The 72,089-nt window shown below is 42.8% G+C and overlaps 3 protein-coding genes across 3 annotated transcripts; all 3 read right to left on the reverse strand.

The window, feature by feature from the left end:
• Positions 1-19,883: 19,883 nt before the first annotated feature.
• Positions 19,884-32,975, reverse strand: LOC131285665 (protein flightless-1-like). Its single transcript, XM_058314523.1, has 4 exons — positions 32,181-32,975; positions 24,163-24,323; positions 20,144-21,022; positions 19,884-20,070 (listed from the first exon to the last, which is right to left on the reverse strand). The coding sequence occupies exons 1-4, from the start codon at positions 32,973-32,975 to the stop codon at positions 19,884-19,886; spliced, it is 2,022 nt and encodes a 673-aa protein (XP_058170506.1).
• A 276-nt stretch (positions 32,976-33,251) lies between these two features.
• Positions 33,252-43,334, reverse strand: LOC131285666 (angiopoietin-1-like). The gene is made up of 2 exons (XM_058314524.1): positions 42,622-43,334; positions 33,252-33,315 (listed from the first exon to the last, which is right to left on the reverse strand). Exons 1-2 carry the CDS (start codon positions 43,332-43,334, stop codon positions 33,252-33,254), a joined length of 777 nt encoding a protein of 258 aa, XP_058170507.1.
• Positions 43,335-54,650: 11,316 nt separating this feature from the next.
• LOC131285667 (fibrinogen-like protein A) lies at positions 54,651-58,032 on the reverse strand. The gene is made up of 2 exons (XM_058314525.1): positions 57,178-58,032; positions 54,651-54,722 (listed from the first exon to the last, which is right to left on the reverse strand). The coding sequence occupies exons 1-2, from the start codon at positions 58,030-58,032 to the stop codon at positions 54,651-54,653; spliced, it is 927 nt and encodes a 308-aa protein (XP_058170508.1).
• Between the last annotated feature and the right edge of the window lie 14,057 nt (positions 58,033-72,089).

Here is a 72,089-nt window from a genome sequence, read left to right on the forward strand (position 1 = left end):
AAAACACACACAAGCACACACATGAATAAAACAATCCCCCTGCACGGATTATGTTATGTATGAATGTCGATTAAACCCTTCCGGTTCGAAGGAAGAGCATTTTAATTTTATGAACCAAAATGCGTAGTTTATGATACCGACCACCATCTAAAACGAGTTCTGCTTCGGTGAAGGAACCTTCTTTTCAGACACCAAGCGATATGCTATGGTGTAATTTATAATATTTTTTATGTGTATTTTAGCAACATGCGTTACCGTAATATCCCTTTTGAGTCTATAAAATAATGGAAATGGAAATTGTAGACAGAAAGAACATGTTTATGAGCATTATGCCGGGACACACGAGAGTATAATAGAGTGCAAGTGAAAGGTATTCTTTATTGCAAAGATTTTAATCGATATGGTAGTTAAATTAGCATGTTTTTTATTTGTAACAAACCGGTTGCAAGTTACATTTAAAATATTTTGACTCTTTAAATAATCGAAATATAGTAATGTGTTCTCCAGCCTATACTTTTGTGGTAATTTTGAAAATCAGCTTTAAAATGCAAAGTACATCAGTGAAGGTGTAAAACTAGCATACAATCCAGTTAGTTGAGAGGATGGAAAATAGAAATGTCATTACCATATTTCATTATGTATGATAATTTTTCTTCTCCCTACCGCTCACACATGAGACAAATAAATTGTAATTTAACGGGTGATGATAATCAACACATTCGTGGTTGGGCGGTTGTGGCCAGCAAGGGCTGGTCAGTTTCATCATCGAGTTTGGGGAAATTTTGCAGGGCCAAAAGGGAAAAGAAAAACCAAACCCGGTATCCAAAGACTCAATGAACGGTTATTATGATCCTTGCATCGAGGGAAGAGCATCCTACCGAACAATGAGACATCAACAACCCCTCAAAGGTCCTCGGTTTCGTTGCGAAGCAGCCCTTCAGTGGCAGTAGTTTACCCGGGAGGCGGTAGTTTGGTCCTGGCACGCCGGGAATGGAGCGAGTGAGTTCGTTAAAGGTTTCGGCGAAGCGTGTAAATTTCTGTACGCCCGGTTTTCCCTGCGGCGGCGGTTGCGTAAAGTGGACGGTTTTGCTTTGTGGTGTGGAAAGTATTCGATGGTTGGGGAGATTTTTCCAAGTGCCACTTGTAGTTTGCTGCCGTAGTGTAATGTGGTGTGTTGCATAATGTCGCTTTGCTTCGCCGTTTTGCTAACTCTCTCTCTTGCTCTCAATGTTTTCTGTTGGCATGTTTGCATGTTTTCCATGCCATCTCCCAAGCCGTCATGGGTTGCGAAAATATGCACATTAGGAAGTGAAAATTGACTTTTAAAGTAGGGTAATAACTGGAATGCAGAAGTACCGACAATTTCTCTCTAACCGTTTGTAGTTTGGAACGACAAAAGAAGTACTTATCGCACCAACCAGTAGTTACAGAATTGGATAACAAGGCTAAGGTTTGATTTCAAATATTATTATGAGATCTTGAGGCGAAAAAATAAATATAAAATCAAGATTGAGAAAAACTCTGTCTAAACAAGTTGATTCCAACGCAAAATTACCTGGTTTTGCATTTAACCTAAGTAACATTTTAAGTTTTATCATGGTTCTAACGATGTTGTTCATGCTCATCATTGAGTCTCATCTCAAGAGTAAAATATCTTAAAGGCTGTGATAAAACATTCATAAACCCGTTTTAAGTGTAAGAGGGCCCACTCTACAGAACGTTGTCAAAACCATCCCTTAAAACCTTTTCTAGACCTAAAATCACTGATTGGTTTTAAGAGAAGGTTTTAAGAAGGACTTAACAGCGTATTTACAGACTCTTCAAGTCTACTAATATTTTAGACTTAATAAGCGGTTTTATAGCTATCCTCAAAAGGTTTTAAGGATGTCAAAATTATTAAAACTATTTTGCCTGCTGAGAAACCTCTATAAAACCAATGGGACTTGGTACACCCATGTTAAAACATTGATAAAACTTGTTGAAGTCTAATAGGTCTTGGAAATGTTACTTGGGAAGCAACATATATTTTAAAAGCCTTAAGTAATAATAAGTCTAAATAGTAACAAAGTCTTATATTCCTATGAAATTAAAGATTTCGTAATTATTTCCAGCATCAATAAATACTTACAGTTCTGAGATTTATTGCGGAGACCTGCATCACCGTTGCCAAAACCCAATATGTTGTTTATGTTGTTAACCCAATATGTATTGCTGGTTTTTTATCAAATTAATTAGTGCAACTGAGCGCAAAGCTAGCATCTGCCGCAATTGGTTGTGGTAATCATTCACACATGATGCACTTGAAACAATTTCACCGACGAGCGCATGGAATGCTAATGATCTCGTCAGTCGGGTCAGTTGAATAGTGTGCATCCCTTTTTTATTCTGGATAAGTGTGTTTGGTAATTTACCACCAATATAGTGAATAGTGGAGAGTAATTTTACAGTTGGAGAGGTTTTTTTAGAGTCCAGCCGGTTTGTTGCCATTTTCCTGACCTTACTTAATAATTCGTTTCATTCGATCATGAAGATTGGTTTTAGATTCAAACCTGTGGCGTTGTTTGATGGATGGATTTCGAAAACGATTTGTAATTTGATTCATGCAACGATTAGCTTCCCACTTTTATTTCGTCAATATGTGCCTTCATTCTAAGCTACATGTACCTAGTAATTGACTTGAATTGCACGGAATGTCGTTACATTCCTCAATTGCAATTTCCAGGATCTGGGTGATCAATCGCATGGTTTTGATTTTTTTTTATTTTAATTCGCAGCTGTGAGGGGATAGAAATGGCAAACGCCTATGAACAAATTGGTTGCAGAATGGAAATCAAATAGTTGAGAAATATGTTCCCTGTCTTCTCGACCGAACCGGACACGTCAGCCGTGCTTTCTGGCTTGATTTACGGACCTGACCGTTTTTTTCACTCTACCAAAAGTGTTGACTAGTTGCCGTCCTCTTTATCCTTGCTCGTTTATTTGAAATTTTGCTACAAACTAAAGGTTCGTTAACCGCTTTCAAAGAATTGCATGGTTGAAGGTATAGGGACAAGTTCGGGGGCCGCAAAATGTTTGCAATATTTTTATAAGTTTTTTACTTTTTGCTTACTCTTCTGACATCCAAGGTATTTATTTTTGTTGCAGCAAATAGAAGTCTCAACAATAAAACGTTTTTTTTTTGATAAATTTAATATTTACACTGCTCATTTTTCGGCCGAATTCCGTTTTCAGAGTGAATTCCACTGTGAATAGTTTCGATAAAAAAAATTTCAACGCACACAAAAAACAGAAACGCAGTCGAAATACGTGAAAATTAGATGTCCGCCAAAGCGATATGGAATGAAATTGCATAACGGCAATTTTATGCACTTTCATCATTCACCGATTGACGCCAAACTCATTCTCGCTTCCCCGGACGGTGTCATACGCAACTGGCGGTAGAGAGGCCCATCCGGAAAAACCGATGGAGCCAGGGCTGTTTGTTCGTAATTAAAATACGTGTTTCAAATAACAATCAATACTGCGGATTGCAGCAGCTGCGCCGGCTGTGAAATGATGTCAAACCCGGCGGTCCCAGCGGCCGATTTGAGCGTGGCGTTGCAACTTTGGCGAACTGAATCGGAATCGGCAAGTGGTGCATGTAGTGCGAGATTTTGTCAAACGCACCGAATGGATAGACACCGATGTCCTAATAAAACACAAGGGCTTTGCAAAACGGGGTACATGTGGCTAAGCCATATTCTACATGGTAACAAAATCGAGGAGCCGAATTTTCCCTACTCCCGTTAGTTTGCCACTGGTTCGGGGGGAAAAAGCCCGCTTTCGGGGGGACAAAATAAATACACAACATTCGTTTGTATTGGGCGCGGTTCCACTGGGCGATAGGTTGGTTTAGGAAAGCAGTTTAAATCTTTACACCATTTTGGAAAATAGGAATTTATAGCATTTGCATGTTTAATTGAACCGTCTCTGTTGATGCTCTGATTGATTGTTGTGGGTTTAACTGGCATCCATCCGTTGCTGTTGTCACGTGTCTCCTTTTTGGGAATCTGCTGAGCATTGTGATGATGTTAGCAAAGACTATAAGTTATCTAATATTTTTATCAAATCTTAAGTTTATTTTTACTAGTTTCTTATAGTTGTTCTATAGTAATAATATATTCGTTTTATTTAAACAATTCTTTTGGAGGAGTTGAATAAAGTACCAAATCGAACTAAAACTGTATTTTGAATGAAACTATATGGACTTAAAATGCACTTTACAAATATGTTATGTAATCAGTTTAACTAAAGCAGGAAAATTTATGTAATTACAATCGTGCAAGCCTGAATTTCATGATCTTGTTTTTACTATAGGATTTCAATTGAGTAAATTTATTGTAAATACAATATCAATATTTAAACAGGATCGTTTGATACCAAACAAACGACCATTCGAATGTCGACTTTTGCGAATACAACAATGTGTGAACCATTGTTTGGTAATCATTTGATTTTCATTTTCATGAATATTCAGCTGATAAATACGTCTGTAAATCAATTAAACATATGTGAACATCATGCCCGCGCTGTCGTCGCGTGGCTTCATTGTCCCATTTTCCTGCACACTCCTTACTTCTTGCGTAGCGTCTCTTCCTGATGGCAGATTTTCAACGATGGCTCTTGTCGTCACTTTAAGTTTCCCCTGCAGCTCTCTGTACCCCTCCCATTCACCCCTTCCCACCCCCCTTCTCTTCGGCACTCATTGGTGAAATCTCTTGCATCGGGCTTTGCTGGATCGATCGATGTCATAGCGAGTGTAATCTGGCTGTCAAAAGGATGAAACAATTTTGTTTGCGTGCTCGCAGCCGATAAAACCGTAGGTTTTTGTTTTGTTAGTGGTGCAACGATATATTTTTTTTTAAGTTGAGCGCAATTGAATCAGTGCGTTTGAATTAATTCGCGGTGTACTGAAAGTAGATGAACAATTCATTTCGCTTTGGACCATTAATTTTGCATCAATTATAAATATGCTTGAAGGTGTCAGACGTCCCTGTTCCAAATTTGAGAACATAAAAATTGTTTCATTGAAATGTATTAAAATGTCTATAGGTCAGGGTAAATGTTACCGCGACGTATTTAGATTTGCTTCAGAAACATGTAACGTGAACATATTAGAATTCTGTACGATCTTGGGGTTTTCCAAGCTTGCAAACCTCGCTTGCGATTTTTATTATTTTATTTTTCTTCTGCTTGTTAAAGAGCGCTGCTGCCAACACGTGCTTGAACTACAATGCTTCATTATTTATTTTTTCATTTCCATATTTTCCATCGCTTCTGCAGGCGCCAGCAAATCAACAAAACTGTAGCACGTGTTCTTGCTCGTGTTGATTCAAGCAAACAGTTTTAATTGTTGTGTGCCGTAAAAATTTAAAACGACCGCATTCAACGTTTTGCCAACGTGAAGGGGCTTTGTTTGCTTTTCCGCGCGTATGTGTCCAAATCATGGAGGGTAATATGAAATATAATAAAAAGGAAATACGGAAAAGGTAGAACCCCTTCTGGAAACAAATTGTAGCTTCCATCTTTTTTATCAATTTATTTCAAATATTAACAATTATAGTTAGAGAAGAGAAAAGGTGTGTCATACCACCTTTTACTAATTGCAGACAATTTCTGTCCAATCAAAATACAAATGTAAGGATGTTTCAAAACTTAATATTTCTGGTAAAGATGCTTCTGTTCGACATTGTGCAATGGGACGGAATCATTAAAAAAAGAAAACAAGCCAATAAAATAATTTCACAATGTTTGAGCTGTAGAGCACGACGTGAACAGCTTTTCCTGTGCGGTGTCTCAGGATCTTCCGGCATCTGCACCGAATATATCTGGCCCAATGTTGAACGCGAATGGTGGATTCGTTGCGGCGGTGTCGTAAAATAGAGTTGTGTACCGCGGAAATAGCTTGCAGCTGCAAAATTGCACAGCATTCCGATGCAACACACATACCAGGCGCGTCCAAATTCTTTAGGAAAATACAATAAAATTGAAAATTGCAATTGTTCGTTGCTTTTTTCCGCATGCAACTAATTGTCTTTCTTTGCTACTTCATCCATTTCGCTCTATCTGCCTCATTGTTTCTTTCCGTATAATTCCATTTTACTCGCTTTTCAATATTATTGCATTGTGAGACCGGGATGCACTTGGTGTGGGGTTTTTTCTTCAACCGAGGCTATTTTTCTATCCTCGTACTTCTGGTTTGCTGAACTGCCCGTGCCACCGGTTGGAATTTCTACAACGAAAAACTACTATTAGAAGCTATTTAATTAGTGTTTACTCTCGGACCGTGCTGCGGAAAATCCCCAATTTTCAAACACACACCCCGTCGGGGATTTCCTTATCCGTACGGCTAAATCTTCACGCTTTCCGATCGTTTTTTCTTTTGAGGTCGCATGACTGAAAAGAGAAGAACATGGGTCGAATGGGGAATGAAAAAGGGTAGAAACGAAAGGAAGTGAGACGAGAAATAAAATCCTTCCTCTGCACAACCCGGTGGCACCGGTGCAGCTATTTGCGCTTGGTAATAATTCTCGGCTGCTCCCGGAAACGCTTTTTACATCGCGAAAACGATGTCGAAAGTTTCGCTAGAAGGTGGAGGGAAAATTCCACGCAAAAATTGGACCTACCTGCGAGGAGCTTAAAAGGGGAAGGGTGGTGGGACGTGTTGGCTAATTAGACGATTGCAGCCCCAGATCCGGCAGGAGAGCCTGAGCACAATCAAACGCAGATGGATGCAGTTTTCGGCCAATGGGGGGAGGGCTGCATCGTGGAAAGGATTTAACTTTTCCCCTGCTTGCACAACGTGCTACTGGAGGATAGAGAAGGAGAGGGCAAAAACACGGACATGCACACACACACACTTCCACGAAATTGCAGCCCACAAGGCTCCTGGTCCGGCAACAGATGTCCCGCAAACGGTGGACAGGACAGTTTCGGTTTTAATTGATTCAACAAAGTAAAACGGATTTGGTACATTTTCAACGTTGCTTCCGCAGGCACGGTAGAAGTCAGCTTATGGAAGGATGATGGGAGAGCGGTACCACCGGGATAGTTGTACCGGGGAGTTGAGCATGAAATTGGTTCATTTCTACATCGACACACAGCGCTGATTGAGGTAGTTTGGCAAGTAATTCGGCTTGTTAAATTTAGCGGGATGCTGGTTCGTGGAACCGAAGTAAATTGGACGAGTTTTTGTTCCGTTCATCAGGGTCGGCGAAGGTTGGCTGGCAATGGGTGGCCAGAAAGGACAGTATAGTCAATAGTCTTAACAATTCAGAAGATCTATCTTTCGGAGAAGGCGCAACTTTTCTTGTCACAAAGAGGCCAAGGAGATAGCAAGGTCGGAATAAATGAATGAGAATGTCACGGAAAAGAAGACAAATCGAAAATTCACATTAAATATTCAGATGTACGCTGACCTAAACAATCATTTCGATGAAGTTTTAAATAAAAGCTACTGTCTGTTGAACAGTTTGCGAAGTGAATAAAAACCGAAACATTAGAATAATCAATAGAGAAGGCTTATGCCTACTCTGCTCTCTTTTTGTTTATGATATAGGCTTGGAATTCATTGAAAATTTTACTCATTTTTATAATTTAGTCAATCGTTTCAGTTTTGATTGCGAAAAATTATAAAAGAATAGAATGATAAATACATACAAACATAAGTACTTTGCAGAAACTCTGTGTGATTGATATGTCTGGTTGTATTACAATTTTTGTGTTGCAGATAAGTTAGCTTGAAGGTAACCCACGCAGTGGATAATGCTAGTGATTTTCATTGAAAACCTGATTTACGTGTAAATAATTTGCGCTACAATTAAATACTCAGTATAGAGACGGATCAAACTCCACAAGGTAAGAACATAAACCAGCACACATTTAACTACTTTCTAAAACTGAAGAAAACAGGTACTTTCAGCTACAACATCAAATCATTAAAGCGGGATATTTCAACAGTCGATAGTGCGGAATATGTCTGCTTTCTGTTCGCTTTTACTCTTATTTACTCATGCCATCTCCGAACCGTTCTATTTGGTTCAACTGCTGAAGAATTCTAGAGTTCACCCGGCCCAACAATTCCCCTCCCCTATCGATAAACCGTGGCACCTATACGACATTGCCGGTCGATCGCTAGATACGAAGGAAAATAATCCTATTATAAAATTTAATTATTCATGGATTAATTCACAAAACATGTCGCAGCTGTTATTACCACCACCATCGCTGGCCGTGTAGCGTAAGGAATTGCTCTAAACCATTTTCTTCGCCAGGGACGCACCCTGCCGGTGGATGAAATTGGGCGCGGAAAGCGAAGGACTCGAATGGTCGCTAGGGAGTGGGGAGGGGACGGTGAGATGCCGAACAATGTTCCGTGCGAGTGTTTCGGTTCGTGCGAATGGTTTTATGCTGCCCGGTGTGTACCTGCGCTGAGGTTGGGTGTGGAACGGGAAAACTAAACAGATACGGGTATTTTAACACCTTCATTCTTGGCACGGCAAGCTGGAACATCGTCGTTTGTGGAGGTAGTCGGAGGATTGGGCTAAAGTGGGTGGGAAGTGAAGCGGAGCGGTACGGTTCCTAGGCGAGGAAAATAATAAAACTGGCACCCGTAACACATTGGATGAATTTCGTTTCTCGATGTGGTGCGAAATCGGATGTATGCGCCAAAGGTGTGTTTTATAATCGGTGAAGTAATGCCTTTACTTTTCGCACGATGCCACTGCGGACCGTGCGTCTTGCGCTTCCGCCAGCCGGTCGGTGGTGGTGTCCGTCGTTTGGGCCCGTGGTTTGGCAGGATTTACGGGCACAATCACCGCAATATGGCAGAGAGTCGGGAGGGTTATTTGGGGGGCCTTCTTGTAGTTTCCACCTTTGGGTGACGACATTGCGCTGGCAAGTGGCACTCCGAAAGGCTTAACTACGTTCCGTTAGGTGTTTATCATTAATTACTTGCTTTCTTTGGAAGGAGAAAGCAGGCTGTAGGTGCGTAACGGGCATATTTTTCTCAATTAAGAAGTTCCACAGGAGAAAGTTTAACGCTCTGTGTGTTTGTGTGACAATGAGGACTTTGTCTTTTCTTTTTTTTACTAAGAAGTTTAAAAAACAAAAACTGTTTACCTTAGAAAAAGCATGTTGTTACGGCCACGAAGGACTTAGATTACTGATTTGCATAAATGTGACTTTCTGGCGGGTTTTACTGAAAAACAAAACGGTACGGGCGACATTTCTACGTTCTATTTGCTCTTCAATTTTGCCTCGTTCTAATCATTGCTATCTAGATGCTGGTTTTCTTCACACCATTCTCACAGATGATACGGAAGATACCAACCACGTTTAATGACTCCATGCGCAAGATGGTACTCTAGTCGTTTCATACAATGATTAGATTGCTGCAATAACTATTATCTGAATGGTTTTAGCTGCAAGTTAGTGCGACCATTGGATTTTTGTTTGTTGAGTGTTGGATTCTGTTCATGTTCTTTTATGGTTGGGCTAATGAAAACGTTATACAGTGAGACAAGGAAATTGATTTGATTTAGCATATTACGGAAAAATAGTAGTTAGAAAACATAAATTCAAAACAGTTTTAATAAATGCAAACAGAATAATACAAACATAGAATTCAATACAAATTAAAACGTGGACTGGATAACGTGGCACTCATTTCACGCTGACAGTACTAATCTTAAATTTTTACAAAAATGTATCCTTTGGGAATATTTTGGTGTGTCTTTGCTTGTTTTTTTTATTTAAATATTGATTAAATTTGTTGTATAAACTAACTTTTTCAGAATAAATTCACGCTTCACTGACAAAGTGTTGTATGTCTTGAATTACGTAGATATAAAAATTTGAACAAAAGTTATAATTATCCACTAAACAATCGATAAGTATAGGAAGCAAACGTTTCTCTAGGGGTTGCTGTATTATTGGTTTGATCTCTGATCGAAGCGGATAGAGCTTTGTTTGGTTTCGATCGCATGATGGACAAATAAACAATTCTTAAAGAATGGTTAAATGCCGTGATTGATAACCGAGCAGCGTGTGGGAACAGAAGGTTGCTTCAACAGCTGGTGAAAACATTTCCTGATGTCCAGGGGCAAGCGGGCTATTGAGTGATTAGCTTCCACTGGAGCGTTTGTCCAGCACCGACCGGTTCCCGTTATCTAGTCGGTAATGTTTCAATCTTTTATACTCGAGGAATCGTGCTGTCGAATGGATGAAAGAGGAGGCAGCTGCTTTGTTTCCCACCTGCTATCGATATCTTTGGCTTTGATGTATTTTGTAGAATTAATTTTCATAGAAAACCATTAATTCAGGTTAGTTTTGGTTCATTACGAAATGGATGCATACCTGTTTACTAGGTGAAAAATCAAGATGTAAACAGCTGCTCGAACGAAGTATAGCTAACATTCCTAAACGATTTAAAATAAACCCAGCCCAAAATTTCATCTTGATTTGCGACTTCTTTCGAATCTCATGCATTACACGCATTTGCACACATTTTCCAATAAATGGAGACGCCCAGTACTTCTCTGAAATCAAATGAACAATATTAACGAAATTAGTAATTTGCTGCATTCGTTGTTCTACATTCCAGAAATGAAGAAGTGCATTATTGGACTATTTTACTGCTCTTTTCAAATACGATACGATTATGTTCTTGAGTGTTTTTTAACGAGGTTTTGAGGAAAACTTCCTCAACGAATTTTCCTCCTCATCATTGTTTTTACCGTGCCAGGTAGCAACACCATCGTTACCATTAATTAACAGAATGTCCGTGGGTGTTTGTGTGTATGCGTAAGTATGGGCAATTGTTCATCCAGGATTAATGTGTCGGAAAATTGGACAGGCAATTAGTACGAACTTTAGGCTGTGTGAAAGTCAGTTCCGGTCGGGGAAATTAGACAATAAAATGAGGCAGGCAGTTTAGTGTTTTACCTGCCCTATACATGTTACGCCGGAATAGATCTTGGCCTCATTTTATTCGCCAACAAAAGTAGGCCATTGACATGTTAGATGTTTTAAATAGATCTAAAATGATCGAGAAATTGAATGAAAAACGATTTTTTCAATTATTTTCCCACGCTAAAGATTCTCGCTTTAATTTTCTTCAATTTTTAAAAATATAAATATTATACAAAAATATAAATATTATATTAAATACAAAAAATATTATCTCAACAAAAATATACATGCATCTTCAACAAATTATTTTGCTTCATTGACACTATTGCAATAAGAATGTGAATTGTTTATAAATTCTGAACAAAATTGCTATTTAAACTGCACGTAAAACTACGAAAATTAATCGAATTTCTAGTGTTGATCAAATAATGGAATTCTCACCAATTGAAAAACACGGATGAAGATAACAAATGGAGTATCCCTGCCCCTGCTGAAATGAGTAATCCAAGCCTATAGCATAAAAAAATGTCACACTGGAATCCCATTTGCGCTCCAATATTAATGATCGATGAATCACTCGCAAGGCTCACGATGCTTACTTGCAATCGGCTTTGTTCGTTTGCATTATTTCAATTCAATGAGCGGAGATTTTTTTTACGATTTCTCGTCCAATCGTTTTCTTTCACTGTCATTATTGTTTCACGTTTGCTCAAACGACTTACCATGTGGGGGGTATTACAACCATATTTGTGAGAGCTACTGAACAGTAAATATAAATTGTAATCAATTTCGAAATGAATGCATTCATCTGGCTGCAGCATGGGTACAAAGGAAAGCTTTCGATAGAAAAAAAGGAATAACATAAAATGAAATAAATGAAATCAACAATGCTGCCAACGATGGTACTAAAGTGTCCATCCTGGCGCACATGTGGGATGCACTTCCGTACGAAGGCCGAATGAACAACCATAATGCGATTAAGCGCCCCATTTTATGAGCTAATAAATCCTGGACCGGAGTATCGATGGTGATGATTTCGGAATTTGCATTCTCACCCCCTGATCATATGGCGCCGTCAGGAAAAGAAAATATATGCCATGCAGTAAAAGCAAAGAAAAACCATAAAACAATCGAAACAAAAATTCGTGATATCGGGTGATATTGTTCACATTGCTTGATTTTTGCACGTTGAAATGTTAATCCCAGCTCGATTGAAAAATCAACATGCACTTAATTTTCGGAAGTTTCTTCAGCTGCTGCCTTCAAACAACAACGTGTATCAATTTATTATTCGATACAATTCTGTTTATTTGCAACTTACTTTCGCTTTACAGATCTGGTGTTTTTACCATGGTTTGTTTGGTTTGGTTGTTGTTTTGTTTTCGTTCGAACCGCTTCAGTGGCAAGCCTCACGCACTCACCGGAAGGCTCCTTTTTAATTTTCTTATAATATATCAAAATATTAAATTAGCTAATCATTTTTGCGACGTTACAACGCGTGACCGCAACGCATTGTTAGCTATCTGGGGAAGGGGATCCGTGAGGATTGTTTTTACAAAAAAGTGACACAACAGAGAATCCAAATTAAGAGCAGGCCTCGAATGTTGTGCCTGTTTTTGGCACCAACCTGCCTTAAGCTGTTTTTTTTTCGTGCGATTCTTCCAACGATTTGCACATTTCACGATCATTGTTATGGTTCTGTGTGCCGATTTGGTTTGATTATATATATATTTTTATAAACATTTCTTCAGATTTGTTGCAGTTACTTTGTTTGCTGTGGTTTCCTTTTACGCGTGTATTATTTTCTTTTCCGTGTGTTGCTATGCTACATAATACATTTGTCGGTTTATATTTTTATTTTCGCATTTTCCACTCACCGTCACCGTTTCGAGATTCTCCTGTTTGCTTTGTATAACTTTTATTGCTTTTTGTCAATTCTCACGATACATATCAGCGCTTCATTCTAGAATTTTAAAGATTTCATTTGTTTTCTATATTTTAATCTTTTTTGGTTGTTGTTTTGTTCAGCTGCTCCATTATCGTTTTTTGTTTTGTAAGTTTTACGTAGCAAGGGTTTGGATTTTTTTAGCTTAGGGTGTGTTACTGTTAGAATACAAAATAAATAAGCTTCTCTGGGAAACAATTTACAATTTCATGCATTACCTTCATGCATAGCAATACATGATTTCGGCATATATGCTGTGGTACCGAAACAACCTTACCGTCCCTTCCTCCCTCAATAGGGTTACATCTAGCCGTAAGTATACAAATCACGTTGCTGCATGTGCTGATTGAAAAATGTGTAGATTTTATCTCGCCATCTGCAGGAACATGGGGAAAAGGTTTTACAGCTTAGGAAAACTTTCCATAATGACCTATCAAAATATTTACTGTACCTTCTCCAGCGCTTTCGGAGTGTTACGCTTTGAAATAATGTCACAAGAGATCCACTGTTTCGACTGTTTACTTTGCTGGGTTGTCATTAATGTAATGTTTTCTCGTTCTTTTCCCCTCTTCCCCCCTAACGAATGCCATTACTTTTCTCTTTTTCAGAACCTTGTGCCTGTTGATTTAATTTACACAATTTATGCATAACCTGACCATACGCTTGGCTGGTGTCTCTAGTAGCTGATCCATGTCTACAAAACCTTCCACATTTTTTTTCATCCCGTCATTCTTCTTCATAGCCCTATTTTTTACTCTCTCCTCTTTCCACGTCACCGGCCATCATCGTTTTCTGACGTCACCTGTCACCGCACTTCAATCTTCATTTGCGCTCCCGATCTTGGGCCCGGTGGTGCCGCGCACCTTGGGGGTCCTCTCACTTTACACCATGCCCTTACTGCTTGCTTCCGAAATTCAAGGATAATCCATTTCTCGTTCAGTTAGACTTTTTTGCCATACAATTTTTGCATTTTAAAACTACCCTCACTTTTCGCGTTTCGCTTTTGATGGACATTTGGAGTGTACGGTGCAAAAAGCTTAATCCTGTTGTACGTATATCTTTGGTTGGGACTTCTTTTGCATATTTTCACTCGCTCCGGTACCTTCATTTCTTCGCCTGAAGTCGGTGTTTACGAAGTCTGTTTTCATTTCCTTTTGCTTGCCGCTGAAAAGACTTACCATGTATCCGGTATTTATTTTTTCGTTTGTTTCATGCTGTAAAGCATCTGGCTAGAAAGAACTGCACGTTGTAGAACGAAGGGCGAACATCAATGGATCAGCACCAGATAAAGACATTAAAAAAGTGGAGAAAACATTTTCATTAAATACAGATTATTGCTAATATCACAGGTATATGGAATAAAAATATTGAATGTGTTTTCTTTTGCACGGATAGAACGGGCGATAAAGCGAATGTTGATGATGTTGATGAGCAAATACCTCTGAAAGGTAGAATATTGCAACTAGAGATTACACAGACTTTTTCAGCAATTGGCTGCCGTTCAAAGGAATTTGAATGCTATATTAAAGAAACAACAACTGATGGAAATTTAATGAATATTATAAGACAACCTTTGCCTCTCTCTTCATGCTTCAGCATGCACCGTGTTATCCTATCGGTTTCGTCGTCGTCTGTCAATCTTCTTTAACCGCTGGCAGAAAATGGTTTACCATCGGCAAAAATTAAAGTGATGCGTCCCGCAGTCTTTCCCTTTGGCGGGATCGTTTAGGTTCGTTTGTGAAACAATTTCCCAGCTACGATTATGTGAAGGATGCTGATGATGATGCTGAGCACAACGGACGCAAGGCGTGGAGCACGAAATGGGACCGGATCCAAACACTGCAGTAACAGCTGGTGTACACACATACACACACAGTGAGAGAAAGGGTGTGGAATCCTTCCGAGTCCTTGGCATCCGTTCGCTTCTTGTTCCGGGTTGTGTGTTTTTATTTTTCCACTGGACGTTCGCCGCGGGGGAAAATGTTAAATCGAAATTAAATTATCATTTTCTCTGTGCTGCTGTGTTTTCCGGGGGTTTCTTTTCTCTCTTTTGTCTCACTCCTTCCCTCGATCAGCATTCGCCGATGTCTTTTCAGTTCGCGTGCAGGTGCTGTTGATTTCCTGCAGACAGAAAGGCGGCGGGCTGCTTTTCAGCTGCTCCCGGTTTTCCTCACTGTTTTTTCCTCTACTTGGCCTTAACCGAATTGCCGGTGGTTGGAAAAGGCAAATCGTCTCTCGCCTTCCTTCTTTTCAGACCCATTTTCCTCAACTCACCGCGGGGGTTCTTCGTTATCAGCGTTTCGTAAAACGACGCTGGCAATGAATTTTGTACCAGAGCAACGTTTGCTTGCTTTGTACCGATCCGAAATGTCCCCGATTCTTTCGAACCGTTCATTTCGGCAAACAAGTTCGGGATACCAACCCTATCTCTGGTGAAACATGAAACCTAACGGTACCATTGAAAAAAGCGTTGCAAAATCGTTTGAAACAGCCGACCGGTTTAGCTCAAAGGCTCGAAGGAGGTTCGGTCAATATTGAAACATTTGCGGTGGGTTTTGTTTTTTGTCCGAGGTCTTCTAATTGGTTTGGTAAAAAAACATGTGTGTGTAAAAAAACATACGAATAGTAGAGTAAATAGATCTTTTATTTATAACTTTCTGCCGTTCAAGAGAACGTTTTACCGCTTGGCAGATTTTTTGGAAAGAGGCAATGTCTCATTAAAGTTGCATTAAATTGAAAAGTTTGTCGTGCTTAAGAAGGCAAGTTTCATGAGCTGATTGGTAGAAAACTACCATCATAGAAATGGCACTGTCAGTGATGAATTAAATTACTACTCGTTAAACTAGCCCTATTGCGGTAAGCGATTTGTTAAAAAATATTTTTATCTTTTGTGGATATGAATACCAAATTTACCATAAATCAAACATTTCCGTTTTGTGTAAGTTTCGTTCTAAAATAAACAGCCTCATTCAATTGTTCATGTAGCAATCCGTCATGTGCATCTGATATTTCAATATCCTTGGTTTTTCTTACGATGTCGCAACGCTTTTATCGGAAAGATAAATGAATGCGTACGACGCGCTGAACGCATAGAAAGAAAGAATCTCCATCCAGTCTGATTCCTCCACAGGACATCCCAAAATTTATGACCCACGGTGCGATCCGTATCATAAACCATTACTTAGCGCTAACGGATGCCCTTTCGCTGCCGGAAACAGCAGACGCACAAGCAATTCCCTTACTCAGCATCGCTCATTCTCTTTGACGGGTTGGTTCCGGAGGTTTTTTGTTTGTTTTCTTTTACGCCAGCTCGAGACGTTTCCAGCGGTTTGGTTACCGTTCCATTGACGATTGACAGGAAATGGGCATCGGGCATCGAAATGGCGCTTTGGTCATTTTCCTCGAAACGAACGAAAGGATGAGTTTTTGCCACATCTCATTCGTCGCAGCATCATCAATAGAGCAAGGACCTATGTGGGGTTTTTGGTTTTTCGCTCGCAAAGAAACGAGAAAGGTTTTCCGAAGGGAGGAAAAAAGGGAAAAGCGTATTGGAAAACAACAAAGTCGAGATCTGTAGGCTCATCAGCGGCAGAAGGCAAAAATCGAACGGCAGATGATAAATAATTCAGACGATGTCTTTTCCCCGGGACCAGGTTGAGTCCGGTTTCGGGCCCGTCCAAAATGGATCGCGGCTGTGCGGATGCCCCAGCGCCAGAACGAAGACAAACGATATAAAAATGGTCCGTCTCGTGGAATGGACGAATGTAACGGGCGATCGAGCCGGGAAAAAAAGGTGCGGTAAATTTAGGCTACGCGTTGAAACAAAGGCAAAACGAGACATTCGAATGCCAAATCGATTCACTAGGTTCACTTGGTCGGGCGAATTCGCACAAACCAGGGCCCCCTGGATGTGGGACACGTGGCCTATCGATTGGCTTCCGTTTCCACGGCGACACCATCATGTGTGTATGTGTGGGTGGGTGGATGGATTGAGGATCTGCGGAAGTGTACGATAAAACCGGATACAGCAGTTCCTGGAATGGTCGGTTGTTTTCCGTTTATCCCACTCTAATGAGCATTCGAATGCGATCACATTTGGCACAATTTGTGCCGCTTTGCTTTCGGCTTGAGAAGGAAAAAACTACACCCACGGAAAATTGGCAAACCGGAAGTGGCAAGAGAAAAAAAGACGGACGTGTGGTTGGATGTGAACGAAAGCATTTAGGTCGAGAGACTGCGAGGGGAATCGAAGATCGATTTGGTCGGCTGGCGATGATGTGTTATTGAATTAGAGCGATACTAATTTGAGCAACAATCCGACGATAGAGTATTTTACGTTACGTTGAGCAACTTCTGCGAAGAAATGTGCTGTCGGATATTCATTCGCCTCAATTGATGTGATTGCGATGATTTGCGTCGTTTCGTTAAGAAGATTTTTTTCCTACCCTGTTTTGTTTGGTTTGTAAATTACTGTTAGAAAGGAGTCTTCACTAATTTTGTCCTATAATTTTACATTCATCTTCTAAAAGTAACGAAAAATATAGTTATTCTCGTAATCCATTTCACAGTTCCCCAGTCATCCAAAAGGTTGATTTAAATTCCAAAAGAACTGTATTTTCCTAACCTACAACAAACTACCATCCTCAAAGCAAAAAACCGGAACTTTTTCATACCGACAGGAAACCAGGAGAAGAAACCAACATTTGCCCTTGGGTTAACATCTGTTGAAATTACTTTCCATTCAAATAAGCCCTCAGTCTCAGCCCTAGGATTCATCAAGCTTGTTCATTTTCCTGTATCCTTATATTTTTTCGGCAAAAAACTCGATTGTGGTTTAGTTTCTTCCGAGCACACCGAGTGCTGTATTTGACAGAGTTCGAAAATCAAAAGAAGAAAAAGAAACCCGACTTAAATCCTGCAAATCCGGAAGCAACACCAACAGTGTACGTTCTGCTCGCAAAAGGAAAGAAATGATTGTCAATTCACTAGTAAAAACCGGAAAAATCTTCCTAAGGCCTTTGTTAGTGATGGTTTTCCTTCATGCCGGGGCCGATGTAGAAGGTAAGACTACTCCCCGGTGGTTTTCTTTTTTGATAAAAAGTAAATGTGTATTCAATCTCTATCACGTCGCTGAAGGAAAAGGGATCAAGGCAAAGGGAGGTTGGGTTGCGTTGGAGGGGGAACAAATTTCCGTTTTCTTTCATTTCCTGCGCGCACGGTAGTTCATAATAAAGAACGCACCGACGCCGTATAATAATCCTCACCTTGGATCAGTCGGTTTCTATTTTTCTGATGCTGAAAGATTCGGTTTTTTGTTGTTGTGGGTTCCATACTCCCATACACTGTAGGTTCAGGTGTGGCCTACAGGTGGCCCGAGGTCGAGGGAAACGGTACCGGTGGCGGTGACAGTGAAATGAAAGCGAGCAAATAAAAGATACATTCTGAGTCGTTACATATTTATCAAGATGTGAGGGCACGTCCCAAACGCCGGAACGACCGCCACCTCGAGAGCCGTGATCTGAACCGTAATGGACATAGTCCTGACGGTAGGCATGAGCGTGGTCCGGAGCAACACCGTCCATTTGTGGAAAGATTTATCGCCAAACGCACCATCCCGGTAAGATGGCATTGTACCGCTACTTATTAAGTCGCCTAGGTGAAGGTGGGGACAGGGCCGGGGCGGAGAGAGGGGAAAAGCTCCTGGCTTTTGGTCGGTCCCAATAACTCAAAAAGGAGCGCAATATGTTTGGGACGAAGATTTTCCGTTAAGTGCAAATATGCTATTCATTCTCCGCGTCGGTCACTCGAAGGTCGGCGAGCTTTAAGAAGGTAAATAAGTATGTGACAATAGCGAATTCATTGTCACGATGGGAGAATAGGAACACTTGGTAAATAGATAATTTATTCGCCTGAAACATATGCGAGAAGATGTGGGGCAATGTGAAACGGAATTTAAGGCGATAGTAACAGATCAGTAACAGTGTAAACATTATACAGGGTAGAGCAGGCAGACTTGACAATTTTAAACAGTCTCCAATTTGCGAAACGTAGTCTATATGAGATGGTAATATACCTATTTGAAAGAATAGTTTCCAATATTTTTAGCTGTCAGACATGACACATGTCAGCAAGCGTTCGACATGAGGGGAGTGGACGTTCGCCGTAATGCCGGCTTTAAAGCCTTTTTTTACACGAGTGCTTATTTTCGTTGAAGGGTGATGTGCTCTGGAAAGCGTGTTTTTTCAATTAAGTTTCCTGTGACTTTTCAATGTGGGTTTCCCAAATCTATCCAAAAGACAAATTTCGTACCCTGAATGAGCTGGAAAGCAACACAAGCTACGCCATAAGCAAATCAACAAGGTGAATACAGTTTTTACGAAAACAAAAGACTTTATGTCGAAAAGAAGTACAAATGTCGATAACAATCCTTTGGATATGCTAGGAAGATTGCAGTAAAATTTTAAAAAAGGTCGAAGCATGTCTTATTTATGAAGGTCACTCAATGTCGATTTGAACATGGCATAAACAATAATTTTGTAGATTTCAATAGAAAAAAAATGAACTAACATGATATGATTGTACTTTTTCTCATAATGATTTTTCAAATCGTCAAATTTCCCTGCCCTACCCACTAAAGTCAATTTTTTAGAGAATTGCTCTAAAGAAATGGCGGTATTCTCTAAATAGCAGAAGAGAAAAATAATTCAGATAGCTTAAAATGAAGAAAATAAATTGGGAATCGTTTTATCATTTTTGGACAAAAATACCGTTCGTTACAATGCGCAAAAGATACAATATTTTTGAAAAACAATACTATGAAATTCATTTTGTAGTATTCGCTTTTGCTTTGCTCGATAAATCCTGTGCAAGGATACTTGTAATCCAAGGAGAAATACAAATTCAACTAATTGTAAACATCTGTTTCGCTTGCTTCAGTCCTCCCGATTTCCGGAAGCGTTTGTCATTACGCTTCCTGAGGTGTAGCTCATCAACCCATCAAAATGCCTATCGCACCATCGAAGCGTGGCATGCATTTGCTTTCGGCGAAGCTGCTATGGAATGTGGGGAACTTACCGGTTCGCAGGATATTAGACGGCGCTTTCGAATTCCAGCAGCGGCGTAACGCTACTAGTGCTCCGTCGGCCCGTGCAGTAACTGCGGTGACGTCGGCCGGTCTAGAGTCATACGAAAACGATGTGTGGACGGGAGAGTGTTCGCTTCTGCTGATGTTGCTGCTGCTGCTGTTGCTGTTGGTTTTGGTGTTGTTGCTGATAGAAGTCGAGCGTTTCGTAGTGGTCGGTGGGGGCAGGAGGAGGACCGGTGCCTGTCGCCAGCTCCCGGCCGGTCGCCGCGACACTGCCGTACTTGAGGTCCTCCTTGACCGGCAGCGGTAACTCCCAGGGCGCCCGCAACGCTCGGTACTCGTTGACGAGTGACTGCTGCTGGGCGAGATAACGTTCCAGCTCGAGCCGGTCCACCTTCTGCGGGTGCGGCACGATCAGCTCGGTGACGCCCGCCTTACGCCGCGGGTCATCGTCGTCGGCGAGCAGCTGTTTGCGGCGCCTCGAAGCCCGCAACACGTACAGCACGCTCGCGCCCGTCGCCAGGACGAGCAGGACGCTGAGGACGGCACTGATGACGGTGACCAGGTGCGTCGGGCAGTCGATGTCGCTCTCGGTCATGGCCCGCAGCAGGTGCCTCGTCCTCCGCCCGTCCTCGTACCGGTCGCACCCGATCTCGTCCCGATCGATCCGTAGGCCCCGGGGCGCCGCCGGGAGCGGCTCACTCTCCGGCTCGGGGGGCTGGGCCGAGGTGATGAGAGCCGCGGCAGCCGCCGCCGCTGGCACGATCAACCGGAAGTCGGAGGACTCGTGCAGCCCGTAGCCGGTCGTAAGCCGCCAGAGCCACAGCAGCGAGCAGTTGCAGACGAGCGGGTTGCCGGCCAGCTCCAGGCGGTGCAACCGGTCGAGCGGGAAGTGGATCGCGTCCAGGCGGATCAGCGCGTTGCGGCGCATCGAAATCTCGACCAGGTTCGGGTTGCTGTGGAACAGCCGCAGCGGTAAGCTCGTAAATGATGGATTATCGTCCAGGGTGAGAATCCGCAGGTTCGTATTGTCCGCGAACGCCCTAGGGAGGGAAGAATAGAAAGGGAGCGGCGTAAGCTGGAGGTCGGTGCGGAGACAGGTGATTTATGCTTTTCCCGGACATCGCCGGCAACTGGCATAGGACTGGTGTCCCGAAAATGGGGTCATCGTGTACACGACCCGACACAAATGAAGATGTATGACGGTTCTGGTTTGGCGTTTCTACGCGAAACGATGGGGAAATCCATTTCGCGATGGCTTTATCAACTAAAAGGAATGTAATATTTTATGCCCAACTGAGGAATAGCGTCCATGTTGTATTTGCACAACTTTCCTTTCATTTGAAGAGTTTGAAGAAACTTCTAAATGATTGAGGTTCGACAGATGGAATTTCCATCAGACCAACAAACGGACAGTTAACTGTATTTTCATGTTCCTATTAGTGGAAAACATAGTTAGGTATGGTTATATGTGAGTCTAGTTGATTAAATCGTACCCAATCGTACAAGAACTGGATCTTCTGAATCGAAGAAAATATCTATCGATCACTACTTCTAATAGCTACAAGGAGTTTTGAGAAAAATTGGACTTGGATTTTCGTAAATTGATTGATTAGAATTCAGTGTTTTTCGCACTGTTTAGAGGGTAGGTCTTAATTTCAGACATTTGAAACAGATGTATTACAGTTACGGAGTCTTATTTAGCTGCTGGCTATGTAAAAAGACTACTTGAAAAAGAGATAAATGATTACATGAAAAAACTGTATCTATTTTGAAAACCGTTGCTCGTCCCGGTGGGGGTTAAAATCATCCGATTGCCTTTCATTAGCTACTCGGACATGTTCATCCGTTGTCTAGCCATCGCTGCTGCTGGCCACAGCTGGTACGAATTTTCCGCCCGGACTATCCGTCTGATTTTATCCGAACGTGTCACCGTTAAGCCTGACTGCATGAATACCAAAGAGGCGGAGGGCGATGGATCTGGCGAGACATCCGAATCAGTCTGCCCCAACGGCACCAATGCAATGTAATGCAGCTGGGCTCGAACAATGTGGGCAATTTTAACGCCTGAGGGTGGTAACAGACAGCGTACATGGGCAGAAGGATTAACCAAATACGAATCCGTGTTTTGGGCAAAGGCTTACAGGGAAAAACGTATCCATGCTTTGGGGGTAAAGTAAAGAAGGATCTCTCAAGGAAGTATTGCTTTGATAAATATTGATGTGATTGGATCTGAAACTGGAATGTTTTAAGAATGGGTTTTAGGAACAAGCGTAACCGAAAATTGGTCCTCCCATGCTTGTTAACACTAAAATACAAATAGCGGTCATTTTGACCCCGAGTTTAATATCTCAAGAACGACTGAATATTTATACAAAAAATAAGGCTTTTAATAAAATTCAAAACTACATCTAAAACAAAAATTTCAGATTATTCTGTTTTATCAGTTCCGCGAACCAACTTAACTATCACTAGAATGCTTTCTAGGGGTCATTTTGACCCCTATTTTTAAAACACTACAACTTCACAATTTTTGCAGATTTTTCAAGTCCGTAAATCGTTACTTTTTAGTTTATTTGTTGACTATTTTTTGTCGTTTTTGGTTTTTCGATGCATTTTTTCATCATTCCGCTAGCTCAGTGTAAAGTACAAATGGACGAAATTTGTTTTTTTTTTTCAGTTTTTATTTATTCCAAATCGGTAATGTAAATGCAGAAAAAAGCGTGCGCAGGAAAAGTTAGTATGTTGATATACTAACATACATATTTCTGCACTTACAAATGATTCTCGCGTACGGAATAACTGAACAAAACACGGAACGGAAACAACTTATGAAAAATTTCAAAATTCACATCTTTAAGTTCAATTACTGGTGTCATTTGTAATATTAAAAATATAAAATTGTATTTTAAAGGTGGCTTAATACATAAGCATTACAGTGCATTTTTTCTGAATTTACATGATACGAATTTACAAAATAGAAAAATCTTCAAAAATAGTGAAGTTATAGCATTTTAAAAATAGGGGTCAAAATTACCCCTAAAAAGCTTTCGGGCAAGAATCAAAAGCAAATGGACTGGAGTACAGTGTTGGTGGAATAAAAACATACCAAACCAGTGGCGAAGCACGAACGGAAGTGTTGCCGTCGCACAGAAGCGTCGATAAGGCTAGCCTTCAAAACGCCTTCAGTCTTCGTACGCTGTGTCGCTTGCGTTCAAGTACTCATTCGCCCCACAACCGTGGTCACGTCGAGACGTTGTACCGTAGTTGTGTTATCGCCATAGTTCTCCTGACAGTGCGCAGATCCCGCCGTAATTCCCTATTCGTGTCCAATTCAGCTCGTGGTGTGCGTGTGTGAGAATGTGCGTTCTTTCGGGGATGCCCCATTTTGGGCAGGCACAAGTGGTCGTTCGCGAGCGATAGATACGCCCTAGCTACCGCGGGCTGCGAGGCAACATTCACTCATCAATGTCACCGGGTGACAGCGGCAGATTAAAATCTTCTCCGTCGGCGTGGTCATGCCGTGCCGAGAAGCCGAAAAAAGGAACAGAGCTAGCGTATGCGTATGTCATCGTCCCCGTCTCGTCCTTATGGAGGCGACGTCTTTGTTCTTTTATACGGCGTGAAACACGGGAAGCAAGCGAACGTCGTGCCCTAGGAGGATCTCTGGAGGGAGTTGTAATTTAATGAAAGTGACTTTGTGAGGCTGTTCGGCGAAGGTAATTGCGTTGGGGGTGTCTACCGGTGTCGCGCCGTCACGAAAAGAGAACCACCCGGGAACCGCAGGCGATGGACTGGCCTGTATCGGGGAGGGAGGTGTTGCCGACGGGGGCTACGAGCACCAGCCGGAGGCTTTGCGGGAAAAACCCGGCTGTTGCGGTCATGATAATGTGACCCTAAAGCTCCCCTCGGGCCACTCGTACAACAATCGGACTCTGGCGTGGATAGGACTACCCATTGCCAGCTTTAGGCACGTTGACAAAGATCCTCCACCGGCTCAGGATCCTCATCGTGTGTATTTGTGGCATGGGGAATGTAATTAAAATTCAACCAGAACAAACGTTACATCTTCATTCGCCGCAATCGTTTCGAGCGCCAGGCAATGCCGCGACGAGCCCCGACCGGGTTGGGACTGTATCGACTCCTGGCGCGTAGTTCGGTGGAGAAGTTGGAAGGCACTTACCTCGCATCGATCCATGCCAACTGATCCAACCGGTCCAGATGGAGCTGCTGCAGCTGGAACAGGTTCAGAAACGCCACCGCCGGCAGATCCTCGAAGTAGTTTCCACTCAGTGATAAATATGTTAAATTACACAATTTTGATAATTGCAGTGTTGGCACAACCTGTGAATGAAAACCGGAGGTCAGATATTGAGGTCTGAGGCGGAGGCTGTGTCTAGAGGTCGGAAGGTGGGTAAGCGGGCGAGCAGTGAAAGCCATCGGAATAATGTGTGCACGCGTGTGTACGGATGTTCCCGGAATGTCCCCGGACCGAGTCGTGCGAGTGAAATCACTCATTCTATAAATTATTAATTAATTAAACATTCAGCCAGCGGGGACTCGTGCCGGGCGCGCCAGACGACGTGTGCCCGACATGCAGCATACGCAGCAGGTGCTGGTGGGGCGGTGGCCGGCGGATGGATGGCACAACATAACCACCGTCGATGCGCCACGATATGACTTTGGCCCGGTCACCGGTTTTGTAGTATTGTTTCTGTTTCGCACGACGCTGTTCCGTGGCCCATACCCGGCGCGCTGCACGGGGGGCCAGCATGTTTGGCCGGCACGATCCACGGTGCCGGTGCTTTATGTTCCGGCCATTCAAATTTGCAGTGCACTCCCGGGCGCTTTTCGAGGGTTCGATTCGCTCGCTTGCAACATCATCATCATCATCATCATCATTTTCATCATCCTCCCCGTCGGCGTCGTCATCGTCGTTGACGATCGGGCCGCACTCCAGAGCATGTATCCGGGGCCTTCCGGCCATTGACCGGGCCCGGTGCGGAGTAATTATTCGAGAATGATTTATGTAAATTGTATGAGTTTGCATATTTTATGTGCGAGTGCGAATGCCACGGCCGGACGCTTTGTTTAACGCACTTGGTGGATGGGAGAGGACGAAGGATGGGCGGGCGGGCAGGCAGAGCGGCGGATTAGCGACCCGCCCCGAAACTCTGCGGTATTGGTCGTAGTTTCGGGGCCACCGGAACACCGGATGGAGCCGGTGCGGATGAACGCGCTGACTTGCTGGCGATTTTAGCCCGCGTAAAGTATTCAATAGCCAGCGATAATGTGGCACATTTGATAGTGCACGAAAGGGAAGCATTTCATACGTGGTACCGGCACGGATTTAGGATGTTCGCTGTGCTTAATGGCTGCTCGTTCGATACAATGAAAGCAATTGCACAAAGTAGTAGCGCTTCGGGGAGATTATGGGGAGCCTTAGGAAGGTGTTATTTATTTAGGCTGCCATCGGACACGATGGTTTTTGTCTGGGGATGCGAAGAGCTCTTCCCTCTCAAAGTGCAATCTTTATTTTCGGTGAAGTGAATACAATCATGTCCACTGGAAAATTAGTTTTGGACTTAATTTTACTTTTCACCATTGAGTTGTATGATCTGGTAAGATGTTATATAAATTTAATTCAAATCTGCAAAGAATAAATTATATATCTTTATTTTTCACTTCTACTTTATTTCAAAAAGGAACAAAAAATATATAAATGTTTGTCATAACGACAGAGGTAATTTCTATTAAAAAATGAGTTTCCAAAGCGGTGAACTATTAGTTTCCTAAGCGGTTAGATCATTTCAAATTGAGAATCATACTTAGCTTTGCATGATAAGTATTACCTTTAAAAAAACTTAAGTTACAAAATTGTAAGTGTATTGCTCAGAAGAACTCAATTTAAAGTTTACTCCTATTATTCTTATAAAAAATTAGTTAAATTGTAACTATTGTAATTATTGCTACAATATTGTGGATTGAGAATCATTTTCAGGCTTTACTTAATAGGTATAACCTTCATAAAACTAATGTTACAAAATTGTAAGTGTATTTTTCAGAAGAACTCTATTTTAGCTAAAGTATTTTTTAGCTAAAGTCTATTTTATTTAAAAAAAGAACAAATATTATTTGATTGGTCGTTGAAACGAACTGCAGATAGAGCATCTTCCTGTAAAAAATTTGTTTCGAAAGAGTTGAACTATTGATGTCCCGCTGCGAATTTGGAATCATAAAAAATAAAAATTACAAAATTGGAATCCAATGTTTCAGAGGAACTGATGTTTTGATAAAATACAATTATTTTTTATTTGTTATTTATTCATTTATTTATTTATTTATTTATTTCATTATTTATTTATTTATTTATTTATTTATTTATTTATTTATTTACTTATTTATTTATTTATTTATTTATTTATTTATTTATTTATTTAAAAAATACAATTATATAAGCATTACAAGAATATTAACCATGATGAGAAAACGATTGCATGATTTTAGTGGTTCTTGATGACGTTCGAAAATGAACCTCAATATGAGCATGCTTTTTTTTTTTGTAAAATATAAACTATTTATTTTATAAATAGATAAGGTGTACAAACAAAACTTTCTTATACTCTATAATCACAAATACAGTGCACACTTAAGGACATTTACATCGATCGCAGCATCATTGTTTCCAATGATGTGGATGATGTAGTTTGCAAACAAACGAAGGACAACCTTCCGCTGCGCAATGCTTATATTCCCAAGCACTGGGAATCGGAGACACTCGAAGGACGACTGACACCCTGGAGCTTCATTCCTGATGCACTGCTGCAGCAGGTCCCAGGCGGCAATAACGCGAGTGCAGGAGGTGAACATGTGTTCCAGGGTGTCACACTCAACACAGAACATGCAGGAAGCCGAAGGCGTGCGTCCCATACGCATAAGCAGCTCTCCGTGCGGGATCTTGCCATTCGCAAGCAAATATAAGGTGGATCTTTGCTCCGCTGTTAGTTTGCTTCGGTGGATGTTGTTCCACACCTTTTTCCAGGTTGCCTTCGGATGGGACTGAATCTTGGCTGGGGGTAGTCTGTTCACTTGCAACCTGCGGAGGGCCTTGGTGGATAGCTGTGTTTTTACCGTACATGGAGTGTACGCCAGTTGCTGGACAACACTGCGAAGGCACGGATACGTAGACGGTATCAATGTAATATCTGGGGGGTTTCCCGCACACAAGATGTGTTGGGCTCCAAATGAGAGGCTCTGATGTTCTGCAACATAGCGGTTTGTGAGTAGGGCTGCTGTCATCACGGCTGGGATGTGTAGGTTTAAGCCACCACGGTCTCGTGGCAGGGCCAGCTGCTGGAGCGAGACACGTATACCCCCAGATCCGTTCCAGAGGAGAGACCCGATCAAACTTGTCACCTTGGCTATGTCCATTGCGCGAGGGCCACAGACTGACGCAACAAACCATAGCTTAGGGAGCAAGAATGAGTTGAGCAGCGTTACCTTTTGCAGCAGGTTTAGATCTCTCACCCTGTGCAGCCATACCAACTGACGAAAGTGATTGATAACAGTATCCCAATTGTGGCCCGCTGTTTCCCGGATACTGTTAGAGAACAGAATTCCAAGTAAACGGAGCCGTTCTACGGTGTGCAGCCATGGCAGGTTGATTCTGTTCTCGGTTGTCACCATTCCGATGTCCAGAGCCGTGGTTTTAAGGACGTTTAACTTCGCTCCAGAAGTGACTCCAAAGGCCTCAATTGCTGCTCTCACCCGCTCGATTGTGGAAGGGGAAGTACTCACCACGGAGACGTCGTCAGCATACGCGTTGATCAGGTCGTCCTGATCGCAGCATATATCTTCGAGTCTATTGATGAGGGGGTGAAGGTAGAGGATGAACAGGTGCATTGACAAGGGATCTCCTTGTCGCACGGAACGTTGGATGGGAAAGGCAGGTGATAGGGATCCATTTACAATGACACGGGACGAAGATTGCTCACCAATTTTCCTCAAAAGCCGCACTAGTGCGGGATTAAACCCTAACGAATCCATCGTTCCAAACAGGAAGCCCCTGTCAACACGGTCAAACGCCTGCGAGAGATCGAAAGAGACGAGTTTTGCACACTTCTTCTTCCGTTTGAGTTCGAATATTCTCTCCTTAACAGAGAGCACAGCTTGGAAGATATTGCAGGGTTTATTGCTACACTTCTGCGACGGTGAAATGATTTGCCACCTAGCAATAATCTTCTCGAGCCGCTGCTTCAGAATTCTGGAAAGCAGCTTGTAGTCAGTGTTAAGCAGAGAGATCGGACGGTACGAAGATAGTGTGCACCCATCTCCCCTTTTCCTCGCAAGCACTATGACCCCATCGACAAAGGCCGCCGGGAAACGACCGTTGAGAGCATCGTTGAGAATCAATATGATTTCTCTCCAAATTATCCCAAACGTTCGCTGATAAAATTCAATCGGAATTCCATCCGGCCCAGGAGACTTTCGGGGTTTCGATTTTTCAATTGCATGAAGGACATCACCGTAGGTGATCTCATCCATGCAATCGTTGTTGATTTCGCAATCTTCGGGGATTACACGATGACAGGCAAAAGTATCGTCAACGTTTGTTGTCTCGTCGGTGTATAACTCCCTGTAGTACGTATGTATATAGTCTGCCAGTTGTTTTGGAGAGTCCAAAACAACGTTGTTGTCACACGTAAGTCTGGTGATCACGGTGCGCTCCCGCCTTCGTTTCTCAAGCTGAAAGGTGGAGAGGTTTTCCCCACACACCCTTGTTTCGTTAATCCTTGTAAAGTCCTCGGAGAAACGCCTCTGAAGGAGTAGCATTTCTCCTTTTATACGGTTGATATTGACCAACTCGATCGGATTGGAAAGATACCGACCGTATGAGGACTCTAACTTCGCATAGAGAATGTTATGCTGCAAGCGGAACATGGAGTATTTTTCATTCGTTTTCCATCGGAAGAACGATTTTATTTTTGGTTTGGCGAAATGAATCCACCATTCCATCCAGGAGCCAAAGCTCCTTCGCTGTTTTGTCCAATAGTTCCACTTACATCTAAACTCCTCCATGTTTTCGGCTGTCAAGATATGTGGCCGAAGTTGCCAGTATCCATTTTGCCGCATGCGAGGTATGTTTGGAAGGCAGATGCGCACCGTGAGCGCCTTATGGTCCGAGAAAGACAATACGTGCATGTCTGTTGCACGCAGTTGATCCTTCATGTCCTTAGAGACGTAGCAGCGATCGATGCGAGAGCCCGAACCACGTGTGATGTGAGAGAACTCTACAAAGTTTCCTTTGAGAGCCTCCCAGCTGTCACACAACTGCATACTGTCAACAAAGTTTTGCAAAGTGAGACTCGTATTCCCCATACCCGTGGCGTCCTTGGACTTCAGCACGCAGTTGAAATCCCCTGCAAGGATGACCGGTCCCGGTGCATTCCGCAGGTAGTACGCCAACGAGCGGTTGAAAAAGAGTTCCCGCTCAGCTCTGTTTTGACTTCCCGAAGGAGCGTAAATGTTGCATAGCGTGGAAGAATTCTCAAGCCGGACGCAGATTAGTCGTGAGTCCAAGCTACGCTCGACGTGAGAAAATTTTAGGTTCACCCGCAAGGCGATCGCTGTACCTCTCCTTGTGTGGTCAATGTTTGTTACAACATTGTACCCAGGGAGCACTAAGTCTTTGACAGAAACTTCTTGTAGGAAGATTATGTCTGTGTCAAGAGTGCGTATGAAAGTTCGTAGTGCATCTAGTTTGGTGGAATTGGATATCGCATTGATGTTTATCGATGCGATCGTCACTGATGTCATCAACTCATCCATTTCCACCAAACTACTGTGCGTCCACTTCCATTACCCCAGTCGGTTTCGCTGCCGTGGCATTGGTCTTTTTGGGAGGACGACCTGGCTTACGCTTGATCGGTTCCTCCCCAGACTTGCACGACACGTCGCTGTCCGTCTGTTCGTCCGTCTTTCTCTTACCTGCCACTGTTTGCCAGGAAAGGGATGAAGGTGTAGCGGAAGGTGAAGGGACACGAGGGGCTTTGAACGTCGATGAGGCATCGGCGTCCACCTGAAGTCCGGCGTTGTCCATCTTGGTGCTGGTCGTAGCTGCCGGTACGGTCAACGCACTTGCCCGGATGAATGATGCTACTGCCGGGACGGTCCGTGTACTAGCCGCAACACTAGTGGCCTGCATCGGGATGATCGTTGCTGGTGCGCCTATTGTCAGGCTCGAAGCACCGGCCGGTGCGCTCGCCGCGACGGTCGATGTGCTCGCCGCGACGGTCGATGTGCTCGTCGGGACTGTCGGTGCGCGGACGGCCGGTGCGCTCTCCGGGACGGTCGATGCGGGCGCCGGGATGATCGGTGTGCTCGATGGGATGAGCATTGTGCTTGCCGGAACGGTCGGTGTGCTCACCGGATCGGTCGGTGCACGGACGGTTTGTGTGCTCGCCAGGGGGACTGTTGCTGGAGCATGGTTTTCGGTGCCATTCTGCACCGCTGAGGCATACGACAGCCTCTCGTTGACGCTCGTCTTCTGAGCCACCAGTTTCCTGCCTTGGGTGCAGGTCATCCCATGGTGTGCAGCAAGACGGCATGTTCGACACGTTTGCTGCTGTCCCCGGTATGTTACCAGCGTCTCTTCCCCTCCAATCGAGACGTATGACGGCACCGGCTTAGACAAGACCGCTGTGACGTAGCGGTATCCGTCAGGGATTCCGGCACACGGGTATGGCTTCGCCCATACTCCGGCTCGGATTGACCGGACTTCTCCGTAGCGAGCAAAGAAATCCGTAATGCATCTGTCCGTGATGTCCTCGGACAGGTCGTGGATTTTGATGACCACGGAATTGTCGACCATTGCGATCGGAATCGGGAATTTCTTCCCGTCGCATTCGAGAGAATGCTTGCCGTCGTTCTCCTCGACGGTTCTTAGAGCAAGGCTCTGGTCCTTCACTCGGATGTGAAGGAAGTGGGATGCCGGCTTCGTCCGGATTGAAACGATTGAAGAGCTGCTTAGACCCAGCTTGGTCATGGCGAGGGTTGTGGCCTCCATCAAGGACGGCCTTTTGGGGAGCTTCGAGAAATCCACCCGCAGGGTGCTTCTCGAAGCAGCCATGATGTGGCTTGCTTTTGCACTTTTTTTTTAACACTCTGTTTTGGTAAAAGTGCGTCCGATCGCAACGAGTCTCGGAGAGGAACTGAACTATTGTAATTATTGCTACAATATTGTGGGGGTCCGCGACAGCCGAGCGGTAGCGCCGGTTAGAAAATCGGCCCATGAGCGTCGGGGCTCGCCACTTCGACGGCGTGGGTTCGAATCCCAACCGAGACCGGACCCTCCCCTGTACGAGAGGACTGACTATCCACGTACAACAGGGAAACAAGTCACGTAAGCCCTTAACGGGCAGGCATGACCAAGAGGTCGTTACGCCAAGAAGAAAATTGTGGATTGAGAATCATTTTCAGGCTTTACTTAATAGGTATAACCTTCATAAAACTAATGTTACAAAATTGTAAGTGTATTTTTCAGAAGAACTCTATTTTAGCTAAAGTATTTTTTAGCTAAAGTCTATTTTAGTTAAAAAAAGAACAAATATTATTTGATTGGTCGTTGAAACGAACTGCAGATAGAGCATCTTCCTGTAAAAAATTTGTTTCGAAAGAGTTGAACTATTGATGTCCCGCTGCGAATTTGGAATCATTTTCCCGCTCTATAATGATTTGAACAAAAAATAAAAATTACAAAATTGGAATCCAATGTTTCAGAGGAACTGATGTTTTGATAAAATACAATTATTTTTTATTTATTCATTTATTTATTTATTTATTTATTTATTTCATTATTTATTTATTTATTTATTTATTTTTTTATTTAGTTATTTATTTAAAAAATACAATTATATAAGCATTACAAGAATATTAACCATGATGAGAAAACGATTGCATGATTTTAGTGGTTCTTGATGACGTTCGAAAATGAACCTCAATATGAGCATGCTTAAATAGACTTAACCACTTTTTACGATCGAACATGATGATCATGATGTTTAAACTATAATAAAAGAGTATTTGTGTCACTTCCCATTAGCATTGATGAACATTACGAAGTTTACTTGTAGGTTATGGCTTTCTCTGCTACGCATTTTAAAGTTGGTATGGTTAATTGAAATTTGTCGAATTTATACTTACAGTTAGATTATTGTCTACGATATCGAGCGCCCGCAGTCCATTGAGACCGTGAAATGCGCCGAAATCCAGCTCGTTTAGCACGTTTCCACCGAGCTTGAGGGTGCGTAGTTCGCGCAACCCGACGAAGCTATCGTTCGCCACGTACTTGAGCAGATTGACCGAAAGGTCAAGCAACTGTAGCCGGCCGAGATGCTCCAGGTTACGCTCGTACGGAACCTCGAGCAGCTGGTTGTTCTGGAACGACAGCACCTCGAGCGAGTAGAGATGTCGAAGAGTGCCCGGCTCGAGGCTGGTCAGTGCATTTCCGGACAGGTCCAGCTCGATGAGATTACGTAGATCGTGGAAGGCGGCCGCATTGACCGTCTCGATACGATTACGGCAGAGCTTGAGCACTTGGAGCCGCTTCAGCCCCCGGAAGGCATCCTTCGGGATGGTAGCGATAGCGTTCTCGCTCAGGTTGAGCGTCCGAAGGTTCGCCTGCGTGTCGAAGTTCCGCGAACCGAGCGCCTCGATCCGGTTCATCGACAGATCGAGCACCTCGAGTTTGTAGTAGAAAGTGAGCGTAAAGTGCACGTGCGTGATCTGATTCGCGGTGAGGTTGATGAACCGCACGTCCGGGTTGAGCTGGATCGGCACGACGTCCAGCCCAACCCCTATGCACCAGGTGCGCACGTTCGGGTCGCCCTCGCAGGTACATATCGAGGGGCAGAAGGTGTAGACTTGCTGCAGGAACACCAGCAGCACCAGTGTCGACGAGTAGATGATGATCCGACAGTTTGCCTTCGTCTGTACCATTGCGCAACCGGGCGGGTTCTGTTCTGTTGCGGGTAAGGCGGATCTAAAACTAAGGAGGTTCACTCTTAAACTACACCTAGCTGCACCAACTATAGACGGTTCTACGTTCCGCACCACTGTTCTCTCCACGGGAGAGGATATTTACTCCGAGGGAGTGCTGAAGATACTAATTAAATCCACCGTATCACGGACTCCCGAGCCGCACGGTTATCGCACGGAGTACTCGCACTGCCACCCTGGCACTGACTGGCGAAACGATCAACGAGTGGACTGTAGCTACAAGCCGACCAGCTGACGGCTACACAGGATGTCATCGTCGGATTTTGACACGCCACGCAGTCTGCAAATCAGAAACGAAAAGAGAAGAAATGATTAGTCTCGTGAACTGCGAGCACTGTGTTGTGGAAGATTGATAAAGAAATGCGGTCCGAGAGAGAATTTAATTTTCATTCGTTCTTTCTCGGGTTGGTGTGACACGTCTTAAGCCTTGTCCATTCTTGGGTATATGTGGTAAAGACCAGCGTACTGCTTTGCCATCTTCTTTTCGCATAGAAAACCATCACCCAGCCATAGCTCTTCATTGTGTTATACATTCCGTTGATTAGATATTTAAATTTAACTAATTAATTTTATTGGTCCCCATCCTCCCAACGGGTATGGGGTGTAGGGCAACTGGGCAAAGTGTCATCCGACGTAACATGCTTCACTCTGGCCAACGCGACCCCGAACGCTGGTTCGTTTTCATCTGTGCCACTCCCAGACTCATATTGCAGGAAGCGGTACAACCATCACGAAACGTTGCCGGAACCAGTCCGTGACTGACAGCCCGATTTGACATCTGTGGGGGTAACTGTCACGTTCCGGGACGGGAATTTCTTCCGAGATTGTTTGTGTTATTGTTTTAGGCGAGGGATTTTCTCGCTTCGCTTCACGTAAGCCTCCGCCTTTGCTGTAGTTTTCCTCAGCAAAGACGCGCGTGATAGCTGTAGCGAGTAGTCGTAATCGGATTAAACCGTTCAGTGGCGGATGATTAAAACTGGAACAGTACCAGCAGCGTGTGCTGCAGCCGGGGCAAGGGTGGGGGTAGCGAGCGGTTTGAAAAACAATCTGTTAACTCTTACAAGAACAGCTGTTTCTGGTTCCTCTTTGCATAGTTGCAAGACGGTTGGTTTGGACCGCGGAGGTAGGGAAATTAAGCACTTTAGAACATCTCTTTAGCATTTTCTGCAGGCTTCATTTAAATCCTCTTCCAATTAAACCAAACTAAATGTTTGAATATAAATTTTATAATGTTGTCATCGAATAATATTTTCTGATTTATCTCATTTTTGAAATTAAAAGTGGTACAAATACTAAAAATTCTATATGAATATGAAAATACTATATTAAATCATATCGAATTAAATAGAAAAATGGATAGGTTCTTCAACAGCAAATAAAATCAAAATGGAGGCATCAAACGGATTTAAAACAAGTGTAGCTAAAACGATGTCACAAAATAAGCAAAAGAAACGGTTCCTCAACGTTAAAGCATACCGATATCCAAAGGAACTGCTTACTACCTTTAAACTAGTCTTTCCCGAATGTCCTGTACCACGTGCCGCCTTCCAAATGCGCACTGCCTTGCGGCATACCTGCACGTTTCCTCTACTCGGGTAGTGTTTTCTTGGCGGGGCCTGTTCTGAGCGCTTCCAGCAGCAGTTTGCCCCAGACGATGCAACCGCGTCACGTAAATAATGTTACGGTGAATTTTTAATAATTTTCCGTTGGCAACCGCCGTAAAGTAGCAGAAGTCGAAAGCGCTACTAACTGTCTCAAGAGCGCCGTACGTGATCCGGTGCAATATTTACGGTGTTTGTCCAGTTGAGGCGCTGGCGGGAGGGTTATTGGCGTGACGGTGGAGTGTAGAAAGGATCTTTCGGGAGTATCTTTCCGGGGGACGCCACTGTGGCACGTGAACGGTGCACAAACTCCGGCGAAGGAATGATCCAGGCTAACCGTGGGCAAAGTGACGAAAATACCCCCACAACCCGCTTTGGAAAGGGTTTCGAGGAGGGTGAAGGAACTCCGTCACGTTCGGGTACCGCTGCCATTCACCGCACTTTACTCACAACCAACCCACTCAACAATGTGTCCTTAGTGCATCCTTTGCTGCGCGCGGTGACAGCATCATGGCGGTCAGGACCAGGTAAACGACTGTGTAAGGATGTGGATGCTGCTCCTTCACCGAGTTCTTTTACTACAATTCAACCTCCTTGAATGTTTGCACTAACCGCAGCACGGTTTGAAAAACAGGTGAGCATGTCCTTCGTACCTTCTGGTGGAAAAATGCAGTGTGAAGAAAACAGGGACAAGCGAAAAACCGAACTCAAGATGCAGCACACAAATAATCAGTTGTACAAACGGGAGCGATGCAGGTGCAGATTTTACATGCCCGGACAAACTCCGCTCTACCCGTTGGGTGACTTCCTTGGCTTTTTTTCCTGGTCCACCGCAGGTGTAGATTATTCATGAATCATTGTTTATTTGAATTTCTTTCTCCCTACGAAAAAAAAGTACAAGAACTTGAACCGGTGAGCTTCGTGAGATGGCGTAGACCCGCCATCCCTGCTGGTAATGTTGGCCTTTCACGTTGTCATGCAGTCAGTTCCAGCCATCCACTTCCTTTGCAACAACACCACCCCCCGGGGGCTGGAGTTTTCTTGCAGCAGCTTTTCCCTTGCATCACACTAGTGGTAAAGACTAAACTTCCACATGGAAGCAGCGTGGCGAGGAATAATGAGACGTGCAATACATTATGCAGTGTTGCAACCATCGGCCGTGATGGGCTTTGGGACGTCTCGTGTTGAAGGAATAACAAAAAAACACACCATCGGGAAAAAGAAGCTGTGCCCGTAGGGGAAATAGGGTTGAAATTCAATCCTAGCGTAGAATGATAGTAGACAAGCTTCAAAATGGTTCAAACCACTGAAAGAAACGAAGTATCAAACCACAATTGAGGAGAAGAAAGGACTTTACAATTTTTTTAAAAACATTCGGGTATATTTTCCAGAAAAGGTTCCATTAAAGTAACATTTTAAAATCAGCCACTACATATAAATTAGCATCTTTGATTAATTTAAAAAATAAAAGATAAAAAAGTAACAAAAACAAGATGTGTTATCTACAGTAAAAGGATTCTTTTATCTGATTATCTACTTCCATTCTAAGCTCGAAGGACTCCCTGTACCGGACTCTCTAATGAGCGACAGTGATCCTTTCGGTCAGGATGATCACCGGCCAGAAGCAACTCTTGGAATGGCTAGAAACGGATGAACAACGTCGCTCATTTAGAGCAAATTCCCCGAGGAATACTAAGCAAACGTCACCCGTTGTAAATGCTTTTCCCTTTTTTTTGTCTTGTCCTGTTTTACTCAATGTTTCGCCAGTCCCCGACGCTGGTCGGAGTACGTGTTAATGAATGCTGCCGGTTGCCATTACGCTCATTAAAACAACATAACACGAGGACGACGAAAGGAAGGCGGAAACATCCTCGGTGACGGTGCAGTGTCACGCTATTCAGGACGTTCGTGACGACGATGCGTTACAGCCTGGCTGTACCGGGCTCGCCAGGTGAGTAGCGAAAACATACGTCCACAACTTCATCTTTGGTTGCTTCATTAACGGAATGACATTCCTGGCCCTCCGGGTGGCATAATGGACGTCTCCGTGTTTCCCGCTCAAGTGCAGCAACTTCTCATATTGCGCGTTTCAGCCGAGGGTTTCCCGAGTCCGACGAGTGATGGAGGAATTCGTTGGAAAAAGAAAAGAAAAACGAGAATTCCCTCCGGAGGCATGATACCGCACGTGATAGAAAACAGGTAAACACACTCTTGGAGGTCTACGTAACTTAAGTTGGAACTTGTTCTGCTTGACTTTTAAAAGGTTTTATATAAAACTTTAGTAATTCGAAGGCAAGTCTGTGCGCTCTAATGGTATGTGTCAGTTTTATTTTCAATTGATCTCACTCGTGCATCAGTTTCGCTACTGATTATTTTACTTTTTCAGTTATTTTTGTTTTTGTATTATCTAAGAATATTAATGATTCTTTTTTAAACGTTAAAAATTGTTCAAAAAAATGTGGAATAATATTTAAATAGTTTTACTATTCATTTAAAAGGTTCAAAAATATACGTTATGGCTCGTTTGAAGGAAAAAACAATGGTGCTGTGTTAGGTTTTCTCAGAATCGCACCGGACCGATGTGGCGTTGAGAAAGATCTTGTGGAAATTAGTGCCGACGGAAGGTGACACATACACGCGTACACGTCCTCGGGGACACAAACACCACAAGCACGTCCGCATTCCATTCATGCCCCTCTCTCTCTCTCTCTCTCTTTCGGTAAGAAAGGATGACTTTTCCGGGAAGGGAAAAATATTTACTTTTGTCACTTCCAGCAACAACGGCATCGAGGGACCGCATCGGTACGCGCTGACGGTCTACGGAATGTCACCGAGCAAGGTTGCTGTTGTCGCTCAAAGCTCACCGCACCGACTCCCGCCATGGCGGTCCATGAAAGCTTCATCCATCTTGTGCATCGTTGGTTCCTTTTTACCGCTACATCTCTTCGCCTCAGTTTTGTAGATTCTACCCAGAAAACCCTAGGACTAGTTAGTGGAAACAAGTGCGACAGGCGTCATCCGAACGGACTGACTGCTTTTGGTGCTGGTAGTTGCTACCTGTACTCTCTTATATCACTTCCCCATCCTGGGATTTCCGTATTACACCGGTACCAAGATACGGAACCGTACGTTCTACTTAACTTCCCCGTCGGATTCCATCAGCAACCTGAACCACCTCGGTATGCTTCGTCCCGAGCCCATCTGTTCGGGATCTCGTGGGCGAAAGACTAAACCGGGTTGGAATGCCGGCCGGAGGACGGAACTGTATGACTGAAACTATTATTTATCCCAAGATGACACGGACGTGAGTGTGATTCATTTCTGCTGTTTAAAGTGACATATATTTTTGGAGGCGGTGATGCGACCTGCTTTACGAGAGAAAGGGCAAGAAAATTCCTCCTCTGAAGGGAAAGTAACGGTTCCGGGATTCAGGGTAGCATTTTCCTGCCATTTTCCGCAGAAGAGATTATACACCCAGCTTCATGATGACGGTCGTCGAAGACCAAAGTTGGTTGAATATACTTATTAAATTAACTTTCCGATGTAAAGGGTAGTTTTGAAGATAATGTTTTGATTACATACATTTTCAATCTTGCCCTTACTATATCAGTAACAGTTTTCGAATTTTATCAATCTATTTCAATAAGCTAGAAAATAGAATGAATATGTATTCCGCATCAAAACTTCTTTGAATCTATTTTTGTACCGACTTTAGAATAAAATCAGAAAAGCTAAAATGGAACATGAGGGAAATAACTTACAACATCATGAAATTCTGCATTATCTAAAATGTCCCGTGTAAATTTCCCTTCTTAACACTGGTTCAATTTATTTCGAAATCCTAATCCGAAAAGTTTATGATTAGCCTTTTAGTCCTCGTAAAACACCCTCTTCCTAAGAAACCACATGAATTAATTTGGTTCCTCCAACGCGTCCCGTTACGAGTTTCCCGTGTTGAAAGAAACCTTTGTACTAAATCACACTATTTATCGAAGCCACTTAACTGATTGGTTTTTTTTTCTCTTTGACTCTCTGTTCCATGTCTTCCTCCTACTCGCGCTCGGGAATGGGTGATCTTTTTTTAAATTCAAATCGACCGCTTAGCCACGTTGCACTGATAAGGCACACAACGGACGTGTCGCGAAGGGTTTCCCGTGCTTAGCGGTGGAAAATGAATCGGTGCTTGATTTCTTTTCCCTTCTCTTGGCCACCCGGTGCGCACGCCTCGTTCCACTATCGGGCCAATTTCAATTGGAAACCTTGCATGATCTCCCTCTCCGCACCGGGGAGTATTTTTCCGCAGTGTGAATCACAAAAGAAAAGTGTACAGACGAGAAGAAAAAGTGCACGAATATGGCGATGCTTCGAAGGGAAGCCGCTTGACACCGTTATTACACCCATAAATTGATCCCGATGCCGTGAACCCGAAGACTCCAGTCGGTTCGACTGCCAATATGTCAGCCACGGTTCGTTTACGGCTTGTGGAAACTCGTGATTTTTTTGTCCGCGTGTGTCTGCCTAGCTGTATGTATCGAGGGTTTTACTTGGCATAAAAATCCCTCCTGACGGTTGCCAGATCGCTTAAATAGAACAAAATGAACGAGAATAGACACGACCCATCGTCCCCGTTGCGTTTCCTTTTTTTGCCCGTGTCCTTGTTTGCGGAACTAAAATTATCAGAAGTGGTGCTGAGGAAAACTGCCTGTTCTCGAATAGCGTTGTTTCCTCGTAATCTGGCTACGTCCTTTCATTCCCTAGTGCAGTTGCTCCACCATTCATAGCTTTCGTGTGCTGGTGTAGTGTGGGTGATCAAATAACAGCTATTAAACCACAATCACTGTGGTTTTGTGGATAAATCAAAACCACCTCCGGGAAAGGTGTTGGTTTTTGTTTGCACTACGATTTCAGGTAGCGAAGGGTCAACACATTCTAGTTTCTTGCGTTTTACCGTTTTACCAGTCTTCTGTTTGTGTTTTATTCTAGTGTAGACAATTATAAGATTTTCATGAATTGGTTAGCTGTGCATTATACAATAGTTATGTTATATAATTATTAACTAATTATATTTCATTTAGTTATTATTAGTTTAGTGAGTTAGGATATTGGCGAGATTCAGATTCAATACCTTCTTATAACTCGCGCTGCCTACTTCTACGACTACAAACTTTAAAAAAACGACGACTAGTACAACAGGCAGTTTTTATTGGCAAACTGATTCAGGGTGAGATTGACGCCCCCAATCTTCTGGAACTAATTAACTTTAATGCTCCCTCTAGACAGCTCCGCACCTCGGAAGTCCTAAGAACAACCGCCAATAGTACGCGCTATGGCCAGTTCGCTCCAATGACCGCTATGAGCTACACTTTCAATAGAGCTTACTACGCCTTCAATTTTTGTGATAACATTAATACTTTTAAGATGCGCCTGACAACGGACCCAAATTTTGTATAAGAAGTATGTATTTTGTTTTGTCGCGTTTAAGATAGATTTAATTACTCATTGGGACTTTGTCTGTCCGTTGAGTTTACACTCTAAATAAACAATAAACAATAAACAATATCTGTGAACGTTTATATGTGGCAATGTTACAACAATCCGGTATTGTACGTTATGGATACAATTATTTCCATTTTGAATTATCACGTATCTAAAAGTAATCAATAAAGTATTTCCTCATTTTCCCAAGAAACATGTGCTGAAGCAAAAGTAAAATCGTAGTAATCGCTAAACTATGGCCTAAAACTCCCTATTTGTAGGGAGCTTGTGCTTGACATCCATAGCCTTGGTTCCGTTTTGCTGTGATATTAAATCGCTGTATTCACCTCCCATTGGGTGCTTCAAGTACAACCGCCTGCAATTAAGGATTAAGAATTGCAGGAGCAACTTGAGAAGCCAAAGTTGTGGAACCGCGTTGAAGAGGTTAGAGAATGTGTACGTGCTTGCCTGGTCTGTTTTGTTATTGTCTACATCAAGAACACATCACCAAAGGCTATATGAGCGTTAAGTTTAAGAATGGGGGAGGCTGACATGGCATATACTTGAATTTTTCTACAAACGAAGTATAGCGTAAATTGCACGCTGGTGAAATCGTGCGATATGGTATTGGGCAGGACAACATGACCCTCCACCACCAGCATCCCACCAGGGGTTTGGGTTTGTAAAGGACATTGGAAGGTGCAGATAAAAAAAAAAGATTCAAACATGTTCCAGAAAATGTCCCTGAATGGACGTACAAGAAAACAAAAGGGAGGAGGTGATTCCAGAAGGCTCTTTCAACCAAAACACACCCACACACCTATTCACACACTCGATAAATAAAGGATCCTTAGCTAACGACACTCGCACCCGGTATGGGAGCAGGTCGACGAGCAAAGCGTGAAGGGAGGATCGAAGGGATGGGGGGAGGGGGGGGGAGGGTGAAGAGAAAGGATCAATATATGAGAAGTTATGCCTGCGTCCGCTGCTATCTCTCTTTGCGGCCTTTGCTGAACGACATTATGAAACAAGTGTAATGTGTTCAGATGAGAATGTGAGAACGAAGTGGGATGGTAGAGGGTGAGAGAGTGAGGCAAGGCGGGTGGGAAAATGGATGTCGATGATGTGGGCCCATGTCGAGTGGCTGATGACTTGGTGACACATCATGTAATATTCATTCCCTCAATAGGTATTTGACATCAATGCCATCCTGGTTCCGTTTTCGGATGCTTTCGCGTGTGCGAACAAGTGTTGCCCGTGTCCTTTTTGTTCGTGTGTGAGTGTGTATGTGTGTTTGAGAAAATTCAATCAACTATTGAACAGCTTGTGGCTGCGTAGAAGGGGAGGCGGTGGTGCGACGGTAGGATTGTCTTCTCGGGTGACCTCAGTGGATGGCTGGGAAAACATGGCTCGTTACTAGCGTGAAGCGTGGAAAACAATAAAAGCGCGGTGTGGGTGACGCGGCGGGAAAACTCGACATGGTGCCGCTCGGCTAATGGGAGGGATGATGGCTTATCTTGTTTGAGTCACAGGGCTTCAGCGTATGAGTGGCACGAGCAAGATGTCACAATGTCAGACGGTAGGCAGCCGCCCATCCGTGGAAGTCATTAGATCGAAGCTGTTCGAGAGTTTGGTGTCTGTTTTTCTTTTTGTCCAGTGGAAATCGTTTGTGGGAGATTTTTCTTCCTTCCACCTCCTAAGTGATGATAACAAGCGACGTCGGGAAGCTGTGATGATTGATTTAGAAAGTGTAAGATAAGTGTGTATGTGTGTCGCTCGACAAGATGTGACACATTTCAAACACATTCTGTGAAAATTTATCAGCAATCTATTTCAGATTACCAGGGTAATTAATAAATGAAATAAATCAATTGATTTCATCAAACCAATAAGAAAAACTCTTGAACTAAAAACTGACGGGAGTATATCCCTTTTTCACCATTTTTTTTAAATAAATAACAAGAAACCATACCAAAAGCTATACAATGAATGCGTAATTTTTATCTTGTGAAGACACTCATGATTTGATTTGTTATTCAAGTTATAATTATAATCATACGGAAAAGTTTAACTCTAAAAACATTTGGACGAGCAAAGTCTTACAAAAAGCCCGGATCGGAATAAAAATTATAAGTATGAATTTTTTAATTTTCATTTCTTTATTATAACGGAAACGTCCTTGACATTTTATTTTCAGAATCTTTTTGGTCAATTACGATGGTGGCATTAATTTTTAAACTTCTTTTACCATCATCCTGGAATAAGCCAATCCACGGCAATCGTTTTTAAAGTAATACCAACTCATTGAGACTGTATCAACCTTATTCACGTATGGGCCATTCAAGTTAGAATAATGGCAGGATTTATGCCACCATGCTCCTTTGTAAGTGGCAACACACTTCGTACTGCCGTCATTATGTTTATCGAATGTTGAAAAATTGCCTCCAATTTCGTATTTCAGACAATCTCCAGCGTTGCCATTATACACTCCCAAGTATTTCAAAACATACTGCTCCGATTCGTTACCTATCGTGAATTTTTTGTAATTTGCATATGCGTAAGAACCACTGAAGTCTTTAACTTCTACCATCAATTCGTGCGGCCGACTCGATGTAAGCTGGTGAATCTTTTCCAATCCAATCCAGAACTCACGATCCAAGCTTCCGAATCCCTTTTGATACTCCGTCCAGTTTCGATAGAAGTCCAGGGATCCGTCATATCTATACTGAATGACCAGCCATCCGCCGCCGAAGCTGTTCTGCTCACAAAACGCATCAAACGGATTTCCTTCTTCACCCAACTGAATCGAATAAACTCCGGATTTGTTTGCAGGAGCCTCCTTACACGATTTCAATGCTTCCTTGACACGAGGGGAGAATGAGGTTTGTTTTGTGAACCATTGCATGTAGCTGGTAGTATTTGACTTCGAAGATAGTTGTGCGATTTCCTTCCGCATCTGTTCATGGTTAGCGCACGCCGTTTGTTGAGCCAGGATCTTCCGAGATTGAGCGTTCAACGATGTCAAGTTATGGCCAGCATCTCGATCGTGTCGATGAATCGCCCACTGGATGCCATCGATCGAGTCTTCGAGCTTGGTCAGCTTTTCCTTCACCTCCTCATCACGCTCTTTCAGACCGAGCTCGATTTCGAACAGCTTGTACTGAAGGTAGTCAAGTTTCGCCATCATCACTTCGAATCCATAGCCAGCGATCGAGTTGTCCATCGTGGAAGTCACAGAGCTATTAGCAGTACTTGTAGAAGATTGCCAAAGTAACACCACACCACAAAACAGACTAACGAGACGAATGTTTAGATACATTTCGTCCTACAAAATAACAGTGCAGTAATCGGATGATCAAGACACTACTGAAACAATGGCCCGTCTCAGGATATGGTGGCGCTTTTATATGGAAGAATGCAGGGGTGACAAATCCGAAAATTCAGCCATGGTCATATGCATGGAGTAAGAAATAAGAAATCTTTTAGTTGTACTCCAAATTCGTCCAACTAATGAAAACAGGTTAGTCTTATGGATTGACATTTATTCTAAACTTCATTTATTTTTGGTTGCGTCTCGTCGGCTATTATATAAAATGTCTTTTGATCGTGCTTCTTTTTGTACCATTTCAGGGGTTGTCCTTCCCTGAGTTGGGCCAAAGCAAAAATAAGCATGATACCGACATCCGCGCAGCTGCGTTTCAATATTGATAACATGAGTGTTTTTCTATGGCAAGTTTAACGTTAGTCAGTTATAGTCATATCATAGTGTGTTGCAGCTTTAGTCATATCTTTTATGATGGTGTGCGGCCTTAACGCCAAAAAATTCCCAAGTAGTTTTTAGTGAACTGTCAATTACCTAAAATTCATTCCTTTTACATAATCTACAATTCTTTTTGCATCAGGATTAGTGAACTTTCTAATAAATAAAAATAATTAATCTATAAATCCTATCTGAACCGATTTCTGTTAAATGGTAACTAATCAAAATGACTTGATCAAAATATTTAGTTACAGTTTTAAGAATTGTTGCGTATTATCATTACAAGGTGATATTCTTGTAATCTGCAAAGTAATGTTGATAATTTTTGAAGTGGATAACATTTTATATTAGTTATTAATATTTACGTAATGATGATAAACATTTTTTAGAGGTTACAATTAGTTTTATACGTATTTGGTCGAGCCAGCGAAAGTAAAATTATTTTTCGTTACTTGCTAGACGAAAAATAAAAAAAGCAAGCAAAATTTAAAAACATAACATACCGGAGTAGACACAGTTTGTTATCAGCGCATCAAGGAAAATTTTATAAGCAAAAATTTACTCTCGGCGATGCGAAAACGGTCCGCCGTAAAATTCGGTACTGCCGTGTTTTATCAGTAAAACATACGTCCATAAATAGAAAAGGGCACCGCTTTTGGAAGCAGAAAAATTGAGGAAAAGAACCATACTTTCAGCAAGAGCTAGTTTGCATAGTTTAGTATGAAAAAACGCGTGAGAGAAAACAACACAACCACGTAGTCGAGAAGAGATAGAAAGCCGCACTCGCGAAACTTCCGAAACGGTAATGGAAAACGGCAGAATGAATGTATTAGTTGCACGGACGGCAGCAAACAGCACAACTACTTCCAAACTAACGGATGCTATTAACTTTTATCTCTTGCATCCTTTTGGGGCATTCGTATTATTTTTTTTTGGTTTCCCACCTTCCGAACATGATTTTCCTACCATAACCCGGCAAGCAGGTGGTTTATCAGAAAAGTTCTTAGAGGAGGATGTCCACTTAAGTGCAAGCTTTTTTTCCTGCTCATCTCTCCAGTATCTCAGCTAGAAAGGACTACTTGTCTTGTCCGTCCGGCTTCATACACCGAAGAAATGCTTTCTTTCTTTTTCTTTCTATTTTGGAGTTCGTTTTCCGATAGTGACGATGAACCGGTAGAAAAAAGTGTCACTTGAAAAATGACCCAAAGCTAAGGCAAAATCTACTGCTCAGGTTGCTCTCTAAGGTTGAAAGTTTAAGAGGCAATCAGGTGGAATCGACGTCTTTTGTTTTGCTATCGTTTTCGTTAAATAAGAAAAGTTTAAACCCAAAGACTTTATGTCGTACTTAACACTGATCCTCAAGTACAGATATAACAATGTTTTTTATCCGTAGAACACGGTTTTCAAAAGTTTATTATAACAACTTTTGTTTAAAAACCAACTGGGCATAAAACAAGCAAAATAGAAGTGATGGTAACTATCACCAAAAGCTTAGCATAATGAAAAATCTGCAAGGCTTTTATTGAAATCCGTTCTGTGCGACATTTTAAAATCTCAGGAGCTAAATTAAATTAGACCCAAATTGATCGTGTCCTTTCCGTCGACCAACGTTTGGCTCCGGAACAAAAGAACAAATGTCCCAATGAGCTCCTAGAAGGAGCTCGCTGTCCCAAGTGTTACCCAGACTGTTCGGCTTCTTTCCAGCATTTTATGCACCGTTTACTCACGTCATCAGTTGCAAGATTGAACTTCCGGCATTTAATTAAGTGCTGTATGATTCGATGAGCCGGTCCACTTTCCCGTTCGGTTCCCGCTGGTTGGAGCAGTCTTCCGGCTGGACAGCTAGCCGTCTAGACGACAGGTTCCACTCCTTTGTCATCTGCCTTCGATTGTCCTTCGGCTCACGAGTGGTGCGATGCGGCCATTGAGTCTCTTCTACCACTTCTTTTTTATTCTTTCTTCTGTTTGCCCACTGGAAAAACGCTCCACCAGCCAAGCAAAAGGCAACGAAGGTCTGCAATCTAATCAAGACATCATCGTTCCAGTTCGTTCCACACCGTCCTCGGAGCGGCCTCGGTTGAAGTGTGTACCTTTCACTTTTCTCGCCGACCCACAGAAGTCCATTCCAGGGTGGAATCCAGTGGCCATGAAATCGTTGGCATTCCGAGCCGGCCAGCCAGGATCGGAACCAACCACGTGCCCGGATGCTGCCCGACGAACCGGAATAAATCGAATCAAATGGACCGGAATGAATTAATTCACTCATCGGCTGGTGCAGCCCGAGTGCTTCGCCCTATGCATATTCATTTACTTTCCAGCTCACTCGCTACCTCCTGGCCACCGATCGTCACGATCCTTTTCATATTTCACTTTCCGCAATGCATTTTAAGTTCTTTATCCCCTCGTCAATCTGTAGGTACCTTTCCGTAGTGGAGGCATCTCAGAGGCGCTTCAATGTATAGCCCAGGATCAGCATTCCCGGGTGGCATTCCAAACCCCGGCTCGTTAGCAATCGATCGTCGCTCGTTGGCTCGACGTGAATAAGAAGCTCACTTGCATACCAATCGATTGCAATCGGGACCTGTCCTTCGGGAAGTGTTGGGAGAACCATCAAATCACGGTCCAAATCGGAGCAACCGAAACCTCGAAGGAACTACACCCCTGATAGTCACCGTCAGGTGCGAGCTGTGTCCAAGGAAGCATCTCTCGGGTGGCGACCAGTGGGAGGTTGGAAATGGAAGCTTTGGAAAATCAGACTGTGGAGATTTGGGTGGGACTTCGAACCAGGTGGACACAGCTGAAAAACGAGAGTAAAATGTGAAGGGCGTCCTGATTTCCTACGTGCTTGGGTTAGCACCAGAGTCTACAGCTAGTGTAATAGTATTACAGAGCTATTCCGAGATCCGTTTCGAAACGGTCTCGAATGCGAGCGCTCGTCTCGAATCGAGATTTTTTCGATATTCTAACATTCGAATCGAGTCGACAAAGTCGACATAGCTGTTCGGCAGTTGTCAAAATCAAATGGTCAACACAGATTTGGACGTTGAATGTGGAAAAATCGGTTGTTATTAGTAGGGTTTCGTGAAAAAATCTATGTAAAATGATATTATCTTCCTTTTAATGGTACGCATGTATCAATCACCGCCCCAAAAGTAATAATAACAATCAAATTGAATTATCGAACATCACCAGCATCAAAGGTTTATTCAAACCATTAACCTTCAGATCTACAACCGCCTACCTGGGTAAGTTTTCTCCTTTTATTTTGCAATTACTTCGAATTGAACAGTTATATCGACTCAAAATTCCTGGAATGCCTCAAGCAACATGTTCTCTATCATTCTGCCGAAAACCGACTTTTTATTTTTATTCTAAGTATTTTTTTACACCATATTTCAATTTATACCCCTTAAATCTACGACCGCCTACCCGGGTAAGTCATACGTTTTGTACGAGAGTTTATATTTTTCTGTACCAAGACAAACCACCAGCAGGTGAAAGGAGGTGCCCCTCGGGTTTTTCTTTTTATATTTATATTGAAAACAATCCAAATTTATCTAAGACACACTATGAAAGACTGTTTTACTCCTCGAACTCCTCGAACAATTAGTAATGAGATAAACTCAAAGACGATCTACAAATATGCAAATTATGCTACATTTTGAACCACACAGCGGCATCGAAAGCATTCTAGGTGAACTTTCATCATTTGCTACACAAAATAATAATTTTTAATTGCAAGAAAATTATGATGCAACGGGTTGAATTAAATACAAAAGAAACTGTTATCGTTTGAAACAAAACGATCAAATTTATGTATATGAGCTAAGTTTTAAAATGTTAAGGCTTAAATATCAGATGTAACAATGTATAATGAAGAATTTCCTCCAGATATGCCACTGAATTTACTGAGGAACATGAACATTTCCAAAACGTAAAATTTAATAGAAAAATATTTCTACATCTTTGAAGCTTCAATTTATAAGCAAAAATGTTGAAGGCACCAAGAAGTTACTTCACCAGAAACTTAAGAAGTATAAACAAACACAATAACTTATTGAAAATGTATGGTTTACAGAGTTGGCGATTGTAGATCTATGGGATAAAATATATTTGAATGAAAAAATTACTTACTTATCGAATTTTTAATATTATAATTTGCATGGGATTTGTTAGGAAACATTCTTAAGTATCATTACTGAAAATTTCAACTCACTACGGCACCTAGAACAAAAGATATTAGCTTTGAAGCACAGCAAAATGCAAACCCCCATACAAAACGTATGGCCTACCCGGGTAGGCGGTCGTATGTTAACGTAGGTATTTTTGGTCGTAGACCTGAAGGTTAAGCGGAAACCATACACCTTGATAAATCTCGAATTCAAAGTTGGTAATGCCGAATATCGAATCTCGAACGTAAATCTCGAACGTTCGGATCTCGGAATAGCTCTGTTATACTTTCGGGTTGACTCGAAGACCAAACGAAAAAAAACCCTAGTCTCGGCCTTGCTAGACAAAAGCTGATGGAGTAAAATTTTAATGGAATATAGATGAAGAGAGGCCGACCAAAACACCCCTGGCTGAGGAAACATCCGGAGGTAGGTCCCACGCGGAAGGTTGATCTGTCTCGAAGAGTAGCCACGTACAGCATCCTACACCTGAACTGTCCTCAACAGCCATCCTCTGACGGATGGATGGGAGTGACTCGGATCGTCCACTTGGCCTTTTCCGTTCCAGCGGGCAGGATGTGGCGTCGATCCGGACATTGTCTGCTTTGTCTGTTCGGTTTCCTGCTTCCGTTCATTTGCATAGATGAAAGCATATAGGCCCCAGCCCCCGGGTGACTTACGGGCGATTGTTTTCGGTCAGATTTTTGGACCAGAACGCGCCGGCTGCTGCTGCTGTCGATGGTAATTAGGCAGACCGACACCGACCGCACACTGATTTGCATGAAATTTTTCAACCGAAGCCGATTACTTCCACACCCAGCACGGATGCTTTAATGGATCTCGTCCGTCGTGCGAGTGTGATGCGAGATCCGGCATTCTTTAATTGCTTCGGTGAATTTACAATGAGTTTGCCTTAGACGGTGCTTGCCAACTGTAAGCTGCATGTTTTAATCGTCCCGTCACAAGAGGAATCACAAGAGGATTAAATTTGGGCCAACGTCGGGACATATTAGAGAAGAGTCAGCGGGTTTTTGCAAAGGAAAATTATTTATTAAACGTGCACAGAAAGATTTTTTGTTCTACGGTGGGGTAGAGTATTTCCTCCTTTTATTCGTGGAGCATTTTTAAACATAGAAATGAGATAGAAAATGTATGAAAAACATGTATCGTTTTCCTATGTGAAATTTAATGTAGAAATGAGTTATTTCACGCAAAAGTGATAAAAATTCCTATAAAAAATTCTATTATATTATTTAAAATATTCCATTTTGTTTCAATGTTGTAGATATTTGAAACATGGATGTTTATAGCTTATGTGTGGTTTTTAGCATTCCTGTCCTTTAGTAAGGTTGAAAATTTTCCATAAAGTGTTTGAATATAATCCGGAATATTGTTTGAGGTTTTGTGCGTTGGACAATATCACTTAAAAATGAACAGTGTTTTGAACAGACATACTGATTGGTAATGATAAAATCTGCATGAATTTTTGACGTAAAATAATGAAATTGTTTGTTAAATTTACATAAAACTTGAAGAGAAAACAACGAGTGATCTAACTCTGCTCACATATAAATCTCCATTTCAAAGTAGCATATCTGCAAATATTGAAGTACGCAAAAACGTCGTCCTTGTTTATTCGAATAAGGATGCGCTATTTGTACTGTTATAAAGTAGTGAGTTCGAAATCAACATTTGCCTAATGTTTTCACGCGAAGGAACATGATTATGATAATAAATAAAATTTGTGCCACGCTAACATTCCAGAAGGGCGAACTCAATCCAAACAGTACGCACACGTGTGGAATACAAAATACTCTTCATCGCCTGGTAGCGCTTTTTGTCTAGGCTCACCAAACTCCGGCACTCAATTTCCCGACCACTATACTGGCGCTGATCACGTAGGATGCATTTTTCAGGGCACGAATGAGAAACGATTCCCTTGGCGGTGATGGTGGTGGAATGGTTGTGTTTTGAAATATCGCGAACAGGTTCCGCTTGCCGGTGCGTCCATTTAAAGGTGCCAGTGAAGTTGCGGCACGCGGAACACCTTCCGCTAGCATGGGAGTAATTTTTCACATTTGCGATTATTTTGCGAACCAATTCCACCGGACGATGGAAGCGCTGGTGGTCGGGACGCAATCAAATTTGAATATCCTTCGATTGAGTCATTAACCGGAGAGTTATGGTGCGGCATGTTATAGTGAATGGTGCCGTCGAAACGGGCGGTAAATATAAAAATCACCACGCAAGGTTGGGAAAAGTGCCGGACGAAAATTACACCGCACTGCGTCGATATTCAATCTGAGGGTGTTTTGCCACCTTTTTCATTACAACAGGCTAGAGTTTCTTTTCTACACTCTAGCCACCTACTTCCATGTTCACGATGACGACGTTGTAATGAAGATGAATGAATTGAACGAAATCGTCCCCATTCTCGCCTGAAAATACTGTTCCATCCCTTGATTGCCTCAAGGCAGCGTTTTTGTTTTTGCCTTCCGATGAAATTTACCATGATTTATGGAGTTTTGTTTAGCGAGTAATTTTGCCAGCGATCCTGATAGGTTCGCCTGAAAAGAAAATCTTCGACGAGTTTTTCACCTGGCAGCTCGATGGATGGGTTGTTTTCAGCTCTTCGTGTCTGAAATCCGTTGAATGACGAATTTTCTCATAGACAGATCGGGTGGCTGGGTTAATGGCCTGATCTACCTTCGAGTTTTCTTCCGTTAGGGAACTTATATGGTTGATACAGGAGTAGTTGAGGTGAATGGTAACCGAGGAAAAAATGAATTGACGTAGATTCATCCTGAAACTCCGGACGACTGCGTCGTGTTGCTGATAGAGCGTTTAATCCGTGCGGATAATTACCTGGAAGCAGATAAGAAGCGAGAAAGATTTATTGTAGCAATTTCGCTAATGAACAAGTGATAATTTGTAGGCAGTTGATTTCAAGAGGTGGCGGCTAGTGTTTTTAAGGATGATAAACGATCTTTTGTTATGGTGACAAGCTTAAGTGTATTTTAATTTTTATTGCTCGATGGTTTTAGGTAAAGTGCCTTATATTTCAAGTAGATACATTCCAGCTAAGTAAAGCAGGTAAGTAAGGTATGCATAAAATAAAAAGTATGATTAGGTTTCAGTATTGCTTTTGAATTGGCTTTAATGAGCTTTAAAATTATATTAAGCCATCAGGGCGTTTAAAGCGGCATAATGATGGATCATGAAAGTGAAAAGACGATAGGAAATCGATGCAAACTTGCCATCGTTCAACTGCTCATATCTCAGTCCAACGATGTATGATGTCAAACGAAACACTGCATTCACACAAACGTTTCGGAAATTGGATTTTGTGGCCTTAGTGGTTGTTCGAGCGATTGCAAGATAACCGTATACAAAGCAAGATCAAGAGTCGTGTTAGACACGTGGTGGAAGACTGCAGATTCCAAAGTTTGCGAGATGGTGGAAGCCACAGATTATGGTACAGCTTAGTAACGAACGGGGACGACCAATGCACCAAGGCGTTATATTATTGTGGTTAAGATAGTCGGAATTATTGCGGGGAAGGCCGTGTAAAGGGGAATATCTACGATTGACATGGGGAGAAACAATTTTCCTCACATTCACTTCCAGTCGACTTTCGATGCGACGACAATGCATCAAAACATGCTCTTCAAAACATAATATCATGTTATGCAAAGCTGTTTCCCTACCATGTCGTTGAAACATGCGTGCGTGTTTGTCCTGGGTGAAACATCCCGTTTCCTAACCATCGTGGAATTATTCAATAATACCTGATACGGCAATTAATTTTCCAACTTATCGAGCCAGAGTTTAAGCGTTCGATACATCAGATTAGCAAAGTAGCACGCGCTTCGTGCTTTCCAATATTTTTGTCGATGAATATCTTCAAATGATGTTTGTTTACGGCCCGCAAACAGTTTCTGAGCAATATTTCTTAATAGTATTGATGACATCTTATTGCTTTGTAACAGCAAGGCTAGAACGAAGAATTTTTTCTTTGGAGTTCATATTGCTAAGGTTTTTGACATTAAAGAAATGGTTTTGATTTGCCACAAGTGCGCAACGCCAACTAAGTGCTATACGGTTTATATGATTTGGCAAATCCCGTATACAAACTCCGCTAACTGAGTGGTTCCATTAGACAGCACGATTGAGTGAAGCGAGCGCGAAAACGAGATACAATTTCGACCTTAAGCTTAGATAGCAATAGCGAAGGTGAACGAGCGAAGCGAGCGCGAAAGCGAGATGCACTGTGCTAACGCGTTAGGTTCCCCTACGCACTATGCTGTTGCTAAGGATACCAAGGATGCAGGATGGAAGAGGAAATTTTCCTTGCGCTCTGATTGGTTCCACGAGCTGATGAATGTTGAACGATTTTTTGGTAATCGATGGTTACTTTGATGATCGATGGTTACTTTGCTAGAAAATAAAACAAAGCAAAGCGGAAATCTGCTACACAGTTTAATTCAAAGTTTGTAATAGGAAGAAAATGAAACTTTTTGATTTGGGGGATAATTTTTTCGTACATTGCAGTTACTCTTGGGAAAGGTGGTGCTGCAACGTGATGAAAATAACCAACGCAGAATAAAATCAACAATAAAACTACATCCATAAGGTTGGGCCCAGTAAATGGGCCTTTTACCGGGCCCTGTAAACGGGCCGTGTCACCGGGCACTGTAGCCGGGTCCAGTAACTGGATCCTGTAACTGGGGCGTGTAACCTGGCCGTGTTACCGGGCCACGTAAACGGGCCGTACTACCGGGCCCTGTAACCGGGACCTGTCAACGGGCCCTGCAAGCGGGCCGTGTTACCGGGCCCTGTAACCGGGTCATGTAACTGGGCCGTGTAACCGGGCACTGTAAACTGGCTCTGTAAACGGACCCACTTACCGGGCCCTGTAAACGGGCACTATAAACGGGAACTGTAGACGGGCCGTGTTACCGGGACCTGTCAACATGCCCCCTTACTGAGCCCTGTAAACGGATCCTGTAAACGGGTCCTGTAAACGGGCCCTGTAAACGGGTATTGTAACCTGACCCTGTAAACGGGCCCAGTAACTGGGTCCTGTAACTGGGTCCTGTAACTGGGCCGTGTAACCGGGCCGTTTTACCTAGTCGCTATACAAATTGCGCTAACTGAGTGGTTCCATTAGATAGCACGATTGAGTGAAGCGAGCGCGAAAGCGAGATACAATTTCGACCTTAAGCATAGATAGCAATAGCGAAGGTGAACGAGCGAAGCGAGCGCGAAAGCGAGATGCACTGTGCTGACGCGTCAGCCTCCCCTACGCGTTATGCTGTTGCGAAGGATACCATAGATGCAGGATGGAAGGGGAAATTTTCCTTGCGCTCTGATTTTTGGTAATCGATGGTTACATTGATTATCGAAGGTTACTTTACCGAAAAATAAAACAAAGCAAAGCGGAAATCTGCTACAAAGTTTCATTCAAAGTTTGCAATGAAACGTTTTCATGATTTGGGGGACAATTTTTTCGAACATTGTAGTTACTCTTGGGAAAGGTGGTGCTTCAACATGATGAAAATAACCAAAGCAGAATAATAACCAACGCAGAATAAAATTAGCAATAAAACTACATCCATAAGGTTAGGCCCTGTAAACGGGCCCTGTAAACGGGCCGTGTTACCGGGCCCTGTAAACGGGCCGTGTTACCGGGCCCTGTAAACGGGCCATGTAAACGGGCTCTGTAAACGGGCTCTGTAACCGGGACCTGTAAATTGGCCGTGTTACCGGGCCCTGTAAACGGGCCGTGTTACCGGGCCATGTAAACGGGACCTATTACCGGGCAATGTAAACGGCCCCTGTAAATGGGTCCTGTAAACGGGTCCTGTAAACGGGTACTGTAACTGGCCCGTGTAACCGGGCCGATTTACCTAGTGATAATAAACAAAATTATGACGTTAGGAAACTGATCAGTGGATCCGGAGTCCAGACCACGACAGGTTAAGGTAGCTTTTCGGTTCAGTGTTTGTGTTTTCACTAGCAGCAAACGAATAAAAATTATTTGTCTTAGTATTTTTGACGTTATTTATCGAATGAAATTAAATAACGTTAATGACAGTTTTCCTTCATCAAGAACCTTTTCTCGTTTTGTTTTGTAATTGAAATATTGATTTTGAATCTAATTGATTATCAATCATTGTTTTCTTTGCATTGCAATGTAAACAACTTACAACTCATGTGCACTATAAAGGACATATTTAACTTATTGATTATGATATCGAATCAGAACCTCATTCTTCGGCCATTCACCTGTCAGTTTTTACCCCATTCGCCATTCAAAATTCGCGCATAACTGAAAATCGCTTACAAATTGTTTTCTTTATTGACATTCCCGCTGGGAAATTGCGTCGCAATCAGGCAGCACAAATGCGGCTCCCGTTCATTATGTGCTGATCGATTTGCCTGCCCCTGTTCGAAACATTCGGTACACGAATCCAGCTTTCCATACCGACAGGAGCAGACACGAACGGCTTTGGATGCGATTATCCTCCAGTTTACTTGACTAGGAGCAGGAGTATGAATTAATTTTGGTTGCAACCTTTCCGCTAAACCTGTTACCCTATGATTCCCACTACCGTTGATGATGATGATGGTGATGATGATGGTGCGGACAAATTGTGAAGTTGCGGTACGATGTGTGGCACTGCAAGTGCATAATCGTGTTTATTAACCAGTTCATTAGCTGTGTAAATAATAGACACGCGAAAAACGCGCGTTTCTGGGAAACCAACCACTTTACCTCTCCCCGGTTCCGACCGGAGAATGGGGGTAAAAGTAAGTCAAACAAACCATCGGAGGAGGTGGTGAAGGGGCGAAAGGGTCGCGTTCCGTATAATCGTGGCCGTTCGGCTCGTCGCGTGCATAATGAAGCCCTTTTTTCCTGAAGGCCCTACAGCACGCCTTTGTGTTCCAGGACGAAATTCACCCGAACGGATATAAAGGGAACGACTAAATCGACGTTTCAGCATGGTGCAGCTCTTCAGCAGGGTGCACCAACACTTGGGCAGCGTGTCAGTGAGAGTGTCCTTAGCCGGTGCACACCGAACCGGGTTTGTTGTCAGTGTTTGTATGCACACGAAGCAAAGCACTTGTGGCGAGGGTGAAGTGCATCGGAACGGTTGCCCAATCCAAGGCTCCCCGATTTGTTGCAAGCATGGCTCTGTAAACATACTTAATGCTACAACGAGGCGTCCTCGAAACTCTGGCGAACATCCGGCAGCCGGTTTTGCGTGGTGGTTTGTGAGCGGCTCTAAGTGCTGCTCGGACCGATTGTATCGAGCGAGTGGTAATTAAATTCAGCCTCACGCATGAAGCCGGGCACGAACCAACTTCACCGTACTGGAGATCCCTCGGGAGTGTACGACCACCAGAGCGCCAGGCTGCTGGGAAAGTCGCCCAACTGTCTCGGGAAGCAGTCGCAGCAATTTGCATTTTCCTAAGTCCCGACGCGTGCGTACGTATGTGTGTACTTTCGCGAAGCCGGAACCGATGATTATATGGTTTTGCGATACAAGACGATTAATCGATTAGGAAACCGGGCCGATGGAAAAGAGCTCGGGGGAGTTTTTGTTCAGCCAGGGGTCCTTTCGCTTATGCATCACGGTAAGATGATTACTCGCTTATGATTTGTGCAAACATTTGTCCGCTTTGCAGCCAGGCAATGGGTTTGGGGTCGGCGTTCCCTGGGACGGTTGACAAGTGTTGACACATGTTTTATCGAATTTGCTTCGATTTCAGACATCTTGGCAACAGCTTGGTTGTTGTAACGGGGAGGTGATGTCTTGTCTGGGTGTGTTTGTTGGCGCAGAAAAGCAATTGTAATTATGCCTGAGAACAGTACCATCTTGGAATTGAACAATTCAGTTGAAAACATGTTTAGAAAACATTACACATCAAACAATGTAGGTACAAAGATATATTCTGCTTTCAACTTTCGTGAGATCGAGGTTTTTTTTGAAAATTATAAACTGCTTCGAGAACTGGTAATAAAGATAATCAAAGACTGCGAATATTTATTTTGAGAAGAGTAATAATGATGATGATTATGATGAAAGTTTTCATTATTTCCCAAATAGATCCCTTGGGTGTTAGTCAAAGAATTGAAACGTGTATCTTATTCTTTCAACATGGTTCTACACGGCTGCTAATAAAGCAGTAACCACAGAATTTTATTAGGAAGTTGTGTGCAAGGAACCGTGGTCTAGGAACTCTCGGTTGTAATGTTTTGCCACCGTAAGCGAGATTTTGCGTTTCTCGGGGAAGCAATTTGTCGACTCGGCTATGTTATAAATGGAGCCCGGTCCCATCGAGAAACCCAAATAATCGCTCGTCCGCTTCTCATCGGCAATGGAAGAACATCTTGTCAAATCCCAGGTGAATTGACTCCACCATCCTTATATCATTCCGTTCCAGTGTAGCACAGAGGATGATGGACAAAGAAAGCCTTGACTATCCTAGACCATCGGGATGGTTTTATTGTGCTCGTGCTTCGTTTAACAATTACACCAGCTATGTTTTATTGTAGTTGGTCTCCGGAGGCCCTGATGCATCCATCAACTGCTGGAGGAACAAAGTTAAAACGCGCAGGTCTCCGGTGGATAATTTCAGCTTTATTAGGTCCGGTGTTGATAGACGGTGAAATGTAATAAAACTTTTTCTTTTCACTTGGTGAATGGATTGTGGATTAAGTCCTTCGTTGGAAAGTATCACAAAAGATCAACCTAGAAAATTTATTCGTTTCATTGAACATCTTGTTTAACATGGGGCTTAAAAGTGGGTTTCTTTTAAATTATGCAGCTTACCCTGTTCAGAGTACATTGAGGTCAATATTAATTTTTTATGATTCGGCAATAACCAAACAAATGATTTTATTTGTGCAGCAAATTATTAGTGACACAGTAACGTTCTTCTTGAATTCATACAAGTCCATACATTTTACGTGCGTTAATTCACATTTCATGACGCAACTATATACATAGATTTTGTGATGCTAAAATCTTTACAACAATACATGTAGTTTAGACTTCACGAAGCATCATCCTTGAATATGCTAATCCACTACTAAAGGAAGTCCATGTAATTGAAGCAGAATTGCTTACGTTTGCGTATCTACCATTCAAGTTGGAAGATGTGCAACTGTAGTACCACCATGCTCCATGCCTTGCAACACCACAATTTTGACTACTATCGTTATCGTTATCTCGATCGAATGTAGAAAATTTCATATTATAATGACTCCGAAGCGAATCTCCCGCAGTACCATTATATGTCCCGAGAGTCTTTAAAATATACTGCTCAACTTCCCTACCAACTTCGAATTTTTCGTAATGAGCATATCTGTAAGAACCGCTGAAGTCTTTGACTTCTACCATCAATTCATGCGGCCGACTCGATGTAAGCTGGTAAATCTTTTCCAATCCAATCCAGAACTCACGGTCCAAACTTCCAAATCCTTTTTGATACTCCGTCCAGTTTCGATAGAAGTCCAGGGATCCGTCGAATCGATACTGAATGACCAGCCATCCGCCACCGAAGCTGTTCTGCTCACAAAACGCATCAAACGGATTTCCTTCTTCACCCAACTGAATCGAATAAACTCCGGATTTGTTTGCAGGAGCCTCCTTACACGACTTTAATGCACCCTTGATAGAGGTTTGTTTTGTGAACCATTGCATGTAGCTGGTAGCATTTGTCTTCGAAGTTAGTTGTGCGATTTCCATCCGCATCTGTTCATGGTTAGCGCACGCCGTTTGTTGAGCCAGGATCTTCCGAGATTGAGCGTTCAACGATGTCAAGTTATGGCCAGCATCTCGATCGTGTCGATAAATCGCCCACTGGATGCCGTCGATCGATTCCTCGAGTTTGGTCAGCTTTTCCTTCACCTCTTCATCACGCTCTTTCAGTCCGAGCTCGATTTCGGACAGCTTGTATTGAAGGTAGTCAAGTTTCGCCATCATCACTTCGAATCCATAGCCAGCGATCGAGTTGTCCGTCGCGGAATTCACCGAACTATTAGCAGAGCTTGTAGCGGATTGCCAAAGTAAGACCACACCACAAAACAGACTAACAAGACGAATGTTTAGATACATTTCATCCAATAAAACAACAGTCCAGTTATAAGATGTTCAAGACACTACTGAAACATTGGTCCGTCTCAGGAAACGGTGGCGCTTTTATATGGAAGAATGCAGTGGTGGCTAACCCGGAATAAATTTTTAGGTCTAAATAAAATCCTGGCATACACGAAAAATGTGCACATATTTTTTAGCACAATCTTGCACAAATAAAAGGAGATACTTTTGCATTACACTAATTGTTATCACTTTGTTGCCTAAATAATTGGAGTTATCGGTGGCAGAAAGATAGAATATTTTATGTTTCTTTTATGTTGAGTCTGGCTGAATATTCGACACCCCTGATTTGTGTTTGTGTTAACATACGAAAATGATACGAAGAAGGAACGATAGTGATAGCAACATCCGCGCAGCTGCGTTAAGTTTGATAACATGAGTGCTGGTCACAGTTAGGCCACTTTAATATGCTTGCATAAAACATTACGGCTGTCCAGAGTTCACTCGATTAACTTTCGATGATCCACGTCACTCCGAAAAATGGCTTAAAATGGATATCAAAGGCTTAAAATAAGATCGAACTTGGTTTAACAAGAAATGTTTTGGTTACACGTGGAATCTATAATCTTTGTGTAAGATTTTATATATTTGTGTAAAGATTTTACTTAGTTGAAATAAATGGAACGTTTGTGTGTTGTTATTGATGGCTAATTTAATTGTTTCAACTTTTCTTAATCCGTTAATTTTTTTTATACCTGTGTTGTTTATCTATTGTGATTTTTGTTTTTTGGTCTGATTGAATGCGTTGATCATATCAATTATACTTAAAAGAACTGTCATGCTTCATCACTCTAGGTTGTGAGGAAAATAAGCTTTATTTTGCGTTATTTGCTTTCCTGTCGGTCTGGACATTTAATTTACCAATATCTTGTGCTATAGACTCTACCAGTTGTAAACGCTTTTTGTGTTGTATGTGAGTGGTGTGGTTTTGGCTTTACTTTTCGTTCAGTTCACATTCTCAAACGTGCTACGAGCAGTCCTAGGGCAAGATTGGAGCAAACGGTTGGTTCGTTTTCGCTAAAAGCTTTCGGTTATTACTTTGAAGTACCCGACGACCGACGCGTACCGATCGATAGTGGTCGAGGCATACCGCGTCATGTACGTCTGCGTGCCACAGGGGTTTTCCACCTTCCATAAACACTGCACTTAGAGTGAAAGTACCCCAGTACGACCATTTTCCCAAGCAAATGGGCGAAATCCATTGCGTGCGCAGGGGTTTGTGAAATTTGGGTTAGGTTGTATGGTTCGCCTCGAGCCTATATTAGAAATGACCTATTTCCTTCAAAGTTTTTCCGTGCCAGGTTTGCTTTGGAAGCACGTGAAGTATAACATTCGCTGGAGGATCAATTTGTCCGTGAAAATTATATGACCGACACCTTATGTCTGAGATAAAACAAATTGCACAGTGTCAATAGTACTGTGAGAACGTTACTTTAAAAATATGATTTCTGTTGATTACTTCTATAATTTGTAAAAGGAAATATAAAAAGGATGTTCGTAATACTAACTGTAAATAATATCTTGTTTGGTAATACATATCTTGGTAACACGTAGATGATAGAAGTAGTAACGGTAAATAATTTATAAAGTTAAAAACAAATTGATTTTTTCAAGGAAAAAAACGCTCCAAACTTCACTTACTCCAACAGGCTTTTCTGCCATCGCCTTAAAGTTTCGCATGCATTATTCAACGTAACGGCCACCCTAATAGCCTCACGTAGCCTCACCTGGCTGGGGCAGGTTTCGGTCCTGTGAGGTGAAACTTTTCTCCTCCCACGACCCCCTCCCAGGCCCGGACCGTTTCTGGACAAATCTCGCAAAGAACGGCTCGGGGCGCAAAGTCCGTTGCCGGTCCGTTAGGTACAATTTGGCTCACGAAGAAACGTTTCGTGTTCTTTTCCTTGTTGGCTGCCTAGTTCGTCCGGCCGAGGAAATGGAGAAAACTTTGGCCGGTAGCTTCTGGTCGGGCCAATGGAGGGCAACTTTGGTGCCTTGCCGGTAAGCAACCGGTTGAGTGAGTGACCCGTAATGGGCGGTGAGAAAATGGCAAACAAATAAAGCCCCAATGTAGTTTTTATTATCCACTCAGCAGTTGTTGCTACGGCGCTTTCGGTACCGTTCCGTGTGGCGCGTGTTGACGACTAAGGCGTGCCCAGATCCGCAATCCGGTGGCGCTGCCGAGGTGTCTTGCATTGCAAACACCTGGCACAATCGGAAGGCAAGTTGAACAGTGTTATTGCAGAGGGTAAAACAGTGAGAGTGGAACAATCACTTTCGTGAAGCTTATGTGAGCTGTCATGGTTTCAACGCATCAAAAGGAGTCCAGTCTTTATATAACTTTGGCATGGTTTAGTAATTTTTGACTGTGCATTTTTTTACCAAGTCTTTTTACACAATATTTGAGTAAAAAAATAAAATTATGTTTACTTACAAATTAAAATTGTTCAATTAAGTGTAAAGCCCTTCATCGTATTAAATATATCATATCATAATAGTGTTTACATTTTATCCATCTTCGATCCCACCGTGCAAAGAAAACGTTCCTCAGTAGCTCACCTTTGACAAAATGATTGCCATTTGCTTGCTTTTGACCCAAAATCTTGTACGATGATGGCAGAAAAGGGTGAAAAAACTCCCCAATTCGCCGCGAGCGCAAAGAATGTCTACATCTCTTCCCTTCCGGTTGGTCGCAAATGCTCCTGTGGACGCCAAACGGTGTCGGAACGGTTTAGGACTTGAGTAGCTTGTAAAACGATTTTACGACGAACCATCATTTTGAGGTACGAGATGAAGGTATTTTGGTTGGGTCGTTTATTTACACACAATTCTACTTGCTGTTTTTTCTTCTTCTCCACCGCCTTCTCCACTAACCACCTTGGAATACCCTGGAAGATGTCCATGTTTGGGGCGAGTTTGATCCGGCAACTTCCGACCTGAGATGTGCCGTGTTGGGCGCGAACGATTCGAAAGATTACGGCACCGTGAATGTGCACCGTGCGTAATGGGAGCGCCCTTTACTTCACCGGGTTGCACGATTTACGACGCACACACACTTTTGGTGGACATGCCAAACGGTGCTAGAAGGCATCAACGTTGGTTGGATAGTAATTTCGAGATGCGAGTGCCGATTAAGGGAAGATGCTCCGGTAAAGCTGTTTTCCTCCTTTCGTCTTCATTGGGATGTAAATTTAAGGTGTAAAGTTCCGAGTGGAACAAGAGTTTTCGAAGGCAAACACGTGTATCCGGCGGAAGCAGCACGAGTCTAATTTGTTGAGTGAAATTTTATGCAACACATTTTCCTCCTCTTAATGGAAAGGTAAGAAAAAAGGGCAAGCATCATCTCAACGGATAATGTATTTGTACGCAACACTCGGTCTGGTGATCAAAAATAATATCCAAAAGTCAAACGTGAACCACCGCACGGGGCGAGGGAAGTCCAAGAGGCCATTAGTGCGCCCCTAGCCAGAGCCCATTGCGGGCTCGTGAGAGAGCAATCATTTTCTATGAAATTTTCCACCATCAAAGGTACTGGACGGATGAAACGTGCGTGTGGTTCATGCTTTTCCAGGGAAATCTCATACCACCGTGGGGGAAAAGTACCACGCCAACACGTGTCCGGTTGGGGGTTTGGTCGTAAATCGGTGCGAAAGTCCCGCGGGAAAAAAGAACTACCTACGGGAAATGGAAAATTTCCACCACCGCGGGACGGGGCGGGAAGTTCATAAAAGAAAGGCAATTAGTTTGAACTTTTCTAGCATTCGGGAGCGGCTTCCTCTGTCGGAGGTGGCAGGAAACAACCCGAATCGATTTTCCGAACGTAATGAAAGCGGGCCTCACCTCACCGCGCGTTTCTATTCGACCGGAAGGAAGATTATTGGACGGAATTTGATGAGTCATTTGTAAGGCGTTAAACCGTTGTCGATAACGATTAACAGGAGCTGATGCAATTGGCTAGGGTGTTAATGAAGGGGGGGTTCGGCACCGTCCGGCGATCCTTTTCGTTTTCCTTTGATGATGGGCGCCCGGAGAGTTGCCAGTGGTCGCATTGGGATTTTGCTCGTGGACCGGAAAGACGTTCGCAGGAGAATAGAACTCTAATTGCCGATGGCAAGTCAGGTTAGAATTGTGAACAAAGCAAACGTTTTATTGTCCTGTATTACGATAATATTAACTGTGCTGAAGGTATTTCTAAAGAAGTCCGGGTAATATAAATGAACAGTTATGTTTACGGTTCATACAATTTATTTTTGCATGCAGTGTTTCAACAAAAAAACAGTTATTCGTTAACTTTGACAGCTTCTTATAAGAATTTTCCGAAAACTTGTTAAACTATGATCATTTTTGTTATTCAATATTTTTGTTAAATTAAATAACTCACTTACATCGCTCACGATTGTTTTGCGTTATATATTGCTAGACCTTATTATAGGAGATTATAGTGGACAGGTACGTGACAGCTCGAAATCACTGCAGTTAAAATCCGATTAAAATGCAGTTAAAATAAAAGATTAGTTATTGAATGAGAGATTATGGGGAATAATTCTTTTATACATGATATTGGCATTCGGAAGAAAGCTAATTATGATTTACTTGTTTAATTTTCATTATTATTTTCGATTCGTCGTCTCGGATAGGATAAATTCGCTTATTGTTCTCTTCTTACAGTATTTTTGCGATTTTCTTACAATTATGAACAGTTTGTTCACCGTTAAAGATCTTTATATAAGATTTTATTTAATTACTGTTTGAGTTTCTTTGCTCAAATTATTCAAAACTGAGATATTCGTATGGAAGTGTAATGAACAGGATATTAAATTGGGCTCAATGAAACTGAAAAGGCTATAAATGATGTATATGATCACTTCTGATCCATTTTTGATACACAATAACTACATTAAAATGTTCTTGACGTAACAACCGTCTTCGGTCATGCCTTTCCAATGCCTTTCCAATGCTAGACTTTTTTCCTTTGTGTACGTGGACAGTTATTGCTCTCGTACAGGTAAGGGTCCAGAGGGATTCGAACGCATGTCGTCAAGGCACTCGCAGTAAGGGAAATCTTTTAATTATTAATCGCACAAACCTCCCCCCACCCTCCCCTTCCCCCTTCCCAATAACATGTCATATCATAAGAATAACTGAAAGCATGACCCATGTTTGCCGACAATATGCTCGCAAAAAAAACCCCCGACCCCCGTTGATAATGCAGCTGGACAGGAAGTGATAGCGAAGCAGCTGTTTAACGAACCGTCCGTGGCGGCGTGCTCGGTACCATGGCGCTGCTAAAAAGCGATAAATGCTAGTCCATCTGTAGACGACTGGCAGCAACGTTGGCATTCAGAGCGTTACTAGCAGCGGCAGGAAAAAACAGTACGAGTGTAAGTTCAAATAATGCAACCTAAGCCCAGGAGAAAGCGAAGTAAATTATTAGAACGAAACAAAACAGTCTATTACACGACGGTAGCATGGCACGCTCTGAGTTAATGCTGCCATGTTCCTCCGCTTCAAACACCGAGTAGTGCAACATTATTTCTCCAGTGGCCAGTTGGCATAATCAACACACACACAAACACATCCAGTGCTACGCGATGCGGTTTTGTATTTTGGAACCCTTTACAGGCAAATGCAAACCTCGCTTTCTAGTAGCGTGGTGCCGACAGTATCCTTTCCACCAAAGCGGACTACTTTTCGTGGCATCATGTCCGCTCGGGAAAGCTGCTGTGGTGAGCTTCCCCTTTCCCATTTATCCCGAGAAAATAGCCCGCTTTGTTTCAACGCTGTTAAACCGCTCGGAAAAGTTGCATTTCGTCAAAGGCATACCGGCGTGCGGCAAAGTCCCCAAGCCAACGCGTCGGGTAAATGCAAAGGCAAATAAATGTTCGGCGGCAGTGAAGATGGTGAACAATTACAAGTTACTTTACTTGCCAGCGCCGCTAGCCAAAATAGTACATTTTAATTACGACACGCTGTTTGGAGTTGTTTCAGTTAAGTGGTTTGTGGGGTCATGGTTTCGTGGTCCGCAAGGGTTTGTGCGCATTTACCGGTTGGTTTTGCAACAAGCTAACCAGGGAGATGTTCTTGCAAAGGAAAGGCAGCCGGTTTGTTGGAGGATGTAATGCTATCCTGTGCATTTGCAATTTAAATTGGGCTGTGTGTTTTGGTTTCATTATGAAGAAATGTGTAATCATGAGTTTTACCAAAAACATTGTTTGTTAGAAGATTTATTCAAATTACTTCCACAAATTTAAAAATGCATTGAAGAAAACTGCATAGAAATCAATTAGATAGTGTAGAAAAATACTTTTGAAAAGTATTAATCAATGCGCACATTTTTCAAAATCCATAAGAATAACTAAATCCAAGCTACGCTCATATTAAGCGAAGCTATGCTAAGAAGTTGATTGTTCTTCATCTTCTCCGACTAAAACGAGTGAAACAGCTGGGAAATATTGTCGAAACAAGGGTTAAGAATTATGATTACAAATGGTATGTCTGGAGGTTGCCGTTTCGAGTTACGGTGATCATTTATCCGCGCAATGAACTGTTGCATTATGTCTTCTCACAAACAATTTACAAACCCCTTGAGATTTTGTAGAAGTGTTTCTTACTTTCTCTTTTATGTTAAGAACTTTGTTTTCAATTTGTTTGTTTTTTGTTTGAGTTATAGATTTGATTGATTTATTAGTCACTATGCTGCAAAACTGGGTTTCAATCTTTTTTTATAATTGGTAGTATGAGTGTGTGTCAAAGTTGTTATTGATACAATCCACTTTTAACATCATTTCCCTCCATAATTAACACACTAAATAGGGTAAAAGAATTTTCCTGCTCTCGGGTCAATTCGGACCGGGACGAGTTTTCGAAATAACACCTCTAATCTTCGTTTACGCGTTAGCTGTCCTCGAGATCAACAACAACATTTGAGCGACGTTCTATTTTCTTTGCTGCTGGGATTGGTTCTTTTCTGCCACTTGTGCTTGGTTTCGTCGGCAACGGCACCGAGTTGGCCACAGACTGAACGGTCTGGTGATTGGTGAGAAAAATAAATATTTTCCATCCATGGGTGACACTAAACATTTGGTCCCGTCATGGAAGTGTCTTGATATGTGTGTGTGTGTGTCAGTGTATGATTGTTTTTTTTTGTCTCCATATTTTAATGCGCCGGCAACCGCACATGGCACGGCGTGGCATAAAACGATTCCATATTGTGACTTCTTGTTCGCGGCATGTGGGCTATTTTGGTGAACGGTCGACTCGTCTCGGGTGCGACTCCTTCCCGATTCACGCTCGCCAATGCATGCCGCGGACTGGGGAATGTAAGTAAGACATCAAACACCGCCGTCGCAACGGTTGGTAAGCAAGTAACTACTCAAAGCTAGTGTCAAGGAAAGTGTGGAAACTAAATGGCGAGCCAGTTGACTAGCGGTTGATTATATAGCTCAGGTTTACGAGAGTTTTTCCCGTCACAGTGAGCGGAACGGAGAGGCTAGAAAAATACTTCACGAGGAAAAACAAAATCACTTGCCAGTTGTGATTGAGATGAGATGCGGAAAAAGTGCATCTGCTGCTCGTTGAATGTGGCATGTTCTTGTCCGATCCTCTTTTGATGACGTTTATTCTACAGACGCGTAAGGAAAACTAGCCTTGCACGCTACATGGTAAATGGACCGACATTTTCACAAAGGACAGCGATGAATGATTAGATGTCGAAGAATTTTAATTCTTTTCGTCTTCTAGATAATTTATACAATCCGTGTTTTGATATATTTACATTTCTTTACAAGCTAGGATTGCTTGATTTTAAATAAATGATTCATATACATACACGTTTTTGATTATAGTTTAAGATAGATAAAGAAAAATTGTTTTGAAATAGGTGCTACTAGCTGAAAAAGAAACTTCTCGACCGTATGTAAATTTCGTGTTTTTCGTGTACACGTAACCAAGTCCACTACATCACATCCGACAACCCAACCGAATGGGGACGGAAGAGTTATAGATTTGGGACGCTTTTCATCCGTATCTGTCAACAGATACGTGTTTGTCGGGCCCAATCGTATCCCTCAGCAACCACTTCGCCCTTCACCGATGGCTAGGAAAATCGTTGCTAATTTGCTGGCGAATTTATCATTCCATCAACGGTTTTCCTCTTCGGACAGGTCGGTGATTTGTTTCGTCGTGCCGGTCCCGGTGCAATTTATCACAAACTATAAATATGCTACTAACCTACGGTCGTCACCTTTCGGTGTCAGGATCTAGGGCTTTTTCTGCGCCCATAAAGGTCATCGTACGCTTCCTCCCGGATGTATCACGTTGCTGAAGTAAACAACACGTTCATCATTTGAGGTTTTCCTTGGGACTAGTTTTTGACCTACTGCAACGAGGTGTTCCGTTTCCCCGTTCCTTGGGTATGTATGTGTGTGTGAAAAACAATCCCGGAAGGACCTTTGGAAGAAATTTTTCTCGCCGTGCTCTGTGCTAGCCATAAGTGTGTGTGAGTGAGGTTTGACCTCAAACAAACACCTCCTGCCAGGAGCGAAAAATGGTCGATGAAGAGAACGTGACCTCCGACGGCCAACGAAAATATCGGAGTGGAAAAAGAAAAATGAAAAGTGATCCGTAGGTATTTTCCGGTCCGTCGGAGGGCTGAAAAAGGCACGCCAAGGCAAGAATCATATTTTCTAGGCCACATTATGTGTGTGTGTTTGTGCCCGCCTTTTCTTATGCCTCGAGGTTTTTTTTTTCAATTTTTCCTTTTCCCAGCCGCACTTTATTTTCGGCCATTTCGAGCCGCCGGTTTGGTCGTTTCGCTTGAATTACGATTCATTCGGCTCACGCCACCACAGGCTCCCCGGTCGCGTTTCATATTTTCGTTGTTTCATATTTTCGGGTTTGTCTTTTTTTCCCCTGGAGGTCATAATTCATTCGTTAACAACAAATTTTTACCACACGTTCGGGAAAACGGGGCACACATGTTGGGTGCCGAGTTGGGAGGAAGAGAAAAACATATTCAGTTCATCATGACGATGACGAGGTTCCCGCGAGTCGACTTTTCCCTGGCCCGCCTGGCTCATCGCAGGGGGTCTTCACAATCTTCCTGCTGTAGGTTGGGCCCGTCCCTGTGTTGGCCCCGGTTTCCCCCCCTGTTTGCCGTGCCGAACTTTCGGGCAGGTTTTTCAGTCACGCATGTGGGGAACGTTTGTGGACACTTTTTTGACGGCTTTAGCATAAAGCGAAATATGCGAAGAAAGAAGAGAGATAACCTGACGTTCTTAGTTAGCGGCAAATCGGCTGACAGGGTGAACAAGACAAAACAAATTAGCTAATAGGTAGCGCATATGTTGCCTATTAAATCAACTCCGCCACCGGGGGTGCATTTTCCACCCAAGTCGCGCTTTGTTCAGTTCATTTGGACTCACATTTTATTTACGCTCTTCCCAAACAAACATTTCGCTGACACCGCCATCGTGGGTGGTGGGTGTTCGTTTCACAAATGCCACACGCAAACGGTTTAGCATAAATGCACCGCACTGACTCATACCCACCCCGCAGGGTAGGGGAGGAAATTCCAAACCACCAAACGAACCTCGTTCAACGAAGTAAGCTGATAATGTTGCGCGATTGTTTCGTTCCGGTTTCGCGATGCTGAAACTCCCGCCAACCACGTGTAGGAAACGAGAGAAAAAGTTTCTTGCAGATATCTCAGTCCCGAGTGACATTTCACGCTGGCGGTTGCGTTTGTTTTGGTGCGCCTTTGGGAAAGATAAAAGGAAAGATATTTTTGGTCTTGCGCTTGCAAACGATGCGACCCGCCAAGAAGGTGACAAAGCTAATAATGAAGATGACGGACAGCTTCCGTTTCGGCGGAGGTGTTTGAAAAGTCATGTGCAATTTACGTGACGCAGCATGAAGTGATTCAAAATAATAACATAATTACTGGTGCTGTATTCAGTTGGACAAAGTTGAAAAATAAATATGGCAAGAATTGCAGGACAATAACGACGATTCGTTTGAGAAAATTATAAACGCGATTTTTCAGGTATAAATTGTTCCATTTTCAAGTCTAATTCCATACAAAAGTAGGTGATTTTTTAAAAAATTGTTATAAATTAAATGAAATCATACAACAAAAAGTACCCACTTTTTGTTTTATATTTAATGTTTATACAAATTGATAGACAATGGCACAAAATGCACAAAGGAACGGAGAAAAAGCTCAACAAAACCGTTGTCTTTTTTACTTGAATTTCTTGCATGAATCTAATTTATGAGTTAAAATCAAACGATCAAATAGTCAGGGTAAGTTTAACATACCTTCACAAAATCTTGTAAATAGGACTTCTCTTGAAAGAAATAATAAAAGTTTCTGCGAAAAATCCGAAAAGTGTTTCATAATTGGGTTTCTCCGAAAGCAGTAAATAATAATAAAACTCCTTGCGTTACCAGCACTCTCCCCCACTCAAGAAAACTCCCAGAGATGACGCTCGGTGCTTCGAAGCGAAGGTCAATCTCTTCCCATCATGGTCAATCCGTGACCAGGCCGAACAACACGTATCCGCTTCGCAAAGCGATCGATGGCAATTAGGGGTTGCGTAGGGTTACGGTGAAACTCGTTAATGAATTGATATGTTCCAGAACCGGCCGGACCACTAATTAACTTGTCACTCCGATGCACAACGCACAGCTTCGGTCGAAAATTCGTCCGAAGAGAAGCGGATCGTTTCACCGGACGAAATCTTTCCTATCCAAAACACCAGAATCTGACGATGTAAAACTACAAGGGGATATAGGGCAAACAGCCAGCTCGAATCAGGTGGTTCTGCCGTGACGAACCGTAGGATCTGCTCCACCACGTCTGGCGGTGACAGAAGATTGAGTCAATTTTTCCTCCCCAATGGAGCTGAAATGGAGGTTCTGTGGTGGGGTTTACCGTGACAACGGGAAGGCATTTCATAAGATGGCTGAATGGTAAAGGAAAGCGTCAGAAGACCAACTTTTCTCTCGCCAATACCAGCTCCCGTAGGACGATATTGAGTTGTTCGAGCCGAGGTGGTCGTTTTTCTGGTGGCATGTTTTTGTGGATGTTCATAAGCCTTCATTAGATGTTTTATCGTTTGAATTTTGCGCTTCACTAACTCCTGTGCGTGACAGTGTGTTACACAGCTGGCACGCTTTCTTAGTCTTGAGATATTACTGTTTCTTCTACTTTCTAAAAGGAATTGTAAACGATTATATTTCAGCTATTTAATCATTTTTACTCTCCAGCATTGTTTACTTAAAGTAAGTTTATACTGTTCATTTGTTTTGTCACTTACTGTACTTTTGAATTTTCCTGCGCCCTAACTGTGATGCTTCGTGTTCGCCATTAGGATCCCTTTTAATGAATTTCTCAAATTTGCTCCCAAAAGCGCCCAACCACACACACATCCTTTCGGTCGCTTTGCCCTGCGGTAAACTCGGGGACGCGGGATGACGACCTTTTCCCATTCCCAAACCGGCTTTAGAGAAATGTTTCACATTGGAGATGCTTTTTCAAAGCCAAAAAAATAGTCACAACATATCACAGCATTTTCCCAGCGATCCTTACCAACGTGTGGCTGATGTTGCTCTTTTGAGTGGGTAGATTTGTTTGTGTATGTGTGTCCAAATGTGGGTGAAATTTTGTGTGAAACCTCCCCCGGGACGCGCCACGACTTATGCACGCGCGATGGCGAACACTGGAGCAAGATCACGTACGGATTTGCAACCCGCTGTTATCATTTTAATTATATCAGATCCCTAACACAACGCACAACTTTGCCTCTTTGTATATGTGTATGTGTGTGTGCCTGTGACAGGACGTGGTAGGACGCAAAAAACCAAACAGACGATTAAAAACAATAATTTTTCATCTTTATCATGTGTGTCATTTTTTGGGTGAGAACGTAGCAAAAGTGGTACGGTCGAAACTCCCTCTGGGGAAAATTGCAGATAGAACAAATGAGAAAAAGAAATGTGGCGGCATGTTTTTAGGACTGCTGTTTTTGTTTTTCGTCCCCTCTCTAAGCTGACAGAAACAAAAGCCCCACCGTTTTAAGGGTTGGTCTTGTCATACATTTGCCTCCGTTTCCGTGTTTGCGAACTACCGTTGGAGTCCCGGCGGAGTTGGCCGACGTTGCTTTGTCCCGCTTCTCCAGAACTCAGTATGTGGCATAAATAAGCAATTTATCGTCCTCACTCTTGCCCGTTCCACCTCGTGCCGAGTCGGGGCAAAGGGAGTGTTTGTGTGTTTCACTAATCGAGTTTAATGGGGAAGCGTAACTTCCACTTTCACTTGCGGGAATTTCGCGCACAACAAGTAGAGGGAGAATCAGTAAGGATGGAAATTTCCTCCAACGCACAGTGAGAGAAAGCAGGGACATTATTTAGAAAATTAAATTTTTAGTTTTAACAAAATTGTTTTTAAACGAGTTAGCCAAAAAAATCACCTGAGTTTTAATTTTAATAACTCCTAGAAAACATAAATTACAGCATTGTCTCAAGCAGTCACCAAGTAATGATCATCAACTTTCTATGACTCCTTAAAATGTCCATCAGCTAAAAAGAACCGGTTCCACCGTGAAGGTGTTTCATTTCCAAGGGCTTCTTAGGATATCCCTTTTTCGTGAAGGCAAGATTCCTTCGCCCTTGTGCAATTCCCCATCATAATGGTTTTCGTGGAAACCCGGCATGATTGGCGGTGTGTTGGGACAGCATCCCACATTTTCCCACTCCCTTCTTTCCACTCTCCACTACCTCTGCCCCAGCGACATGCAGGACTTATATGGGACCGCAGGAAAAACGATGGATTATCAAAACCAGATGAGTGTTTCTGAGCGTTTCCTGGTTCCCTCCTCCGTGCTCATTTGTTCCATCATTTTCTTCTCCTCCTCATCCTCCCTAGTGGAAAGTGAGAAACATCGTTCCGTGACAATTCCATTGACTTCCAACTGTTCTTCTGGCCACGGGCATGGTTCGTTTCCCGCTGTTTCCAGAGCGCTTTTCCCCGAATTCGAATGGAATCTGATGGCCCTTGGGTGACTTCCTAGCTACAAAGCTGTACCGTTGCACCCACCGTGGAATGGTGAGTATGTATCTCGTTAACCCGGGAAGCGGGAAGGGAAGATGAATTCGTTCCAGTCACTCTCGTCGCGTTACCCGCATGCTCCAGAAACACCGACAAGCGGAACAGACAGCGAAGGGCAGTGTTCCAGCCGATGGAGACCATCCCTGTCGTCTTGAATGTGTCGCGCGCGTTATGCTGCCATTGGTGAGCATGGTGTGAAAAATAGCAGCCGAAAAGCAGGGGGAGCGTGTCCAGCTTCCTCCCTCCGAAAGGTGCCGCATTCGAGGAGGCGTTAGGCAGACGCGAGATCGGCAGCTCGCGGGACGCGCAAACTCATATTAAGATATTAAATTTGATTTATGGGACTTTGACGGGCGAGGCCAAATTGCAATAAAAACTTTAAAATAATGCCACCGCAAGCAGGAGGATTGGTGGTGGCAGCGGGGGCCCGTGGAAAATGCCGGTAGGCCTTTTGAGCTCCGCGGAAACGAATTATGACGAATTGACGGATCTCCCGCCAAGGAGGAAAGTAAGTCAAGCGTGGTGTCAGATGACATTGTGTTTTAGAAAGCGGTGTGTCCATTGCTGGAGTTAAGTAGATTTCTGGCCTTGCAATATTTCTTCGTTGAAGTTTTAAATAAGCACTTGCGTATTGTAAATTTGGCATAAAGGGAGGCATTTTAGAAGTCTGGAGGAATTTTAAATATTTTTAAAATGATTTTCGTGTTACATAATATTTAGTCAACATTTCAAGCTAGCAATTTTTGTAGCCAAATCAAAATCACTTTTCAATCAC

This window comes from Anopheles ziemanni, chromosome 3, assembly GCF_943734765.1.
Source record: "Anopheles ziemanni chromosome 3, idAnoZiCoDA_A2_x.2, whole genome shotgun sequence".
NCBI classification, from domain to species: Eukaryota; Metazoa; Arthropoda; class Insecta; order Diptera; family Culicidae; genus Anopheles; species Anopheles ziemanni.

What these genes read in the sequence shown, in the direction of transcription:
- LOC131285665 (XM_058314523.1), bottom strand. Translation starts at nt 32,975, where the DNA reads ATGGTACAGACGAAGGCAAACTGTCGGATCATCATCTACTCGTCGACA. An exon ending in TTGGCATGGATCGATGCGAG is followed by an intron (nt 21,023 to 24,162) that starts GTAAGTGCCTTC and finishes TTCCCTCCCTAG; the next exon opens with GGCGTTCGCGGACAATACGA. An exon ending in CAACAACACCAAAACCAACA is followed by an intron (nt 20,071 to 20,143) that starts GCAACAGCAGCA and finishes GTATGACTCTAG; the next exon opens with ACCGGCCGACGTCACCGCAG.
- LOC131285666 (XM_058314524.1), bottom strand. Translation starts at nt 43,334, where the DNA reads ATGGACAACTCGATCGCTGGCTATGGATTCGAAGTGATGATGGCGAAA. An exon ending in ATAGGTAACGAATCGGAGCA is followed by an intron (nt 33,316 to 42,621) that starts GTATGTTTTGAA and finishes TCTGATTTGCAG; the next exon opens with ACTGCGTGGCGTGTCAAAAT.
- LOC131285667 (XM_058314525.1), bottom strand. Translation starts at nt 58,032, where the DNA reads ATGGCGAAACTTGACTACCTTCAATACAAGCTGTCCGAAATCGAGCTC. An exon ending in TGAATGGTAGATACGCAAAC is followed by an intron (nt 54,723 to 57,177) that starts GTAAGCAATTCT and finishes ATGCACTTGCAG; the next exon opens with TGCCACACATCGTACCGCAA.